The following is a 70,847-nucleotide window of genomic DNA, read 5'->3' as shown; positions in this document are numbered from 1 at the left end:
GCTTAATTCTGGCTCCTTTCCTGAGCTTTCTGCTGGTTTAAAGAATAGAGATCTTCCTGTTTTTGCATGAATGAATTGTGCTGGCTAATTTTGTGTCAACCTGACACAAACCTGAGTCATCAGAGGAGAGGAGGCCTCAATTGAGAGGATGCTTCCCTAAGATCAGGCTGTAGACAAGCCTGTAGGGCATTTTCTTAATTAGTGATTGATGGGAGAGGGCCCAGCTCACTGTGGGTGATGCCATCCCTGGGCTGGTGGTCCTGGGTTCTATAAGAAAGCAGGCTGAGCAAACCATAGGGAGCAAGCCAGTAAGCAGCACCCCTCCATGGCCTCTGCATCAGTCAGCTCCTGCCTCCAGGTTCCTGTCCTGCTTGAGTTACTGCCCTGACTTTCTTTAATGATGAACAGTGATGTGGAAATGTAAGGGTAATTGCTCTGGGATGTCTTTCTGTATGCTGTGAATATGTGTTGCTCTGATTGGTTGATAAAGTTGCATTGGCCTCTGGTGAGGCAGCTTAGAGGGAGGTGGGAAATCCAAGCAGATACATGGAGAGAAGAAAGGAGAGGCAGGGGAGACACCAGCTGCCTCCTAAGGAGCAGCAAGATGCCAGCAGCCCGGTAATGCCACGGCCACGTGGCAACTTATAGATTAATAGAAATGGGTTAAGTTATAAGAGCTAGCTAGCAAGAAGCCAGCCATAGGCCATACAATTGGTAATTAATACAAGCCTCTGAATGATTATTTTTTAAGTGGCCACGGGACCATGGGCCTGGGTGGGACCATACAGCTAATAAATATTTTCCTCCCCAAGTTGCTTTGGTCATGGTGTTTCATCACAGCAATAGTCACCCTAAGACATGCATCATAATCTCTCTCTCTCTCTGGTTCATGTGGAGGTGGTCGGGGTGTGTGTAGATGCACCTGCGCATGCTTGCACGTCTGTGTGGAGGCCAGAGGCCCAGATCAGATATCTTCCTCCACCACCCTTTCCTTTTTGAGACAGAGTCTAACTGCAGCTGGACCTCATCGACTTGGCAAGGCTGGCTGGCCAGTGAGCTCTAGGGATCCACCTGGCGGCATTCCCAAGTCCTGGGGTTACAGACCTGAACTACCGTGTCAACCTCTTCATCCTGGGTGCTGGGGATCCGAGCTCAGGTGTTCATGCGTGTGCAGCAGGTACCTTACCCACGGAACCGTCTTTCTAGGTCCTGACATACTATGTGTGTGTGTGTGTGTGTGTGTGTGTGTTGCATGCTCATGTGTGTGTGTATATGCGGGGTGTGTGAGTGGTGTATGCTCACGTGTGTATGTGTGTGTATGTGGTGTGTGAGTATATGGTGTGTGTGAGTGGTGTCTGCTTGTGTGTATGTGTGTGTGAGTGTGTGGTGTGTGTGAGTGGTGTCTGCTCATGTGTGTATGTGTGTGTATGTGGTGTGTGAGTGTGTGGTGTGTGTGAGTGGTGTATGCTCATGTGTGTGTATGTATGTGTGTGTGAGTGGTGTCTGCTTGTGTGTATGTGTGTGTGTGTATGTGGTGTGTGTGAGTGGTGCCTGCTCATGTGTGTATGTGTAGGGGTGCATGTGCCCTCAGGCCTGAGGAGGACATCAAGGGTCTTTGTTCCATCACTTCTGCTTTATTTCTTTAAGACAGAGTCTCTCCCTGAACCTGGCCTGGTGGTCAGCAAGCCCCACAACCTTCCTTCCTATCCCCGCCCTTCACAGGCTCCAGACTTGGCTCTTTATGCTGTGTTGGGGATTCGAACTCAGGTCATCATGCCTGTGCAGCACCTGCACTTACCTGCTGAACCAACTCCTCCACTCCTGGTTAAAGTGTCGTCTAGGGCTGTTCCTTTCTTAACAATTGGCTGGTTTGGTTTTGTTTTGTTTTGTTTTCAAGCATCTAAAACATGGAGCTGGAGAGATGGCCCGCTTTCTTAGTGTAGACTTTGTTCGAGGGGAAGCTGAGTTCTGGATGGGGACATAGCTCTGTGGTAGAGTGTTTTTCTAGTGTGTTAGAAGCCCCATCGTTGGAGGGAAGGAGAGAGGGAGGTGTTGGGGAGAGAGAAGAGAAGAGAAGAGAAGAGAAGAGAAGAGAAGAGAAGAGAAGAGAAGAGAGAGACAGAGAGAGACAGAGAGAGAAGAAAGAGGAAGGGGAGAGAGGGGAAGGAGGAGGAGACGGGAAGAGGGGAGAGAGAAAGAGAGAAGAGGGGAAAGGGGAGAGAGAGAAGGGAGGGGAGAAAGAGGGGGAGAGAAGATGAGAGGGGAAGAGAGAAGAAAGGAAGGGAGGGAAGAAGAGAGAGAGAGAGAGAGAGAGAGAGAGAGAGAGAGAGAGAGAGAGATCTATATAAACACAGGAGATAAGGTGCTTCCCCAGTATGGGTAATTATAATCAGTCTTGTGGGATAACGTCCCCTCTAGCAGGAGTGCTCTGGTTGGAAATGCAGTGAGGTCCCTGGGACAGACAAAGCCTATCTATCGGAGTAGGAGCTGTTTCTAAATCTGACGGTCATTTTCTGCAGTAAGTAGATCTTTGTGTTTGCTTTGGCTTTGCCTCTTTTAAAGTTAGGGTTTGTGGAAGACTTGGGGCTACCATTTGGGTTATTTCCCTCGCTTGGAATAAACAGACTGACCTAGTTGTGTTTATGTCTTTGATACTTAACAACTGCTCCGCCGGGCAGTGGTGGCGCACGCCTTTAATTCCAGCACTCGGGAGGCAGAGCCAGATGGATCTCTGTGAGTTCGAGGCCAGCCTGGGCTACCAAGTGAGCTCCAGGAAAGGCCCTAAAGCTGCACAGAGAAACCCTGTCTCGAAACACCCCCCCCCCCCAAAAAAAAAAAACCCAAAAACAACTGCTCCTTGTATCCCAGGGTAATGAACTAAAGTGAACTTTCTTTTTTTCTTAATCATTTATTAATTATGTCTGTCTGTCTGTCTGTCTGTATGAGAGTGTCAGAAGCCCAGGAACTGGAGTTATAGACAGGTGTGAAGTGCCATGTGGGTGTTGACCCAGGTCTCCTGGAAGAGCAGACGATGCTCTCAGGCGCCATCTCTCCAGCCCCCTAAAGTGAACTTCCTTATGGGGTCTATAAACAGAGCCAGGAAGCGTGACAGCGATGAATGAGAACAGCAAAGACCCCAACACACCTGGGTCGTTCATGACCCTACTTATTGTAAACATCATAAAACAGGTGTAGTCGTCCCCAGAGTCTCTGAAAACTAACAGAGCACACACACAGACAATTCCAGCACTCGGAAGACAGAGGCAGGAGAGTACGTTCGTACCAACTAGGACCACATCGTGAGACTGAAAAACAAACAGATTTAAGAAGGAGTTTCTCTGATGTAATTTTCAGGGTAGATGGGGAGTACACATTCCTTGATTTGGGTGTGGCTGGATAGTGAAGAGAACATTGTCATCCCTTAGTGATGACAGTTACGGGCTCTATGATAACACCCCTCTCCCAAGACTAAGACATCAACCTAAGTCGCAACCCTCTCGATAAGACGATGTTAACATAGTTACAAGCTGTCCAATGCTCTTATGGACAGTGCTGTACGGGCATTAGCAGAAACTTTGTGCCGGGACTGTGGGAGGACCAAACAGCATGTGGGGTGACCACCGGCCTCCTGCCAGAAATGGCACTCACTCTGTAGACCAGACTGGCCTTGAACTCAGAGACCCGCCTGCCTCTGCCTCCCTTTGCCTCTCCCTCTGAGTGCTGGGATTAGAGGTGTGTGCCACCACCGCCTGGCACAGAGTAGTTCTTTATAGCAGCAAGCAAGCCACAGTCTTCTTCCCAGCTGTGGCTTAGTAAGCTGTCCAGGGAAGGAGGGAACAGGCAGAAGAACCGTTGCGACAGATGGACTTCAGTGGAGCTGGGAGGTGAGTCGGCTTCCGCCTAGGGTAGAGAGCAAGGAAGAGCAAGTTCTGAGAGCAGAGTTAGGGCAGCAGACGAGCACTTCCCTGCCCTGTCTGTGACTTCAGGCTGGCAGGTTGCCTTTTCTGCTTCCGTTACCTTATCCCCAAATGAGAATAAATCTCACCCAGCCTGTCTACCCGAGGGGAGGGATTGTGAGGACCGATGAAATCACTTGATTAGAAGAGCCTTATCAGAGCCTTATCGGTAGAAGACCCTACCATTACATCCTAGGGACATTCTGGGCTTTGAGAAGGCAAGGAGGAAAAAGCCGGCGGCTGTGGGTGTTGAGCTTGGCCAGTGTGGGGAGAGCGGTCAGTAGTCAGGTTGTTGTAATGCCCACCAAGGAAATTCCTTCATCTCTTGGAAATCGTTATCCTGTGGAGACTAGAGATGCTCTACCCGGGTCCCACTGAGGCCCTACGTACCATTGCTAGCTGCTATTTCAATTTGCAGAGGCCTGTACCTTTCCTAAGGGGTTTGGAGAAGCCTAGCAATTTTGCTTGCATCATCAATCTGGAAATTATTTATTTATTTTATTTACTTGTTGCAGGACTGGGTGTTGAACTCAGGACCCTGAGCATACTGGACAAGTGCCCTACCACTGAGCCACATTCTCAGCTCTCATTCTGGCATTTAATCTTGGTTGAGTTAGGCACATATTTTGCTCATCAAAAAAATTTTTTTTTAAAGATATTTATTTTTACTTATCTGTATGTGCATGTGTCTGTGTGAAGGTGTGCCACATGTATGAACGTGCCCGGAGAGGCCCAGAGAGGGTGTCAGATCCTCTGGAGCTGGAGTTCCAAGAGGTTGCAGTTAGGGTTTTTATTTCTGTGACGAAACACTGTGATCAAAAAACAAGTTGGGGAAGGAAGGGTTTCTTTGGCTTACACTTGACTTTGTAGTCCATCATTGAAGGAAGTCAGGACAGGAATTTAGGCAGGGTCCTAGAGGCAGGAGCTGATGCAGAGGTGCTGCTTACTGGCTTGCTCAGTCTGCTTTCTTATAGAACCCAGGACCACTAGCGCAGGTATGGAACCATCCACCATAGGCTGAGACCTCCCCGATCAATCTCAATTAAGCAAATGCCTTCCAGGCTTGCCTACAGCCGTATCTTACGAAGGCCGGGTTTTCTCAATTGACTTTCCTCCTTTCAGATGACTGTAGGGTTAGAGTTTAGGGTTAGGTTATGTCATGTTGACATAAAACTAGCCAGCACAGCTCCCAACATGGGTGGCTAGGAACCAGATTTACATCTTCTGGAAGAACAGAAAGTGCTCTTAACCGCAGAGCTGTCTTGCCAACCGCCAATCAAATCCTTAAACTGTAGTTAGACATGGTGGTGTACTCCTATAGTCCCAACACTATGGAGGCTGAGCCTGGAGGATTATCTTGAGTTCGGGTTTAACCAGATGAAAATTTCATTTGGATGTTAGACAGTGGACATGAAGCTGGGGACGGTGGTACATGTCTTTAATCCTAGCACTCGAGAGACAGAGGCAGGAAGAACTCTGGGAGTTCGAGGCCAGCCTGGGCTACAGAGCAAGTTCCAGGCCAGTCAGGGTTAGGTAGTGAGACCCTATCTCAATAAAGAAGGACAGAAAACAGGCACTTTCTTGGGATTCCCGAGTGCTACCGTGGCCCTGCCCTCTCTCCTCGCCTCTTCACATTCATATCGTCTTATGTAAATGCCGCCTTGTGTCCACGGGTGGTCAACAATAGTTTCTGTTTGTTTTTAAGGCAGCCTGGACTTTCTGTTCCTTCCGCTGTAATAGTGTGTCCCGAGTGCTGGGGTTACTTACATTCTCATAACTTACTGACCAAGTGGACTGAAAGAACTAAGCGACCCCTAATTTGAATCTTGCTTCTGTGAGAGGAGCTGTTATCTGCGCAGTTTCCAGGCAGACAATATGCAATTTCTTGGGTCTCTCAGTCCTGAGTCTTTTAATCCAGGCCTCCCAAAGTTGCTTCCAGAATGATCTACGGTCTTTCTAAATGGAGCCACGACTTCCTTGCTTTAAAGCATGAATGCTCTCCGTGGGCCTAGAAGGTGCACACGAGGTGACTTTGGCTGGTCCTTGAGCTGCACCCGATTTCAACGGTTTACATGAGCGAGAACAATTATGATATTAAAAGATATCGTATAACGGCCAAGATTTGGGTGGTGTATGGAAGATGGGTAACGGGGCCTGCCGGATCTCTCAGCTATGAGAGAGCTATGCCCGTTGATAAGCTGGGTGGGCTCTTGTGTTTGCTCCCCCTATTCCAGCAAGGTCTACACTCCTTAACAGGTCTATTATGTAGAGAAATTGGTCACAGTGAGGCCTCACCTGACCTGCCTCTCTCATCTGACCCTGTCCTTACAGGCCTTCTCACAGTGGTTACGCTACGAAATAATGGTTTGCTTGTTAACGGGAGGTCTGCTGTGACTCTTGTTAAATATGGAAGACTTCATTTAAGGGACGACCCTGCTAGTGTTTTGTAAAATAGAGATCTGGTTTAAGCCCAAACGCAAGGACAAGTGAGTATCTATAGGCAGGGACCTGCATAGAGTGAGGTTGTGTCACTGACTGAAAAATTACTAAGAGGAAGTTCTGGGGGGGCCACGGGATGATTCCGGCTAAACCTACTTGACAAGATTCTTACTGAAGGCAGGCCCGCGGGAGAGAATGAGGGTGGAGATTTTCACCCAACTGAACCTGCAGGATTCCGGATAAAACTAGATTCTAGGAGAACAAAGATAGCTCAGGGTGGAAGCATGCTGAGGCTTAGGGGAGCCTGACAAGAATTCGGGCCAGCAGAGTGTTATCTTAGGCGGTCAGAGTTTGTTTACTCGGTTGATTTGTAGATTTATTTATGTGCATGTGTGCTTTGCCTGCATGTATGTACGTATACCACTTGTGCATGCCTGGTGCCCCAAAAAGCCAGAAGAGGGTGTCAAGTACCTAGAACTAGAGTTAAGGATGGTTGTAAGTAGCCTTGTAGGTGGTGGGAACTGAACCTGGGTCCTGTGCAACAGCAATTAGTGCTTTCGACCACTGAGCCATCTCTCAGCCCCCCCTCGGTTTCTTTAACTTTTACTGAAGATACCCATTTTGCAGACCCCTCTGTAGACTTGGTTGCTACATCATGCTTGACCTGGCCATCATTTGTAGCATGCTTTGAAGGAGTTATTTTTTTGAGTGGGAATTGAACCCGGAGCCCCATGCATGCTAAGCACCTGCTATATACCACAGAGCTACATCTCCAGCCCCGGGGAATTGTATTTTAGACTTTCTTGTTATATTGTTCCATTGCTTCTGGGAAGGGCAAGAAGCCGTGGAAAAGAATAAAAGGCCCTTTCTCAGCTTAAGGTCAATTCCAAAACAAGTAGGTTTCTTGGCTGCTCGGTTATGTATCTGCAGACATTCTGTTCAGTGAGGCTCAGAGTGGCAGCTAGGCCATGGTCCGCCTTTTCCAGAGTTACAGGGAAACGGACGCGTCAGACTGACTCAACTTCCGTGAAGGCTACAGAGCGAGCAAGTTACTTGTTGCTCTTGACTCTGAGACCTAGACGCGAAACAAGACGGGCGTTTTGGAAACGTGGGTGTCTGCTTCTGTCATCTCAAGCTGCTGCTGTACAGAGCTGCCCTTGCTGGGCAGTGGTGGTGGCACACGCCTTTAATCCCAGCACTTGGGAGGCAGAGGCAGGTGGAGCTCTGTGAGTTCGAGGCCAGCCTGGGCTACAGAGTGAGTTCCAGGACAGGCTCCAAAACTACACAGAGAAACCCTGTCTCAAAAAAAAAAAACGAAACAAAACATGTAGCTTCCCTGGGAGCTTAGTCAAACTTGGAAAGACAATTGGAAACTAGTCTGTTTGTTTATATAATTTATTGAACATCAATTGATTGTGTGCTCTTGTCCTTAGGTTTCTGGAGAGACAAAAATGTATCATAAGTATGACATGGTCTCTGGCCTTTGGGATTTTATGGTTCAAAAGTAGGAGGAGTATACGTAAATAAACGCGTTGCATATGCTGTGCTAAGTATAGGGTGACCTTGCATCCTGAGACAGGCGTGGCTTATGCTTGCTGTCCCCAGGTCACTAAGAATGCTCCTTTTCACTCTTTCAACTAAGGGCCCCAGTCATGGTCTCCATGAATGTTCAGGTATAAGAAAGACACACAGCATAGAGTTGCTTTCCCACAGGAGGCCATTGAGCCGGGTGATGAGAAAAGTTTGGCTAGCCAAGGTCAGGGATCTTTTTTTTTGGGGGGGGGGAGACTTGGGGCTCAGGTGGGAGAAGAGGTGTATTTCAGGGATGCAGAAAGCTCCACAGGCCAAGAAAAACTGTTCTAGAAGTAAGTTTAGATATTGTTTGCCGATATCTTAAGCTAGATGTTGCCTTAAGTTAGATATCGTTTGCCAGGTTTACCCTCTGCCAATTCCTCAAGGACGTTATAATACACATACAACTGTCTATGCACCCTCACCCCCTCACCCCTTCCTTACGGCTAGGAATGGAATTCAGGTCCCTGTGCATGCTAGACAAGCTGCTCCCTCTGAGCTACATCCCAGTGTCAATGTGTGCTTTTACGATCTCCGAGGTGTTCTTGGGCATATAAAGGTTAGATCTAGGTCCCCTCTGAGGGACCCAGGGAAGCAGGATCAGCTAGGCAGAGGAAAGCCAGCTAAGAGACTGACATTCTAAAGGGTTAGGGAGTGCACAGGAACTATACCAAGGATGGAGAGAAGGGAAAAAGATTCTAGCACTATTGAGGAAGAATGATCAAGACCCGGCTACAGCCTTACATTATTTCCAGGCCACAGGATACTTGTATCAAAAGGAGGAACCTAAGGGGTTTCTAAGCTAAAGATTTACTTGGTGACCAACAGTTGGATAGCATTGGCATAGTTCTTGTAGACCTAAAACAAAATGACTTCTGCATACTTTGTTTTTTTTCCAAGTCTTACGACACTCTTGTTTATCTCTGGCAAGAAGCAGCAATGGATTCCAAAGCATCCTCCTGCCTTTTCATTATGGCAGGATACCCGCCAAGCCTTATCTCCCATGTTTGCTTTGTGACTGAGTGTGTAAGACCTTTGTGATTCATCAGCAGTCTGCACAGTGCCAACTCCTCTCAGGGGAGATCCTCCGTGTCCTGCAAGTTTCGGCGTGACCTTGGCCTGGATTTTGGAGGCGCACTCTCTGTGGGAATTGCGGCCACATCTCAGATTCTCAGAGACTGAGAAACGACAGCAGCACAAGACACGCATTATCGTCGCACCAAGCATCTCAAGAATTGGAGACAGCGGGTTCACTAGGAGAGAGGGCCTGGGGCAGTCCCTTCTCTGAATCCTTCAAAGATGAAGGAACAAACAAACAAACAAACAAACTCTTCTCTTCGCCTCCAAAGATAAAACGATTTTATCCCACAGGCTGTGGTCATCAGGCCTGCTGGCTTTGTCCTGAAGCGGCAAATGACATCAGTAACCAAAGCCCTAGAAATTATCTGGAAAAAAAAAAGCCTTCAAGTTATGAAAAGAAAGGACAACGGGAAACCGCTCAGGCTGTCTTGTCAGGGGGCAATTTTGTAGCCTCTATCCTAGGTCTGGCCACTCCAGAGCCCCTGTGAAGTGTGGTTTGGTCCAGGCAAGGCATCTTCAATTCTTGTCTTGGCTGGGGGAACCTTCCAAATGCTGGAGTAATGGGGATGGAGATGTCAGGGAGCGGGTACAACAGTCTACCTAGGTTCCCAGTTGTGTGTGTGTGTTTTTGTTTTTAAATAAAGGGCTTAACTTCTGTGCGGTCCAGCGTCCGCCACGCCATAAAGTCCTAACGGCAGGAAGAGCCGATGAAAGGGGAAGAGGAAAGGCGCAGCGGCGCGCGCACACGCTCGGAAACGGACGTCGGCGCCGCGCCGAGCAGCGCCGCGAGCAGCCAGGCGCGGGTCCCCGCGGGGAGGGCGAGCGCGGTCGGGTCGCCCCTGCCGGACCCAGGCCGGGCGCGACCAGCGCGGCGACGGGGGGTGGTGGTGGTGGTGGTGGTGGTGGCGGCAGCGCGCTTCCGATCGGCAGCGGTCGCCCCCGCGCGCCGATCCAGTAGTTCGGTCCGAGGGGGCGGCTCCAGGGGCGCGGCTCCGCGGCGGCCGGGGCTGCTGGAGGCGGGAGGGGACCCCGGAGCCAAGCGGTGCAGAGAGAGAGAGGAGGAGGAGGAGAGAGAGGGGGAGATAGAGGGAGGGAGGGAAAGGAGAGGCGGGTGGGCGGGGGCGCGCGGGGGCGAGCGGGCGGCGCGGCGCGGCGCGGGGGCGAGCGGCGCTGCGGGCCGTGGGAGGAAGCGCTGCGCCCGGCCCGACGGCGCTCGTTGGAGCCACATCCGCGGGTCGCCGGCGACGCTGCCGGCGCCTGTCACGGGGGCCCCACCATCTTGAAGGAAGGAGGCCGCCGTTTCCCACCGCAGGGGCGGGCGGCCGCGCTCATGGCGTTCAGCCCCTGGCAGATCCTGTCGCCCGTGCAGTGGGCCAAGTGGACGTGGTCCGCGGTCCGCGGCGCGGGCGCCGGGGAGGAAGAAGCCGGGGGTCCCGAGGGCGACCCCGAGGAGGAGGAGGACTCGCAAGCCGAGACCAAATCCCTGAGTTTCAGGCAAGTACCCCGCATCCCAGCCGAGATGCCGGCGCGCGCCGTCCTCCCCGACCCCGCGGGTCCTGCTGCTGTGTGCGCGCCACCGTATGTGTGTGTGTGTGTGTGGGGGGGTCCCCGGGTCCCCCCGCTGTGCCACCCGAAAGTTCGGGCGTGTTGCGTCTGCCCAGTGTGCTTTCCGTCCCCTGTCTTGGCTTGTGAGCTTTCTGAACCCAGCCCCGCATCCGCAGTCTCCGCACCCGGTGCGCCGGGGTCGCTTTCCCTAAGCGTCGACACCCCGGCTCCCGACACTGTCACACCGGGTAGTGTCAGTGGATGAGGCCAGGTGGGATTTGTAGCTTTTTTTTCCCCACTACGGTGGGCAGGAAATCGCTCCCCCGCCCTGCTCGGCCCCGCAGTGTCCTAAAATGCAGCCGTGGTAAAAAGAGGAATCGCATGATGACAGGCCCCTGGCAGCTGGTGAGAAATGGTGGTCTCTGCTGAGCTGTCTGTCACACGTGTGATTGTGGAAGGCAGGTGACGGCATTTGCAGCCTCGAGTGACTTTCAGACAGGTAGAGGCCTACCAAGGAGCAGGGCATGAAAGAATTGGCTTAGTTTGGGGGGGTGGGGTGGTATTAATGTTTTAAGCCCCTGGAAAAGGGGTCTATTAAAAGGAAAAGAGTCGATTGGAAAACCTGCCCCCCCACCCCCCTTTCGGGTGTGAAAGGCAAAGATGACCTCAAAAATAAGTGGTCCCGGTGAGAAGCTCCAGAGGACGGAAGAGATTTCGGGGAGCGAGGATGCTGGCTGGGCATCCGCTGAAAAACTGCTGCAGCCTCTCTCAGCCGGGTTGAGGATTGATTGGTTGGTTGCAAAGTTAGACCGAGGTGCTGGACCCCCGCACCTCTGTGAAAAAGTGCATTTTTAAAGGCAGTTGGAAATACCGTTGACTGTGGTAATGCCTCATTTTTCCCCCTTGGCAGCTCGGATTCTGAAGGTAATTTTGAGACTCCTGAAGCTGAAACTCCAATCAGATCGCCTCTCAAGGAGTCTTGTGATTCACCACTAGGATTGACAGAACCTGAGGCCAAAACCCAAGGTAATACAACTTTAAATTTCTACCTCTTTGGTTTTAACTTAAAAAAGGAAAATGGGGGGGGGCATACAAAGGGGTGTGTGTGTACCTCGAGCACCACTTGAGAGAAGTTAGGTTGTCTCCTTGTTGATTTGGAAGGCCCTTGCCTTTTGTTTTGTGAAATAAACGCTTTGGTCATTTGATGATCCAAAGCTTTCTTCATTCTCTGAAGAGAGATTGTGAATTTGGAGTATGAGATTATTGATACTCTCAACCAGTTAGAAATTCCTTCTCAACCCCGAATAAGTAAAGACTGAGTTGCAGCGGTAACTGGTCGGGTTATGTTTAGGTCTGGCTTCACAGATCCCACAGTCTAGTTGTTTTTCCTACAAGGGCGTGGCTAGACACAAAATTATAGGTAAGAGTTGATTGTTGAGTTAGGAATCTTAAGCAGTTTCAAAATTCCTTGCCTTGCCTTTCCTTTACTGAAGACCGGTGGGGAGCCCTTCAGTCTAACCAAGAAAATCTGGTACACATAACTCTTTTCTGTACCCCCCAGAGCCCAACCTCAGACATGGCCTTTAATTCTAGATGCTTCTGGCCCACTAAATTAATGGCAATCTTTTTTTGTCGATTTTTTTTTTTTTTTTTTTTTTTTTTTTTTTTTGGATAGCTTAGGCTGGCCTTGAAGCTCACTGTGTAGTTGAATATAACCTTGGACTGGTCCTGCTATCTTCAGCTGCTGGAATGATAGGCCCGTACCACCCGGCTCGGTTTATTGTTACATAGTTTTGAACAAAATTTCACTTGTTCTAATAGGAATTAATTTGTTCCTTCAGTAAATAGAGGCACTGTGATACAGAAGTTGAATTCCTGATCTCGCTAAGCAACATTTTGGAGGGAGGTGAACCTTTTAAGGGTTAAAAGCAAGATATATCTGTCTGTTGGGGTGTGTTAAGTTCTGTGGAGAACAGGGGTGGGTGGGTAGGGGCCATGGCCTATGGGCCTGGTCAGTAAATGCTGGACGTTAGTTTAGGGGAAATTGGTGGAGAAGGCAGCTTGAACAGACTCCTAAAAGGGGAGAATTGAGGGGACAAAACTTGTGTATTTTTTGCGGGGGAGAAGAACCCTTTCTGCAGAGGAGGAGCCCATAAGCAGTGAGCATACCCCAGGGTGTGGAGAATCATGCCTTCTGAAGGAGCAGCCCCAGAGGCCAGTGTTGCCCAAGTGGAATGACTAGTCATTGGAGCTGACGTCAGCAAGGTGAGAGGCAGGCCAGGCAATGTTAATGATGATTAGGTTTTCTGAGTGAGATAGAAAATGGCTTGGAGGTCATCTGAAGAAAATACCATAGGCTGAGTGCCTCAACACAAGTTTAATCTCATAGTTCCCGGGAACTGATCAAAATGGGACTGGAGAAAAACTCCTTTCTTGTCTGTTCCAACTTCCTGCTGCTGGTCAACAGTCCTTGGGCTGTTGGGCTTGCAGCAGCCTAATTCCTTTTGGCCTTATCATATGGTGGGTTTCCATGTAAGCGTGTCTTCACATGGTCATGCCATGAGGACTCCAGTCATTCAATATACAATGCTCTCTCCAATCTAGTGTTACCTCATTTTAACCTCGATGCACCTCCAAAGGTGCTATTTCCAAGTAAGGGCACATTTCTGGTAGATTATGTCTTTAAACATATCTTCTTGGGGACACAGTTCAACTCATTGTGACAAAGGCTTTGATTTCTTTTTTGTGAGACAGGGCCTCAGCTGTGTAGCCATGGCTAGCCTGGAACTTGCTGTGTAGACCAAGCTGGCTTTGAACTTAACAGAGATCCATTTGCCTCTGCATCCCTGGTACTGGGATTAAAGTTGTCAACCACTGCTTCAGGCATATGATCCCCACCCCCCCAACCCCCACCCCCCCACCCCTCAGAGCTGAGGACCGAACCCAGGGCCTTGCGCTTGCTAGGCAAGCGCTCTACCACTGAGCTAAATCCCCAATCCCCATATTTCTTAATTTAAAAAAAATTGTTTTTTTGCATTTATTATTTGGTGGTGGTAGGGGCACGTGCCACTGTGGTGTTTGGAGGACAACTCAGGAATTGGCTCTGTTCTTCCACCATGTTGGTTGTAGGGACTGAACTCAGGTCTCTGGTCAGGCGGAGCAGTAAACACTTCATCTTGCTGACCCAAGATATCGTTTATGAGATTAATAAAAGAGTCTCCCCGTGTAGCCCAGGCTGGCCTTGAACTCCGTGCCCCAGCCTCTCAAGTGCTGGGCCTGCCTTCCTTTTGGCAAGGCTGTTTGGCTGCTTTATGGAGGAGGGGCTCTGGGATGGATGTCCTTTGGAGGTGGCTTCTCCATCCCACTGGCTTGACCACCTGATCACCATGCGGGGGGTGGGGGGGGTGGGGGGGCGATGGAACAACTTTCAGTCCCCTATCTTGGAGTTGATCATGACTTCTTGGGCCCACAGGTGATGTAGCTTCGTGCTTCCTTCCTAGGCTGCCTGGGGAAGTCGAGTCACAGGACTTTGTAGAGGAGGTAGAGTTACTGGTGTATCGTCACCCTTTTTTTTTTTTGCAGTTTGTTTTTTTTGACTAGAAATTGTGATCTCCGTGCTGTGTGTACCCTGCGGAGTCTCACACAGCACCTTGAGCCAGCTCTGGGCTGGTCAGGACCGCTCGTTCCCATGGACTGATAGGGTGCCAAGGGGTGTGCGCAGTACTTCCTGTAAAGAAGATACTGCTGGCCTCCATAGCTTCCTTTCTCCTCTCAGAATTCTCTCAGGCAGATGGGGAGGGAGGCCTGGACGCCTGAAAGGGCTGTTTTTGTGGGCCTTCTCTTCACATTTAAATAAAGCCCACAGGACGTATGTTAAGTAGCTGTTTGAAAGCCTCTTGTAATTGTCCTCGGCTTGGGCAGCCTTTCCTCAACGGTCTGCCAGTCTGCTGTTCTGAATAATCTGCCGGGTTCTTTGGTAAATGAATAGAGGCTGGGATGGGCCCCGCCCCTCTGTACCCCCCCAGCCACAGACACTCAGTTGTTTGGGCCTTCCTGTTCCAGCGGCTCTCATACGCTTTTATTCTGTGTAAATGTTTTCTTCTTAGAGAGTCTCGGATCAGCAAAGTTCTCCGGGTGGTTCATGGCTTCGGAGTGTGACTGTAGGGGCGGAGAGTGGTGGTGTGTAGTCTGGGATCCGACCCTGCCTGCTATAAAATCCCCCAGTTTAAGGTCTTCAGACGGTGGGGCGACTCCTCAGACTGGTTAGTGTCTGGCCTCTTAAGGACCTCCTGGAGTCAGTCACTGGATTGTGACATGGAGTCAGTGTGGATTACCTTGGCACACATACAAAGTCGTCCCGAGAATACAATGGAAGCATAGGTCTCGCTGAAGATGGTTTCACTGAACAAAAGTTGTTCCTTTTTTTTTTTTTAATGATTTTTTAAAATTTTATGCGTGTTGGTGTTTTGCCTGCGTGTATGTCTATGTGAGGGTATTGGATCCCCCTGGAGTTACAGACAGCTGTGAGCTGCCATGTGGGTGCTGGGAATTGAACCTGGGTCCTCTGGAAGAGCAGTCAGTGCTCTTAACTGCCAAATTATTTTTGTTTGTTTGTTTTTGTTTTTTTGTGACAGGGTTTCTCTGTGTAGCTCTGGCTGTCTTGGGACTTGCTCTGTAGACCAGGCTGGCCTCGAACTCAGAGATCCACCTGCTTCTGCCTGAGCAAAACTTCTTAAGTCAGTTCATGGTGAAGTTTTAATTTCTTGGACTGGATGTTCCACTTTCATGTAAAATAGTTTTATTTGAATTTCTGTGGCTCCAAGACTTGGTTGGACAGCACAGACTGGGGGGAGGGGGGGGAAGGGGCTGTCTTCTCAGGACTGGTGATGAGCCAGGCTTCCTGGTGACCTGTCAATCTCACGTGTATAGATTAATGCCATACTCCTGCTCCATCCCCTGCTTCCTGATTCTTTACATTCCGAGAGAAAGACAGTTTTGCTTTTTATTGGAAACTGTTTTAAGAATGTATACAAATTTTGTAATGAGTCCTCTTAAGACGGTTTTATGCTAGCAATTAAATAGTAGGTCAGGTTGTGTTTTTTAAGACAGAAAAGAAGTTGGCTTCTGAATATGTAATAAACTCAAACTAACCGAAAGTATTTCTTGGAAATACCACACTGGCGGCCGTAAAGTTTCCACTGGTCGTTCTGCGTTTGCAGTTTGCTTTTCCTAACAAAAGGTGCTTGAGCTGGGTTCGCTTGCTTTGTTTGGAGACAGGGTCTCTTTGGATTAGCCTGAACTCCATAGGTAGCCATGCTTGACCTCAAACTTGAGAGTCTTATGCTTCTGCCTAAATGTGTGTGCTGCCATACCCAGCCATTTTAGCTGCTTAAAAAAATTATCATTATCGAGGGGAGAGGCACACATGCCAGAGAGAGAGAGAGAGAGAGAGAGAGAGTGTGTGTGTGTGTGTGTGTGTGTGTGTGTGTGTATGCATGTGTAGACGACCATACGTGGGTTCTAGGGATTGAATTGAACTCAGATCCCCAGACTCATAGCTGAGCATCTCATTAGCCAGTGAGCTACTTTAGTTCTTTATTGCTGGTGTTGATGTAAGAAATGCTTTTTTTTTTTGTTTTTGTTTTTTGAGACAGGGTTACCTCTGTGTAGCCCTGGCTGATCTGGAATTCACTCTGTAGGCCAGGCTAGCCTACCACCGCCCCAGTGAGAAATGCAAAATTATTCATTGACATAATTTTGGTATTTAGATCAGAAACACCAAGCCGTGCTCAAGGCCAAATTGGGTCACCTACCTTTTTTTTTTTTTGGCCCTCCAGGGATAGAAAGGATTTAAAATTTTTCAATGATTGAGCCAGAAGTCGGGGAGTCACACCTTTATTCCCAGCACTTGGGAGGCAGAGGCAGGTGGATCTCTGAGTTCAAGTCCAGCCTGGCCCACAAAGTGAGTTCCAGGACAGGAAAAAAAAAAAAAATTCCTCTCAAAAATTAAATGTTTGAAAAAAAATTGTAGTGATGCTGTTTGGGAATATAGCCATGCTCAAGTGGCTGGTTAGTGGTTGAGTACTTGGACCTGAGGTTGTAACCTCTATCCATACTTCTGCCGGGTTCAGAGAAGTGACCGGGGTGATGCCATGAAGAATAAAGAAGGTGGCTGAACTCGAATAACAAGTGAACAGTGTGTATCAATTTCCACCCGTGTGGGCCCATGGGGTCGGGAAAGGCTTCCTTACGGGAGGAAGGTTGCCTGACTCTGTCTCCTTTGGAGACAGTGCACTTGACTTGTCGCTAAAGGATTCAGAGAGTTAAAAAATAATAACATGTATTTGGAAAAGAAAATAAAGCATGGGAGAAATCATCTTGGAATCATCTAATAATACAAGTACCAACATAGACGTTTAAAAACAGATCTTATTTTAGTTTTTGATTATATGTCTGTGTGTGGGTTTGAGCATGCACGGCAGTGGCCCATGGATGCCAGATCTTTGGAGCTGGAATTACATGTGGTTGTGAGCCAAACACGGTTGGTTCTCTGCAAGAACATTACAGATTCTTTTTTTTTTTTTTTTTTTTTGAGACAGGGTTTCTCTGTGTAGCTTTGGAGCCTGTCCTGGAACTCACTCTGTAGCCCAGGCTGGCCTCGAACTCACAGAGATCCGCCAGCCTCTGCCTCCCCAGTGCTAGGATTAAAGGCATGTGCCACCACTGCCCAGTGCACATTACAGATTCTTAACCACCGAGGCCTCTCTGTCATCACCAACATAGACTTTACATATTCAGTATTTCTACTGTAATATTGGGTGCTGTGTATGAGCATATCAATATAAGGTATATTAATTGGATGTTTAAGACCTAAAATACAGATCTTGCTAAAATCTGAGCTCTAGACTTTTTATTCTAAAACTTTGAGCATATTTATAAGCAGATATTATGAAAATGTTTTTATTAGGTACATATTGAAGTGGTCTCTTCAAATCTACAAGTATGTTTTCTTTAGGGTTTAGTTGAATACTTTTTTTTTTTTAAAAAAAGATTTATTTATTATGCATACAAGTATTCTACCTGCATGTATGCAGGCAGGCCAGAAGAGGGCACCAGATCTCATTACAGATGGTTGTGAGCCACCATATGGTTGTTGGGAATTGAACTCAGGACCTCTGAAAGAGCAGTCAGTGTGCTCTTAACCTCTGAGCCATCTCCCCAGCCCCAGTTGACTATTTCTTTAACCACATCAAGAGATTGCTTTATTAGAAAGTTCTAGAAATAATGAGACTAATAAGGACTTTAAACATGACCTAGTCTGACAGCTTAACATGTGGCCTCATCTACCATGCCCCAGCTTAATGCTTTGATTTTTTGGTATGATTGGCTCTTTCACAGCTTAATTTAGTTTTTTTCCTGTGATTGTAGCCTAAGATGTTTAACGCTTGAAGATGTTAGCGGCATCCTGCATTTCTGTTTTTTCCCCTGGAGTGGGGAATGTTGGCTTCTTTGTTACAATGTAACGAGGTAGGGAGGAAGTATTTCCCCTCCGTATGGCACTCCACCCAAGACACTGTTTTGTGTTAGGAAAGCTGTTTTTTCACAACACAGAACAGTGTCTGATATGATAAAGAGCACCAGGGCAGAAGAACTATCATGCCTGCACGAAGTGAAGATTTTAGTGACTTTCAAATCACTCTTTTTAGATGTAGCAAAGTCAAGGCCTTTGTTTGTTTCAGTTTTTTTTGTTTTTCAAGACAGGGTTTCTCTGTGTAGCCCTGACTGTCCTGAAACTCGCTCTGTAGCCCAGGCTGGTCTCGAACTCACAGAGATCTGCCTGCCTCTGCCTCCCGAGTACTAGGACTAAAGGGGTGCGCCACCCACGCCCAGCTACAAGGCCTTCTGAAGTATTCTAAGTATTCTAACTCCTTCCTGAGTTGCATCCCTCCCTTATCACCCAGCATATTTACCCTGATACTCATTTTCTCTGATAATTTCTGTGGCAGAGGCATTTTCTTCCTATGGAGTTGGGGGTAATCCTAAATGCCCCTATGGGAACAATGGGTATGGTCTAAAGGCAAGCTCCAGCGATGCCCAAAAGAGTTGGGGTAGTGGACATAAAGTTTAAATCAGGCATGGTGGTGAGCCAACAGTTCTCCGGGTACTTAGGAGCTGGAGGCAGGAGAGTCAGGAGTTCAAGGTCATCTTTGGCTGCACAGTAAGTTCAAGACCAGACTGGGTTATATGAAACACCTTTCTCAAAGAAAACCAGAAACCAATCAAGCAGTGATGGCGCATGCCTTTAATCCCAGCACTCAGGAGGCAGAGGTGGGAGAGATCTCTGAGTTCGAGGCCAGCCTGGTCTACAGAGCAAGTTCCAGGACAGCCAGAGCTACACAGAGAAACCTGTCTCGAAAGACAGGAAAACAAAGAAAGCCAGAAAAGCCATTGTAATCTCTCCAAAGCAGCAGTCTTATCTACAGGCAGTCTTGGGGTGTGACTGTCTTCGCATAATCTCCAGAACCCACTGTAGTGTGGGGGAGTCCGTCATTTGTCCATCGAGCAATCTATCTTCCTGGAGCTTTGATAACCAAGGTTGCTAACTATGCCTGTGACTGTAAGGGTTGACTGTAGAAGGGCCCCGATGCTTTTGAGTTGAAGATCTCGGCCCCTGCTTTGTAAGCACCAGCCCTAGGGTTTGCTCTTCTTGCTGGCAAACTCATTGGGGATTGCTGATAGCGTGGGTCTCTTGCTGCTTCACAAGGGCAAGTGTGCCTGGCTGCCCCGAGGGGCAGGCGGATAGTCCTGACATCTCAACTACAGAACTGCATCCTTGGCCCCTACGATCTCTCCTCTTCATTCCGTTTGCTTTTGCAGCTGAGTCACCGTGGAGCCCAGGCTGGCCTCCAGCTCCTGGCTCTCCCGCTCAGCCTCTCCATGCTGTAGTTGAAGGTAGTGACCACGAGAGCTGGTCCAGCAGCCTCTTTTCTGGAGCACAGCTGGGAAAGGAATAGTGCGCATGCTTCTCAGTTCCCACTACGGGATGCTCACCTAACCTGCTTTCTTGTTCAGCCGCGTTTGCGTATTGGGTGTTTTAGATGCAAGTGTTTTTTGTCTAGAGCATTTCTGTTATAGCAGTGATGCTGAGGTAGGATATGATTTCTGTTTCAAAAAGTGAGACATCAGGACCAGAGCCTTGACCACGCTTGGGCTTAACTTCAGCTGTTAAGATGGGAAATCTGGGCCTGCTAGGGCGGGGTGGCTCAGTGGGTGGAGGTACTTGCCATCAAGCCTCATGGCTTGACTGATACCTGGAGCCCACCTGGCAAAAGGAGAGAATCATCTCATGTGCCCCGCCCATACACACACACCACACACACACACACACACACACACACACACACAGTAAATTGGTGTAAAGTTTTTTTTTTTTTTTTTTTAGAAAAATTAAAATCCTGCTGGGCATTGGTGGTGCAAGCCTTTAATCCCAGCACTCGGGAGACAGAGGCAGGCGGATCTCTGTGAGTTCAAGGCCAGCCTGGTCTACAGAGTGAGATCCAGGACAGGCTCCAAAAGCTATGCAGAGAAACCCTGTCTCGAATAACCAAAAAAAAAAAAAAGAAAGAAAGAAAAAAAAAAAGGAATATGTAAAATCCATTAATAGTCTAACTCTCAGGAGGTTGAGACAGGAGGGTCAGCACAACTTTGAGACCAACCTGACCTACATAGCGCTAGACCCTGAGTTCAGTCTCCATTCCTACAGGGCAGGGGAGGAGGGAGGACTTGCACATCCAGAGCTCCGTGAAATGTGTTTCACAGTTTTCCCCTCCAGGGAGTTGGTGGCTCCCCCTGTGCGGTGTTTGGGAAGGCTAAGGGGAAAGAAAGGCCTTCAAACGCTGCCAGAACAGGGTGTGTGCTGGGGAAAGCACCCTCCTGAGTGACAGCTAAAATGTCTCCAGGAGATCGGTCTTCCTGTGCCTGTGAACTTGGCGTGCGTGCACGTCCATATGCGTGTGGCTGTACATTGTAGTTTGGGTTTCGAACAGCAGATGTTTACTGCACAATTTAGACACAACTAGCAGGAGCAAAAGTCGTCTTTGGGTAAGCGCGACAGTTGTACAGGAAACATTTAATTTTCTGGATAATTAGCTTCAGCTCCTGTGTGGTGGTGGCTCATGCCTTTATTCCCAGTGCTGGAGAGGCAGAGGCAGGAGGATCTCTTGAGTTTGAGGCCAGCCTGGGCTACAGAGTGAGTGCCAGGGATACATAGAGAGACCTCGTCTCTACACAAATAAGTAAAAATAACAACAGTATCAGCTCTTTGATGAGGAAAACGTAGGAAGGGCTTGGTTTCTCTTCTCCCTGAGTCTTGTCTGGTGAGGAAAGGGGTTATGGAAAGGCACACAGCCTCCTGGGACTCTGTGCCTATTCTAGGTAGAGAGATAAGGGTTGTTTTGTTTGTTTGTTTTGTTTTGTTTTTTAAATAATTTATTTAAATTTGTCTTATGTGCATTGGTGTGGGATCCCCTGGAACCGGAGTTACAGACAGTTGTGAGCTGCCATGTGGGTGCTGGGAATTGAACCCAGGTCCTCTGGAAGAGCTGCCAGTGCTCTTAACCTCTGAGCCATCTCTCCAGCTTCGTTCTTACATCTTAAATTAACCCATTTCTATAAATCTGTACCTTGCCACGTGGCTCGTGGCTTACCAGTATCTTACATGTTGGTACTCATGGCGGCGGCTGGCAGCATCTCCTGACTCAGCCTTTCTGTTTCCAGAATTCTCTTCTCTGCTTGTCCTGCCTATGCTTCCTGCCTGGCTACTGGCCAATCCGCATTTTATTTACACAGAGCCATATCCACAGCAGCAGCTGGCCTCACCTCCCCAGACTGACTGGGCCACTAGCGAGCAAGGCAGAAACCTCAGAAGTCACAGTTACTTCCACAGAACCCTTTTGTTGGCACAGGTTAGCCCAGTGGTATGCCAGGAGGTGAGGGCTCATTGGGCGCTCCGTGCTGGAGCTGGTCACCACAAGCTTCGTAGGTGGCCAGCGGGTGTGATTCCCGGATCCACCAACTTCCCCCAGTTTCCTTCCCTTAAGGTCTCTTGTGCAGCTTTCCTGGGTCCAGACAGGGTGGCCGTCCTGCTCTGGGAGTGTCTCATGTGCTCACTGTCTGGGGACGGGGGTCCTCTTGCTAAACATTCCTTTCTCTTTTTATCACGAGCCTCAGCTGCTTCCCAGCGGTGTGGGTGGTTACTGCTTTCCGAGAGAAGCAGTTGGTATTTTGAGTTCTGCAGTCATTATTTCTGAAGAGATTGCACATGATGGCTGTTTGGCAGCAATGGCTTGAAGTTCCACACTTTCGGGCCTCCTCACTGCAAACCCGTCCGTTCGCACGTGTCTTCCTGCTGGGGTAGTGCAGCCCTGGGCCCAGGGCTTCCCGACTTCTGTCTGTGGTAGAGGATTTCTGCTCCGCTCGAAATGTGGCCTCAGATAGATCCAGATGGCTCCAGAACCGATGGGCCCCGCATTATTGAGAGGATCAGTTGTTGGTCTTGGCTTCTCTGGAGAAGGCTTTGACTTGCTGGTAGACAGACGCTTCCTGGTTAGCCCTCTTCGTCGGTTCCTTAGAGTATGGCCTTCAGAGGGTAGAATTTGGATCTCTTGATTTGAGTGGATTGTGCTGGGGGCGGAACCCAGGGACTCTGCATACTAAATGATCTTCCATTGAATCCCATTCCATCCCCACCCCTACCCCCACACCTGTTCTCTTGGGTCTCTTTTTCAATGAAATAGCATAAAATGCTGTTTTGTAAACTTGAAATGAGTTCTTTAACATTGAAAATGCACCAGTTTTATTTTTTACTTGTAAAACTTTAGGCTGTGTGTGCACACTGAGGGGTGTGTGGTGTGTGTGTATTTTGAAACAGGTTCTTTCTGTGTTGCCCAGGCTGTTCTCAGACTTGGGATCATCCCACCTGAGCCTCCTGGGTGCTGGGGTTCTCCTCAGCAGGTGCCACCATGCTGCCTCTGTTAGAATTTAAAAGTTACCTCAGAATGGCATGGTAGCGGGTGCCCTGTCTCCAAATGAAAATAAAACACCAAAGAGCTAAACTTGCCCTCCCTGAGCTCTGTGGTAGTAAATATTTTTCAGTTTCAGAGGTGACTGGGAAGGGTTAGAACAGTCGGCCTGTTCTGGGTAGATGAGTTAGTGTTGGTGTTCCGCCTTAGACATCCGCATGGTCTGGTGACCCTAAGGAGACCTTCTGCCTTGACGGACCAATCCCTCCCCATGCTTCCAGGTGGCCTGGGCCCAAGGGTTGTCAGAGGAATGTGAAACTGCATAGTCCTCCACCCGCTGGAAAAGACCTTCATGGTCATTCAGTCCCTGGACAATGCATGGCTTCTCGTTCTCCCTTTGAAGGCCCATGGCCTTGGCTTTTGTGATTTTTGTTTGTTTGTTTGGTTTTTTGGTTTTTCAAGACAGGGTTTCTCTGTGTAGCTTTGCACCTTTCCTGGAACTCACTCTGTAGACCAGGCTGGCCTTGAACTCACAGAGATCCGCCTGCCTCTGCCTCCCGAGTGCTGGGATTAAAAGCATGTGCCACTGCTGCCTGGCTGTTTGTTTTTTTTTTAATTTGACAAAAGCCACAGTTATTTTGGAAGAGGGGATGTCAATTGAGAACATACATAGAATAGATTGCAACTTAGAGAAATCAGAGCCCCTAGAAACCCAGACAGAAAGTTCGAGGTAAAACCCCCCTCTCTCAAGTTTTGGACACTTGTCAGAAATGCTAACGTGGGCCTCATTACCATTCTCCTCAGGTTAGACTACCGGAGCAGAAGAGGGGTGCTGCCTCCTGGAGCCAGATTTTCTCCTGACACCCTCGATTTCTGCCCCGGAGGGGAGGGCAGGATGCCAGGCTAGCGCAGAGTGGGGGCCCTGTGGGGCCTCCAGAAGGAGATGGGGCAAACGAAGATGAAATGTCAGTCCTGACACAGCTGTTAGTGTGCAGCTGAGTGGCCTCCCGGCCTACTGTGTAAATCCTCCTTTCTCCATATGAAAAAGATCCCCCGGCCGGCCGGGCAGTGGCCCTGGGCATCAGCTCCGCTGGAGCACTGGGTTCTCAGATGGGTAGGGTAAGGGGCTTTAGGGAGTGAAGGCCCCCGTGGAGGGCAGCAGTCTGAGGAGACATTAGTTGGCTCATTTCCCAGACCTCTTGGCCTTGGCTCCTGTGTTGGTTAGGTTTGTGAACTTGACATAAGCCGGCCACCTAGGAGGAGAGGACATGAGCTGAGGGAATGCCGCACCCCTCAGCCCAGCCTGTCGACAGGCATCTTCTTGATGGGTGATTGATGTGGGTGGCGCCATCCCCGGGCAGGTGGTTCTTCTTAGTATAAGAAAAGCAGGCTGAGCGAGCGGGCCCTGAAGAGCAAACCAGAAAGCCGATGTCCCCTCCCCCCTTTCTCTTAATTAAATGTATACTGACCTATTTATTAAACTCCAACTCAGCTTTACAAAATCGAATTACAAACCGTAGCCCAAGTTAGGCGGCAGGATTGTGAGTTGGAGGCCAGTGTGGGCTGTGTAGTGTATATTACCCTATACGTTATGTTCTGTATCGTCCCCAGAAAGCCAAGTAAAGCCCCTGGACCGATGGCTGCTGTTTCTAGGCTGTTTCACATGCATGGTTATTCCTGTTGGCGAGGGAAGGAGTGACGTCATTTTCACGTCTCTGTAAATAGAACTCAACTAGCACATGTGGGCTTCCTCAAGAAGGACGTACAATCCAAAAGTGGCAGTGCGATCTGCCACCTCAAGTGTGGGTCCCCGCAAGCGACACACGAGAGATCGTTTAGGACATTCTCTGAAGTGTGAATCTGCTGCACAGTCCTCTCACCCTTCTCCCATAGGACCGGAGCCATTTTAGCTTTGTTGAGTGCTTTCTTATTTATTACATATACAGTGTTCTGTCTGCATGTATCCCTGCAGGCCAGAAGAGGCACAGATTCTTACAGATGGTTGGGAGTGGTGCTGGAATGGACCCTGGAGAGCCAGTGCTTTCTGAGCCATCTCTCCAGCCCTGGTGCTTCGATGGTGCCGGAAAGCTCGTGTGAAGATCCGAGTTCGATCCCCAGACCACGCTGGGCAGGGGGGTGTGCCCTTCAGGGAGGGGTTCAGAGACCGAAGGCTTCCTCGATGGTCCCTCTATGGTCAGTCTAGCCTGACGGGAGCTCCAGGCCAATGAGAGAGCCTGTCTCAAAGGAAGGAGACGGCATTCCTGAGGGTGATACCCAAGGCTGCCCTCCAGCCTCTGCAGATAGATACACCTGAACACGTGCACACACATATGCAGACATTTTAAAAAAGGTGTGTGCAACTAAATGGTCTAAAAAAAGATTTCTTTTTATTTTATTAGGTTTTATTTGTTTGTTTGTTTTGTTGTAGAGGCAGGGTCTCACCCTAGCTGGCCTGGAACTCAGTATTTAAAGGAGCTGGCCTTGAACTCATAGAGATCCGCCTGCCTCTGCCTCCTGAGTGCTGGGGTTAAAGTTGGCTTTATTTTTATTTTGTGTACGAGTGTTGGCCTATGTGTACATATGTGCATGATGTGCATGCCTTACACCCTGGGAGGTCAGTAGAGGGTGTCAGATCCCCTGGAACTGGAGCTATAGATGAGTCTTCTGTAAGATCTCAACAGTTAAGAGTTCTCCTAACCATTGAGAGTGCTCCCTCTACCCCCTGCCATACCGCTTTCAAAGTTCAACAGCTGTCCTAGCAAATGCCAAATACTTCACTGCCTTGTAGGTGAGGCTGGCCTTGAACTCCTGAGTCTCCGGCCTCTGCCTCCCAAGGGCTGGGGTTACCTGCCTGAGCCACTGTGCCGACTTTACTTCTGTGTTTTCTTTGGACGGTTTGAGCTCATCGGTTCAGGTCCGTGGTCTGTTTTCAGTTAACTTTGGTGTTTGGATGAGGAAGTGGTCCGGCTTCATGGTTTCACACAGGGCTGTTTCCTGAGGCCGTCTTTGTCCCCACGAACAGGTGCTGCACCCTCGGGTCAGTGCCTCACTAGGTCTTTTTAGTCTCTGACTCTCTGTTTCTAGCTGCACCCAGGGCTGTGACTTCCTTTCATCTCTGAGCTGCTGAGCTTGGTCCAGTCCCTGAAAGTCTGTTCTGTCTTGGAGGCCACGCCTCCTAAGGGAACCACGCCTCCTAAGGGAACTCCCACCTTTGTCCAGCTTGTTCCTCTTCTGCTTTTGTTTTTAATCATGGTCTGATTGAAGCAAGAGCCTTACCACTGAACTACCCTGTGTCTGTGATATAAAGGACCTTTAAGATCCGCATGCACGTTCAGGCAGGCAGGATGGCTCAGTGCATAAAGTGACCAGAGTCCTGCAGTGGTGTGTGCCTCCACTCAAACTAAATCAGTACATACATAAGTGTGTGTGTGTGTGTGTGTGTGTGTGTGTGTGTGTGTGTGTGAGAGAGAGAGAGAGAGAGAGAGAGAGAGAGAGAGAGAGAGAGAGGTGTGTGTGTGTGTGTGTTTAAAAGAAATGTCTTTCAAACACAGATTTCTATAATGCCTCTAGATATGTCTTTGTTTCTGCTGGGTGTGAAAATTAAAAAGGAAGTAGTTTATTCAGAAAAGGAAGTTGGTACTTCAGGAAGCCTAGCAGTCCAGTGAGGGTTGTGTGATTTTCTGTGTAAAAACACGAGGACTCTGAGCTGGTGGCCAGAAAAGGTGGTTGACATTTTCCTCACAGTTGCAAAGAACTTGGAGGTGGTTGTGTGTCCTCACCTGGATCATAGCCTTGGTTCTGTGCCTGTGTCTAGTAGACTGTGTTGCGTATTATTGGGCTGTGTGGCGGGTGGGTGCACCATGTCAGGAACACATCCAGTAATTTGATTTTGCACTTTGAACTAGTAACAGAGTACTGGGCGGGATAATGAGAGGGGCGTGAGCTCCTTACCTGCAATGTAGGAGGCAGAGAGAGCTGACTGGGCCTGGAGTGAGATCAAGGCCACACCTCCTAATCCTTCCCAAACAGTTCCACTAACTGGCAACCTAGCATTCAAATGTATAAGGCTATGGGGCCCATTCTCCTTCAAACCACCATACTACCCTTGACTTTGGGGTCATTTTAGAGTGAAGTAAAGGTTGCTTTGCTACAAAATAGCCTATTAATTGAGATGGCTAGAGAGATCATACGGCTTTTATTAAAAAGGGTTGTCCCTCAGTTCCAGTACCCTAGGTGCTCACTCCTCTGTATAAAATGAAATGTGCTGCCTCTGCGCATCCTCCCACATGCTTGTAAGCCACCTCCTGATTCCACATGGTACCTAACGCAGTGTAAATGTTGTGTCAGAAGTTGTTACTGTTGGGGGATCACGTCAAGACAAAAAGTCTGGACATATGTAATTTTTTTCTGAATATTTTTGCTCTGTAGTTTATTAAATCCACAGCTGTGGAACTCACGAACGTTTCTGGCTAGTTTATTGATGTTATTCTTAGTGTGCGGACTTACAAATTAGACTTTATCGTCACTATTTCTGTAGAGATGCCATCTGTACGAGGTTAGGTACTCGCAGTGGGGTGGGTCGGGAATGGACTCGGAGCTTTGGAGGATAAGGGAAGGGCAGGTGCACTAGTTTCTTATCACTGCTGTGGTAAAACCCTCACAAAAGCAGCTTAAGGGAGGAAGGACTTAGCCTGGCTCATAGTTCCAGGGAGATAGCCTGGGGTGGCAGGAAGGCCAGGTGGCAGAGCGGGACCGTGGTGGGACACATTGCTTCCCAGGAAGCAGAGGGATGGGGGGGGGGACACACTTCACATTCAGACCACCACCGCATAATGTGTGTATAATATTGGGGAATGGTTGAATTCTTATCTGGGGTTATCGTTCAGTAAAAGCCCGAGAGTAGCTCATTCTAGGAGAGAGCACAAAGTGGTGGCCTCAGTGTTCTGTAGACGTTGGTTTTTCCAACAGCATATAGAAGATACCTTGCATGCCAGTAATTACTTCAAGAAGTGTGTGTGTGTGTGTGTGTGTGTGTGTGTGTTGAGTTTTTTTTTTTTTTTTTTTTTTTTTGAGACAGAGTCTCAGTATGTAGCTCCTCTGGCCTCAGACTTGGAATCCTCCTGCCTCTGCCCTCCGAGTGCTGGGATTACAGGCCCCCTGGTACTCCTCTGGGCTCCGTATTGGGCTCTGAATCACTGACTTGCATTCGATGAGAAGTAAGCTGAGGGTAAACTTGCCCTTGTTTTTTTTCTGGGGTCCTGTGCGTGAGAGGTCTGTAGTCTGAGAGCTTGCTGAGTTTTCCTTGGAGGGTGACCCTCCCTGTCAGGCATGAGCAGGCTGCTTTTTCTGTCACGTGGAAATAGCACCTTTCTTCCTGTTACTGATGGATCACTTTGCTCCACTTACCCGAGGACAGCCAACAGTTTATGGGATGTGGTTTACCACATCAGTCCTGCTCGTACACCAGCCACCTTCAGTTAACGTCGGTCCAGAGGGTTCATGGCTTAGCCCCAGGCTGTCACTTCCTCACAAGATCTTGGTCTCTGTGCTCCCCCAAACCTGGCTTGCCTGCAAATTTTAGGGTTCCCACAAGTGTGATGATTCGTTAGAACTGACCCTGGGACTCCCCATTCCCAGTGTCTACCCTAGAAGATCGTATGAGTGAGGGAGTCATAGATAAAGAGAGTGAGGAGTGCTATATGTTCGTGATGTTTCTCTTTTCCTCTGTGTGGCCCTGGCCATCCTGGAACTCGCTCTGTAGCCCAGGCTGGCCTTGAACTCACAGAGATCCTCCTGCCCCTGCTCCCAAGGGCTGGGATTAAAGGCGTAGGCCCCCAGGCCCAGCTCTGTTTTTGACTTCTAATCAAGGCCCTGTGTGTTTGCTGTGGTGGCCAAACTCCTTCCTGTAGACACTGGAGGAGAGATGTTAAGGTCAGTCAGAGCCAGTGTGTGTGCCTGAAATACAGGAGGCTCGTTTTCTCGGGGTAATATTAGATATTTAGAAACAGAAGAGAAGAAGGGTCATCTGTCTGGAGCCAAGGAGAGGAAGTGGCAGATTGCGTGGATCTTCAGATCTGAGAGGAGCCCACGGGCGGCATTTCGCCTCAAAGCTCAGATCTGAGCTCCAGTGCGTTTGTGATCACACCGGACACGGGGCGCTAGTTAGTATGCATGTGTGCCGTGTTCCGACGGCTTGCACGCATTTTTCATTTGCATGTGCTTTTGTTTAATGTGAGCTTGTTAGTGCGGGGGTGTGCATTTGCAGGCGGAGGCCAGAGGCTGATGTGGCTGTCTCTCCTGGCCATTCTCCTTATCTTTTGAGACAAGGCCTCAGACTGAGCCTCATTGATTCAGCTCGGCCAATGGCCTTCAGGGATCTGCCCCCCTTCCCCCCCATTCTAGGGTCACAGGGGTTCCAGGGGTTGTCTGGGGCTGGTGATCTGAACCCGGGTCCTGGGTTTGTGTGACAAGAGTCGCCTCCGCGTCCCTTTCTAGGTGAGGTGGTCCGTGTGAAAGCAGCCGACTCAGTAGTTCTCTGTTGAATTTCAAGCATGTCTTTGAGTTACAAAAAACACTGGTGAGGCCAGGATGGTGGCTCATTGCTGTAATCCCACCATTGTGAGGCTGAGGCAGGAGGAGGACCTGCCACGAGTTGGAGGCTATCCTGGGCTACAGAGTGAAACCTTTCTCCAAAAACGAGTCAGGAGAGGTGGCTCCGTAAGGATGGTTTTTCCCGCCCAGCCTGACAGTCTGAGTTCAGCCCGCAGGACCTGCATGGATGGAGAAAACCCGGCTCCCTTGGATTGTCCTCTGGCTACGCAGGCAGGCTGAAGTCTGCACCCCCTCCCCAACCCCCCCACGTAATTAAAAACAAAACAAGAACAGGTTCAGGGGGGTAAGGGAGTTTGTCTTGTAAGCCTGTTAACCAAGGCCCGTCCTGGGACCCACGTAAAAGGGGAAGGCGAGAATTCACCCCACAAAGTTGTCCTCAGACTTTCTCATGGGGTGGGTAGCACACATGCCCACTCCTGCACACACATACATACACAGTACAACTTTTCTAAATAAAATGTTTTTTGTGACGACATTTGCTTTTTTCTAAGGTTTTAAAAAGGCTTTTGTAAGCTTGTATTTTAACCCAGAATATTCCTAGCATACACTCTAGAATAGTACCTTAGTTATCTTAATCCTTAATATTCTGGCATTCCGTGCCCTTCCTTTTATTAATATTTTAAGGAGGGAGGGAGAGAGGAAGTCTTTGTGTGGAGTCGGTGTCAAGAGCATCTAATGCTGAAAAGCGAGGGTTCGCAGCCCTCTTGTCCTGAAGGAGTTCTGTTAGCCGCAGATGTGGCAGGGTTGGCAGTCCGTCACCCTGGTTCTGGATTTCCTCTGTGCTTGCTTTGAATTCATCGCCTGATCCATTCCTAGCGACTGAGCTCTCCCAGCCTCTGGCAGAGCCCAGCTTGTCAGAATCAAGCTCATCACTCAGACTGGCTCTGGGGAAGGAGCCTCCGGCCCTCGGCAAGGAAAGCTGGGTTTCTGTGTGAGCAGAAGGGAGATTAGCTGTTATGTAACGGCGCTTGCAGGGGAGAAACAAGGCCGGATCTCGGGCTAAAACTGGCCTGAGATGGGATAGCAGATGTTTTATTCATCCCTCCTTGGGGTGTGGTGTTAGACTTGAAGTTTCTGTCCTAGGGCAGAGGTAGGTATGCTGGGCAGCTGCTCTTGGGACACTTGGTGGTATACGTGCAAATAAAACTTCAATAAATACTCCTTTTCAGCCGGGCAGTGGTGGCGCACGCCTTTAATCCCAGCACTTGAGAGGCAGAGCCAGGCGGATCTCTGTGAGTTCGAGGCCAGCCTGGGCTACAGAGTGAGTTCCAGGACAGGCTCCAAAGCTACACAGAGAAACCCTGTCTCGAAAAACCAAAATAAAGTAAAATAAATACTCCTTTTCTAAGAGAGGATAATATTTATTTATTTATTTATTTATTTATTTATTTATTTATTTATTTTTTCCAAGACAGGTTTCTCTGTGTAGCCCTGGCTCTCCTGGAATAAACTTTGTAGCCCAGGCTGGCTTGGAACTCAGAGATCTGCCTGCCTCTGCACCTGAGTGCCGGGATGAGAGGCGTGGGCCACCAAGCCTAGCTGCTAATTTTTTAATGTTTGTTTTTACATTTGTACAGCTTCACAAACTGATTCATTGGAAATTAATGCTCTGACTACCCAGTCAGGATGTTTTTTTAGTGGTGCTGAGGGGTGTGTTGACATTGGGGTCCATAGTGCCTAGATGAAGGCATGGGTAGATTCTTGGCATATACCCTGAGGAGGTGGCTAAGAATGACCAGGGAGGAGAATGTCCCTTGGCAGGGTTCCTTCAGCAGGCTGGGGCTGGAGGCTGAGGCTGGATCAGGGTGCTCTGTCCTGATTTTTTCCTTTCCCCATCCCCTGCTCCGGTGGTACCCAGTCACCATCATGACTGCTGATCTGGACACGGACGACAGTACAAAGTGGCTCGTGGGGTCAGCGGTCTCCCACCAAGCCCTTTGGTCCCTTTGCATGTGTGGTCCCACAGTTTAGGATGAGGAAGGAGAGGAGGGAAGAGTGAAAGTTACAAAGTTAGGTGACCTCTCTGAGATGAGGGATTGATAGCGACTCTGGGTACCAAAGGAGAAAGACTCCAGAAGTGATAAAGAGTGTGGGAGTCACGGGCTAAAGGGGAAAGGGCCTCTCAGCTCCCGGCTCCTTCCTTCCTTCCCTGGTGACATTTTGTCCTAAACCACAAGTTTCCCCAGGCCTACAGAGGAGCTTGGAGGACTGGGGTGCCAGGGCCCGGTGCCCTGTAACGGAATGGAGATGGGGGAGTGGCAGACAGCGTAGATTTCCAATTCCGTAACTAAAATAACAACAGAGACCGCTTCATTTCTCTTTTTCCATTTCTGTTTCTTCCACTTGTCATGCTGGAGATCGAACCCAGGGCCTTGTGAATTATAAAAAAGTGTTCTGTGGATGAACTGCAGTCCTTACACCCCAGACTTGTAATTACAATTACCAGGGGCTGGAGAGACGGATCAGCTGTTAGGAGCACTGGCTGCCCTTCCCGAGGACTCGGGTTCAATTCCCAGCACCCACACGGCAGCTCCCAGCTGTCTGTAACCTCACCACACCCTCCCACAGAAATATGTGCCGTCAAAACACCAATGCATGTAAAATAAAAAGGAAGTAAATCATTAAAAAATGGTGATCACCTTGTGAAACACACATGTTAGAGTGTGTGTTCTCCTCATCCATGTTAAACTCCATGCGCTCCCAACACCCATATCCACATTAAACGTGCTGAAGATTTTGCTCCATGCTCTCCCAACACTGTTTTTTTATTTCTTATTTGTTGCTCAGATATTTTTAAGATAAATCCTAGAGGTCATTATTAGTTCAGTATTGTTTTTTAAGATGTTTGGGCATTTTCCTGTGTGTCGAGGATGCTGTTATATCAATTTATGTATATGGTATTTTTGCCTGCAACTATGTCTCTGTGAGGGTGTCAGATCCCCCTGGAACTAGAGTCACAGACAGCTGTGAGCCGCCATGTGGGTGCTGGGAATTGAACCCTGGTCCTCTGCAAGAGCAGTCAGTGCTCTTCATTGCTGAGACTTCACTCTATTTTTTTTTTAATTTTCAAAATGTAAAATCTCAAAAGTGGTCACGAAGTGATTCCACACGAGTTGAAACCTTTTTGGTGAGAAGTACATTGAAATATTGAAAAGTATCGTTTAAAAACATCTCAGCTGTTTTAGTGGCTAATGTTAGCATTTAGGCCTCTGGCCTGGCCTGCCCTTAGGGTCCTGACGGGACAGACCTCAGCTGCAGCCACCAAGAGCACCCCCTGTGCGCATTCGCTATGTTCCCTTACAAAAGGCGGGTCTCGCCCACCTCCCATCTCCTTTCTTCCCCTTCCTCGTCCCCAGGGACCCGTCCCTGTCCCCTTTTCTGCCCCTCCTCGTCCCTTCCCTCGGTAGACCTCCTCCATGGGCCCTGTTCTATGGCGACTCCTTCCGCCGTTTTTAAAATACAGCAGCTGTGTCTGTTAAACATCCACTGTCCCAAAGCAAGTCTTTTTAGTCACTGTTCTCGTGCTGTGAAGAGACCCCGCGACCAAGGCAGCTCTCAGGAATGAACACATTTAGTGGGGGCTGGCCCACAGTTTTAGAGGCTGAGTCCATTCACCTCACGGTGGGCCGCAGACAGCTACGGCCCTGGAGCAGCGGCTGAGACCTTTGTATACTGAACCTTAGGCCGCGGGCAGAGAGGGAGGCTGGGCCTAGAGTGGGCTTTTGAAACCCCACCCCACCCCAGTGACCCACCATCTTCTAGCAAGGCCAACCTCCTCATCCTTCCTAAGCAGTTCACACACTAGGGGCCAGACATTGAAAGATGTGAGCCTGGGAGGGCCGTTCTCATTCAGACCACCACGGTGTTTCTTATTTTATGTAACCTCAGGCTCTCTAACGTCACCTGAGTGTCTGTCCAGTGACTCAGGCCCGTCTGATGCTGTCTGTGGTTAGTATAGACTCTGTAAGGGAAGAGCTCTGCCTCCCGAGTGTGGGATGAAAGGCGTGTACCACCACCACCGCCTGGCTAGGGTGTAGAGTAACTGCCGTCGTGGCTGAGCTAAGAGTAGCAGGAAGATCTTGTCGCACAGCACAGACTCTTTCCCAGTGGTAGAAAGAATTCTTTAATGGAGTTTTCTTCCTTCTTTTCTCCCCCCTAGAACCACAAGAAGCCGATGAACAGTCCGTAGCAGAAGTAACTGAAAAACGTTCATCCGATCCGTGTTCTAGATCTTCAGAAAATGAAGTGCCTCAGGCGCCCACTGATTCTCACTCAGTCAAGGATGTCAGAGGAGAAGCCCGCCATGACGTTAGTAAGATCTCCGTGGTGAGGCCATTTTCCATAGAAACCAGGAGTTCCGCAGAGGAGGCTCTTGGACCTAAAGCATCCCACGGCTGTGCGCCTGCACCCGGGGGCGAGGCTTTGCCCTCTGCTGCATCGGAAGCCGCTCAGGACAAGCCAGTGGCCGAGGTGGGGATGGGGGTCACCTCAGAGGCTTTCACAGAAGCCGGTCTGAAGACTGGAGAGCCCATGGCCAGCAGGAGCAAGCTAAGGAAGCCCAAACCTGTCTCCCTGCGGAAGAAGACGGCCGGAGGTGACAGCTGGGGAGCCGAAATGATCGTGGAGGGTTCGCCTCTCCCGAGGGCTTCCCCCCTCTCGATTCCTGACGACTTCGATAAGAGCACGCATCCCGGGGTGCCGAGGGGTGCCAGGGCCCAGAAGTCTTCCCTTAACCTTAGACAAGCTGCCGGCTCTCTCAGTCACGGCACAGTGGCTCGGGGATGAGCCGCAGGAGGAGTCCAGGACCTCGCCTCTCAAACTTGAGTGTGATTTTATAGAAGATGGGGAAAATGTCGAGACCAGGAATGCCCTTCCCAGGAAACCTGCTAACGCACTGACGCCCGACATGCGGAAAGATGGCACCGGTCAGCCAGTGGGTGTCGAACAGCCTGCAGACCCAAGAGTCCAAGAGGCCGCGTCTCCCAAACGTCTCCTAAGCCAGACCCGAGTAAACGGGGTCACCCCAACTTGAATTCCTCCGGGAGCTCCCCGCCCCTCTCCCGCAGAGGCGCCTACCACTTTGACCCAGATAACTTGGATGAGTCCTCGGATCCCTTTCACCCGGCCACAGCGTTGACAAGCAGCACCCTGTGTTCCGCCACTGGTAATCATGTTAATGAAATCTTAGACTCACCCAAGAAGGCAAAGTCGCGTTTAATAACGTGAGTGACCGCGGGCGCTGGGTGTGGTGCTCTGGTGTGTTCTCTGGGAGTTTGGCGGCTCCTTTTTGGTTTCCGTGAATTGCACTCAGGAGTGTTGGAGGTGCAGTGGGGGCACTTTCCTCCGTAGCCTTCGCCTAGCTCTTTGGTGCGTTTGGAAGCCTCCGAAGTTCTATTACTGATCTCTGCCTTATTCTGGATCCTTGGCTTGTTCAGGTCATTTCCCCCTACCCTGGATACTTTAAAAAAAAAAATGTTTAAAAGAAATCAAGTAAAGATTTGAGGTTTTCAGGAATCGCATTGCATATAGCATTCAAGTGTCAGTGTTAGCCACCGTCCTTACATTTCAGAATTACCCGTCTAAGGTCAGCGGTGTCGGAAATGACCCAGAACAGTCTTAGAGAACAGGAAGTTGTGACTTTGGTGGTGGTAGTGCTGAGATTTCTTGCCTCCTCGTGTGTCTCTAGTTCATTAGCAAATTTCCTCGATGAGAACTGAGAGTATTCTCCATGGCCAGTTAAATCCGGGTAAATTTGCTGTGTGTTCCTTCTGCCTTCCACTTCTCCTGGGAAACAGGAAGGAACTTTTATTTTGGGAGTTCCCAAAGTAAACCCCTCAGGCCATATTCCATGTCAGGTTTTTAATTTTGATACAGGATTACATTATCAGGAAACTCATGTTGAATGAAAGATAGTCTACCTGTTTATAACCCTGTGACATCTTGTGAAAAATTAGATGCCCAGGGGCCAGTGACACGGAGGATAAAATGCTGAAAAGAAGTGTGTTTGTGGTGGTCGTTAGATTGGCTAGGGAAATTTGAGTGTTTTGCCTGCATGTGTGTCTATGTACATACAGCTTTCATGCCTGGTACCAGCAGAGGGCAGAGGAGGACATCAGGTCCCCTAGAACTGGAGTTACAGACCGTTGTAAATCTCCATGTGGGTGCTGGGAACCAAACCAGGGTCCCCTGGAAGAGCAGCCAGTGCTCTTAATGGCTGAGCCATCTCTCCAGCCTCAGGAAATACTCTTCAACATTACTATGCCTTAAAAACACCCAATTGCCAATTCCATTGGAAAGAAAACTATCCAGAGGGGTAAAGAGTAGAAATACGAATTTCAGGACCATGAAAGTCGAGCCACACAGCAGTCAGCTCTCCTGTTTAAGGGGACCAGAGGACAGGCGCAGCTCTAAAGCTGCTCTTGGATGACATCTGAGCAGCGAGATGGGCTTTGAAGACTGTCACTGGTGGCTTGTGCAGACCTCTCTGGACTTTATGGTTAGTCAGCTTTTCTGGACAGTGCTTGGTGCATCCTGGGTGTCCTGCTGCCTTGGTGCTCGTCTCCTAGATGCCTGCCAGAGTCCCAGTCCTTAAGTGCCTGCTCTCCAGCTGCAGACGGCCGGTGCGAAGTGCGTGCATTTCCCTAAGACGGGATCTGGGCTCAGGAAGGAGACCCTGACTCTGTCCCTTGTAGTTAGATCCAAGAAATGCCCTCTACTGTTCCGTTTTTTTGTAGAATATATTTATTGCTCTAATAGATCACACACACTTAATTAAAAAATCTGTGCCCAGTCAAAATTCTTTTTTTTTTTAAAGATTTATTTATTATGTATACAGCATGTATGACTGCGGGCCATAAGAGGGCGCCAGATCTCATTACAGATGGTTGTGAGCCACCATGTGGGTGCTGGGAATTGAACTCAGGACCTTTGGAATTGAACTCAGGACCTTTGGAAGAACAGTCAGTGCTCTTAACCTCTGAGCCATCTCTCCAGCCCAAAATTCTTTTCTTGCAAGAAAAGAATGCTTGATCTCCTGTGCAGTGCTAGGACTTACAGAGCAGAGTCCCCTCACTTTTGCGAAGACGGGGTGCAGTGGGGTTAACATCCACAGTGGATAGTTAGTTTTTGAAACATTCAAAAAGATGTGTTTAAATAGGGACAGTACGGGATGGTTAGGATTCTGCAGCGCACATAATAGACATGATGTGAAGTCATTCTAAACTTCCTTGGAAGCAGAGTCTCCCTGTGTCCAATTCAGGCTAGCCTGTAACTTTTGACCTCCTGCCTTAGCCTGCTAAGTGCCGAATGACAGACCTACTGCCCCGTGCCTGGCTGCTTTAAGTTTCTTAGTGACCCTGAGGGTGGAGTCAGCCGGGTGTCTTTCCAACTGCGTCTCTGACCTGGTCCTGCACAGTTCCAGTGAGTGTGCTCAGTGCTGAAACTCACTGTCTCTGTGTGCTGTACCTTCATATGCACCGAGGTCTTTACTTTCTACCTACAAATCTGAACATAAAACGTTTCTCAGTGTTTGTATCTCTCTCCTTCATTAAAGCTAAGGTCTTGTTACCATTCATTCGCCAGGGCTGACCTTTGTGAATATGACTTTATATTTTAATATTTAGTTTTTTTTTTTTTTTTTTTTTTGCATTTTGCATTTTGCATTTTGTTTGTTTTGAAGCAAGGTCTCCCTGGGGTAGCCCCTGGCCGGCTGGGAACTAACTGACTTTGTAGATCAGGTTGGATTTGAACTCCCAGAGAGCTGCCTGCCTTAGTGCTGGACTTAAAGGCATGCCCCACCATGCCAGGCTTGAATATGATGTTTTGAATTTGTAGCTCACATGATATCAAAAACTCTGCAACTTTTACATCTGGCAGACGAAAGATAAATGTTCTAGTTTTCACATGGTTCTTCTCCATCTGTGTGTCTCTTCGTTTTGTTGATGCATCAGGACTACTGAGCAAGTGAAATTTCTCTGTTTTCTGTTGTAAGTACTTCTGCCGTCGGCTCTGTTTGTCCCGGGACTCCTGGCAGGCCCCTCTCCTCCTCCTGCCCGACTGTCTCTCCTCCCCGCATGTCAGTTCCTGTTTGACCTTCTGAGAACGTTTTGCATTTCATCTGCCACATCTTAGTCGGCTTAGCCTTGCGATTGTCTGTACCTAAAGGAGCAGATACTGCTTTTTCCACCTTGGGGTGCAAAAAGCGTGCGCCCCCCAGCTTACTCAGCATGTGTCGTGTGGCACTTTGGACCGAAAGCTGGCTTGGCCCCAGTCATACCGCAGTGATGTGATGGACTGCCCTACTAGTCACTGTTGGGGATAATTAGTTAGATTTCTGTTTTGGTAGGCTGAGGCTGCTGTCTTAGAGCAGGTAATAAATTTTACCAAGTAAACTTTAGTTTGGTGACACTTAGAACAGTAGGTAAAGAAGATCATGAACTGGTAACCTTGTGCACTCTGATAATTTATATGCTTGTCTATGTTTTCGCTTCTTTTTCATGAAAGGAAAACAAATTGGAAATACTTTCTTTTCCTTTTATTGGTCAGAATGGTGTGGTTTTTTTTTTCCTGAATATTTTAAGTTTATTAAAACATAGGAGAATCTGTAATAGTCCCGTGATCACAAATTCTGTACTAGTCTTAAAAATAACAGGTGGCCACGTTTCCCTCAGTTCTGGGCATTGTACAGTACATGGTACTTTTTTTTTTCCCTCCACTCTGCTACTTAAGAATGGTAACAATTTGTTTAGGTTTTTTCCCTCCATGCTTTCTCTTGGCCATAGTTCCTTTCTGTAAGCACCCAAGTCTAGACTGGAGCTGTCTTTGGAGATTCCTGTGGTTTTTAGTGCAATAAAGAATTTTCAAAGAATCTGGTCCAGCGTGGTAATTTTTCTGGTGAACGTCAAAACCAAACCTGTAAAGATCATAACCAAATATGTCTAGCTGCTGAGGCTGTGTTTGGAGGGACTTAGATTCTCGCTCGCTCGCTCGGAAAGGTTTTTGTTTTTTTGTGGTGTGTGAGTAAACACGTGGCGTTCAGAGTCCTGGCGTCTGGCACTCCGTAGAACCGAGTGAGGTGGTCTTGCCGGAGCATGAGCCTGGCTGTGGGTCTCTAGGGTGTGCATCGTCTCCACAGCTCTACCGTGCAAGCGTCTGGTCGTGTGGTGCTATGCGCTTTGGCTTCTGTCCTGCACCCTGTGCTCTGCTCCATCTCACTCCTGGGGAGTTGTCACTGGGTTTCCAAACTGGCTTGTCTGTTCCTCTCATTTCTAGGAGTGGCTGCAAGGTGAAGAAATACGAAACGCAGGCTCTTGATTTGGATACGTGTTCTCAGGTAAGTCGGTGCTGGCCACCAGACTGGCTCCCGTGGGGGTGTCTGAGGACTCGGACTTAAGGAAACCAATTATTAGAGCCTTATTATTAGTGTCCCAAACTCATCCAGGAAGGCCCTGAAGAGAAAGACAGCTTGGGGGCCATAGAGAGATGGCTCAGTGGTTAAGAGCACTGGCTGCTCTTCTAGAGGACCCGGGTTCAATTCCCAGCACCCACATGGCAGCTCACAACTGTCTGTAACTCTAGTTCCAGGGGGATCTGATGCCCTCACACAGACATACATGCAAGCAAAACACCAATGTACATAAAATAAATCATTAAAAAAAAAAGAAAGAAAAGAGAACTCTCACAATGTCCTTCAGTGGGGGAGGGGCATGTCTAAGATTTTCAGCGCAGTGCGCGACTCTCCAGGTCACCAGAGATATTAGTATTGGTTCTATAAAAGGTGTTGACTCGTAACTGGATAGATTTTTTTAAATATTTATTTATTCATTCATTCATTCATTCACTCATTTCCCTGGAGCTGAGGACCGAACCCAGGCCCTTGTGCTTGCTAGGCAAGCGCTCTACCACTGAGCTAAATCCCCAACCCCAGATTTTTACTTTTATTAAGGCTCAGGTGGCTTTCCGATTTGTTACCTTCAACAAAATGGAGGACCCAAAAAATGGGCATCAGACCTGGAAAAAGGTTCAGAGAGTTAAGAGACGTGTCGAATACAAAGTTTCCTCCTCTTCATCTTGTTAATAATCAGTAATAGGTCTTACCATGGCTTTGAATGCTTCTACTGGTTATCATTGTAAAGATGGAATCCAGAAACTAAGTTAATACTGATTCTTACTTCACCCTAGTGATGTATGATATACATATATGAATATATGGAGTAGTTAAGAAACAAAAACCCCAAAGCCAGAGCGCACAGGTCTGCGATGCCAGCTTTTAATTTTTTTTAGACTTTACTCCAGTGTAACTATAATTGTAGAACACATGTGTTGGTCCATAGAATGCGGTTAAGTTTATTTTGTGCGCTTTGTACCAACAACTTGATGACGTGTAAGATGCTTTCAAAAGAGTGAGGAGAGTTTGCAATTGGAATTCTTCTTCGACTGTTACAAATACACGGGGGAAAAAATCCATCCTCAAATTTCGCCAAAGCAGGCAACACCAACTGAAGTTTCTTTTCAGTTTTCTCAAAAGTAAAATCCAGCTAGGTATGGTGGCACCTGGCTTGAATCCTGGTGCCTGGGAGGCAGGGGCAGGTATATCTATGAGTTTGAGGCCAGCCTGGGCTACATAGTAAGTTCCAGGCTAGCCTGGGCTCCATAGTGAGTTCCAGGCTAACCTGGGCTACATAGTGAGACCCTGTCTCAAAACAAAACAAAAGCCTTACGTGTTGTATTGTAAAAGCTTTAGAGATGAATTGGTTCAACAGAATCTGCTTTTGTGAGTAATTTTCAAAAAACGTTTTCATTACATTTATTTGCTTACTTAGTGTGCATGAGTAGAGCATGTGTGGAAGGAAGTCGGGGAGCGACTTGGCCGAGTGCTGGGAATTGAACTCGGATCAGCCTTGGTGGCAGGCTCCTTCACCTGCGGAGTTATCTCGTCATCTCCGTCTTTGATAATTCTTACAACTCTTACAACATTTTAAGGATAATTTGTGCATCAGTAATTATAGCGATAAACTGACAGAATAAAGCAATCTAACACTCAAGAGACTTATAGTGAAAGAGAAAGTGGTTTTTTTTTTTTTAAGCGAGAAGATAGGACCTTTAAAAAAAAAAAAAAAGATTAAAGGAACCGGGTGGTGGTGGTGGCGGTGGCGGCGGTTGCACGCACCTTTAATCCCAGCACTCGGGAGGCAGAGGCAGGCGGATCTCTGTGAGTTCGAGGCCAGCCCGGGCTACAGAGTGAGTTCTAGGACAGGCACCAAAACTACACAGAGAAACCTTGTCTCGAAAAACAAAACAAAAAAAAAAAAAAAAAAAAGAAGAAGATTAAAGGGCCGGGCTCAGTTGGTAAACTGCTTGCTATTCATGCGTGAGGCCCTGAGTTCAGTTCCCAGCACCTCCGAGAAAAGCCAGGAGCAGCAGCCGCCATCCCGGTGCTGGGGAGGAGCGGGAGGCGGGGACCGCCCTGGGGCCTCCTGGCCAGCCAGCCTTGCTGGGTGGGGGAGTTCAGGCAGATAACTGTTTTAAAAAAAATCTTTTATCTCTTCTTGACAACGTCTATACATGCACACAGTATATTTTGTTCTTATCATTCCCTGACTTCTTCCTCCATTGGGTAAGTTCTTCACAGAAGTGGAGTAGAAATCCAGATTCAGAGGGAGAAAATACTGTAAATTGATGACTGTTAGCTTGGGTAGTTTTGAAATAGCTCCTAGGATACCGAATCATGAGAGTAGCTTAAGTTACAATAAGTTCAGTATTCAGAATATGCCAGGTATTGATGATGTCATTTGTGAGTATTCCAGTATGGTCCCGAAAGATAACTGGTCATTATTATAAGTACTTGTTCTGAAAGTTTTTAGTTGTGACTAAGAACTTTATATTGCACAATGAGACCAGTGTACTTGAACTAAGGAGGGAATATATGCAAGAACAATTGAACTCTTACCTCGGAGCTCTTGAATCCCACTAGCTTTCGTATTTGGGTTAAAAAAGCACACCTTTTAAAACTGCAGGCCCAAACCACAGAAATGAAGTTCTAGAAACAACATTTCAGGCTTGAAAGACCAGCTTCCTCTAGTTTCGTAGCTGGACCTGTGACAAACCCGAAATGCCCTCACACAGTCACAGCTACATGCTCCGTCCTAGAGATGCCACTGGTTGCCGTGACTCAAGGACAACATCTTCTCTGTTGCATGTCCCAGGATGAAGGAGCTGTGATCTCGCAGATCTCGGACATTTCTAATAGGGACGGCCACGCTACTGACGAGGAGAAACTGGCGTCCACATCCTGTGGTCAGAAGTCAGCCGGCGCAGAGGTGAAAGGTGAGCCAGGGGACGACCTGGGGTACTGCCGTGGCTGTTCCGATGTCCCCATGTCTGTCAGTTGCATTTCCATCCTCAGAAGCGGGCACGGAAGCATAGGCACGCTGGAAGGCCCGTGGCAAGGGACAGTGAGGGCACAGATCTGTACTTGGTTCTTCTCTGTGAGCGACACAGATGTGCTTAGCGCAGTCCTGGGCACAGACACAGGGAGAAGTGTGGAGGGTGCCCAGGGGATGGCAACTGAATCTCTCCCTTGGTTCGCATCTGTACGGTCCGTCCTAGAGTGGCCTGTAAATACGTCCTGCAGGTGGCATTTGGGGGTTGTCGCGCGCACATTGTTTGGGTCGTGGCGCTTGCCTGTGGCGGCCTCACTTGAGCGCTCTGTCTGGGCTGGCTCTTCCTCTGCAGTTGGCTTCAGAGAGGCGCCGTTGCTAAGCACGTTGACCAGGTCACCTGACTGGCCCAGGAGAGCATCTTGGTCCTGTTGTGCAAGGTTGATCGCTGAGACCCGTGTAGCCAAAATGAGACCCAGAGAACAACACCAGTTTATATCTGAGGGTCTTTTTGATGGTTTCTGAGCCCGCGGTGCTGGGGATTGAACCCAGGGCTCTGTGTGTGTGCCGGGCACGCCCTCTGCCACCGAGCTGTATCATGGCCCTTGGTTTTGTTGAGTCGGACTTGCTGTGTAGCCCAGGCTGGCCCTTCAGTTCAGTACTCTCCTGCCTCTCTCAGTGGAGTGTTGGAATTACAGGTGTGTATCACCAGGCCCCCGTTAAAGTAAGTTTTACGAAGTACAAGAAGAACCTTCTAAAACGAAGACCAAATAAATGGAAAAGTACAGGGTTAGGTCTTGGTTCTTATTTTCCCTTTTTTTTTGCACACCGACTGAAACTTACTCATTCATTCATTCATTCATTCAGTTTTTGAGACAGGGTCTAGCTCTATAGCCCTGGCTGGCCTTCGACACTTACGTGGATCAGACTGGCCTCACCTGTGGAGGAGTCCTTCACCCTGTGCTTCCCAAGGACTGAGGTGACAGGCTTACGCCACCCTGCCGTGTCTTAGGTACTTTGCTGTTGCCGTGGCAAAAACGCCACAACCAAGGCAACCGATGAAAGAAAGCGTTCAGTTTGGGGGCTCGTGGTGGTTCCAGAGGGTTAGCGTCCGTGGCCGTCGTGGCAGCAGGCAGGCGTGGCGCTGGAGAAGTAGCTGAGAGCTTAACGTGTTGAGACAGCAGCCGCAAGGCAGTGGGGAGGGGGGACTGACTGGGAATGGCTGGACTTTGGAAACCTCAGGCCCACTCCCAGGGACACACTCCCTCCAACAAGGCCACACCCCCTAATCCTCCCCACACAAACAGTTCCACCAGTTGGGAACCACGCATTCACACTGTCAGAGCCCGCGGGAGCCCTTCTTTGGGCCTTCCACTTCCACTCCCGGCCCCATAGGCTTGCAGCTAGATTATTATGCAAAAATGTATTTCGTTCAACTTCAAGAAAGTCCCTGTAGTCTCCCAGTCTCAAGGCTTTAAAGTCCAAAGTCTCGTCTGAGACTCCAGGCAGACTCTTAATTGTAACCCCCTGTAAAATCAAAAAGCAGATTTCATACTTGAATATACAATGCACAGGATATACATTACCATTCCAAAAGGGAGGACTAGGGACCCAGCGAGGAAATGGCACACTTGAAATCCCGCACCTCTGTCCGATGCCAGAGGGTTTTGCTGGCCCTCCCCCGGCAGCATACTTCTCCTGGGCTGGTTCTACTCCCTGTCTGCAGCGCTCCTTGGCAGGGAGCCCGCCCCTGAGGCTTCTCCAGCATCTCAAAGTCTCCAACACACCCAGGCTTCACTTTCACAGCTTCACAGAGGCCTCTCAGAGCCTCCAGGCAGGGACTGTCCTGTCTCAGAGCTGACCTCATGGCTTTCCTTAACCTCAGAGTTAAGATTACACAACCCCCTTACTCGTGTCTCTAAAGCCAGAATCATGTGCCTGTTGATGCCAAATTCTGCTGCTTGCTTAGAACGGCACCTGCCCCCTCTTTGAATTACATCAGCATAAATAAGCATTTATTTATTGGTGCCTTTCAGGAACACGTAATTCCTTAGACCTTTTCTTTTCACAGATTGCAGGATTAGCTGGCTGGGGTCTCACCTTAAGGGCACTATTTCCTTTATCTCATTTCTCCTTCTCTGTTTGAGCACAGACCATAGCTCCAGCCTTAATTTTCCTGGTGCTAAAATGTGAAGTGACTCTTCTCACCTGATTAGGCTGCTGTGGTAGACTGAGATTGACCAGCACCTGTGAAATCCTTAATGGGCTCGTCAAGAACCGAGAGTAGCCTGGCCCAGCGCCTCTCACCATAGATAGGACTCTTAATCACTCCGGAAGAAAGTCCCTCCTTAACGTCCCATGTCACAGTGTGCTCTTCAACTGAAAGTTTAGAACTGTGGTCCTGACAACAGACATTATTAAAGTGTAATTTGTGAGACTGTATTTAGAGATTTAAAGGTCATGACCTGTCACTAACCCCGGAAAGCTGGTAGAAAGTTAAAAAAAACTGAACACACACACACACATACACCACAGCTTGTGTTTGTGGTCATCTCTGTGCTGTGTCTGATGCCTGAGGTGGTCAGCTTGCAGAGAGGAGAGGTTGACATTAGATTGTGACTTAAGTGTGAGACAGATTAGCCGAACTGTTGTGACACACTTATATCAGTGTTGTAAGTGTTGACTGAAACAGTATGTAAATATTGCAACAAGGAGATTTTTAGCTTTGTGTTTTGTGTGCTTTTCTAAGTTGTAAATTTTCTTCAGGGATATAGGCCTGCCTGTCCAGCCCCTGTTCCCTGACCACGTCACCTGGTAGCAGAAAAATAGGCCTGATGGACGGCAAGGAGACCAGTTAAGATGGTCATGAACTAGGTTTTCAGGCTTGGATTTAAGGCCGTTTTATCTGCTACATGAGCTGACAGTGTCCTCCTGAGCCAGAATTTAAATGCGCTCAGATTGAGGAATAAAGTAGGATTCCGGGTTTGTTTCCGCTTCCTGAACTTGGTGGTTTAGTACCGCTCTGCTCCGTTTCCCGTGGCCACAAGGGGGCAGACGTCCCATTGCTTCTGTCTGGGGGCTGACAGCTGTGGCTGGCTCTGCACACCTGTCTTGCGGAGGACTTTTAACACCAGAGTTCAAGAAAGAACGCGAGCGCACGTCTTAGAAATCCCCAAGTTCTGTGCTCTGTTGTTGTAAGCCTGCCCTGGAGTTGCCTAGCCTTTCCCCAGGAACAAAGGGACCCGTTCCTTGGGATAAGTATAAAGATGACTTTCTCTATTCCAGGCATAGAGAAGGAGACATGCCAGAAGACGGAGAAAGAGGAGTCGGCTGTGCGTGTAAGTTCCCAAACTCGGAGGGGTGGGAGAAGCCTTTGTTTCCTTTGGTGATTGTTTAGGAGCCCACGCTAACAGAAGTAAATTCCAGTTACCACTAGGTGATGAGGGGAAGACCTGGCTGCCTGGCTAGATGCCTTAGCAGGTAAAGGTGTGTGCTGCCCAAGCCTGACCGCCCACGTAGAGGTGGTGGCAGGAGAGAATGGGCTCCGGAGTTGCCCTTTGACCTCTGCACGCACGCCATGGTGCACATGCTCACACGCATACTCGCATACGCATTATATACAGTTTCTTCATCTGCAGTACTTACCTTTTGTGCATAATGTTCTTTACACCAACCACTCGCCCCGTGTGACTGTGCGGACAACTTGAACTGTGAGTCTGAATGGAAATGCCTTATATACTGTGCGATACAATCAGCCTTTGAAGACGGAGTACACGCAAAAGGGGAATAGTTAGTCAGTGTCGCAGTGACTCCTAATAAGGTAACAATTTGGATATGTAAAGTGTGCTATTAAAATCAAAGCTGGGCTGGTAGCTCACACTTCACTAACATCCTGGTACTCGGGAGGCTGAGGGAGGAAGATGGCCCCAAGTTCTACTAGACCAGCCTAGATTTGACAGCAAGTATATTGGTTACTTTTCCATCGCTGTGGTGGAACACCATGAACAAGGCACCTCGTGGAAGCAAAGGTTTCTTTGGGGCTTCCGGTTGTAGAGTCCATGATGGCGGAGCAGAGTGGAGGTAGCAGGAGGCAGGCAGCTGGAGCTCACAAGCTGGAAACAGTCCACGGGGGATGGCGGGAGACTCGTGAAGCCTCGGGCCCTCCCCCTAGGGACACACCCCTGCACCAAGGTTGTTCCTCCTAAGCCTTCCCAGACAGCCAAATGGAAACCTCATTGAGTTTTAGCATCGTTCCACTAACCTCCTCAGTCTGGAATCAGCTCCAGCTGAGTTTAGTCAGTGATGGTGCCTCGGTCTTTATTTGTCTACAGAAGCCTTAATAGTTTTATTTTTATTTTTATTTTTTCATTTTGGGACAGGGTTTCTCTATGTAGCCCTGGCTGTCCTGGAGCTTGCTATGTAGACCAGGCTGGCCTCGAACTCACAGAGATCCTGCCTGTCTTCCAGTGCTGGGGTTAAAGGTGTGCGCCACCATGCTTGGCTGACCTCAACAGTTTTTGAGAATGATGTCCACTTACTTTTGTGTGTATATATGTGTGTTTACATGTGCATATATGTGAGTTTACATGTGTGTGGGTGCACATGCATGTGTGTGCATTTGCCTGCAGAGGCCTAACGTTGATGTGAGGAATTTTCTTTTCTTCTGTTTCTTTTCCCCCTAGGCAGGGTTTCTCTTTGTAGCTCTGGCTGTCCTGGAACTTGCATTGTAGACCAAACTGGGCTTGAACTCAGAGCTCTACCTGCCTCTGTCTCCTGAGTGCTGAGATTAAAGGCGCGCACCACCACTGCCTAGCTGATAGTTTTCATCCATCATTTTACCACCTTGTTCTTTTGAGACAGACTCCACCGATTAAACTTGGAACTCACAGATGTGGTTAGTCTGGCTGGCCAGCTTGCTCTGAGAATTCCCCGTTTCCACCTCCCAAGTCTAGAGTCGCAGTCCTGAGCTGCCCTGCCCACCTGGCTTTTCCTTGGGCTCTGGTCAGCCAGACTCCAGTCTTTGCTTATGTACCGACAAGCACTTGCCGGCTGAGCCCTCTCCCCAGCCCCTGGCCGTTATTTAGAGAACAGTTTTCAGTTTGCGTTCCTCTAATGTTTCTTCATGATTGAGCTAAGTTCCTCTGCTTTTTGTACAGATAGAACAGAAGTGACAGTGTGTGTGTCCATGTGCCCCTTTCTTGGTGGAGTATTGGTTTTTTTTGTTTTGTTTTGTTTTGTTTTTTTTGCTCTTTTGGGGGGCCTGCCACCCAGCTCCCAAATAAATCACACATGGAAACTTATTATTACTTATAAATGCTCAGCTTTAGCTTGGCCGGTTTCTTGCAGCTTTCCTTAAATTATCCCATCTACCTGTTGTCTCTGGGCTTCTCCATTCTTTTACTACTGTAAATCTTACTCTTATTCCCTGACTTGCTGTGTAGGTGGATGGCTGGCCCCAGGAGTCCTCCTCCTTCTCTGACGACTTCTTTTTTCCCAGATTTCTCCTTCTGTATATTCTCTCTGCCTGCCAGCCCCGCCTATCCTTTCTCCTGCCTCGCTATTGGCCGTTCAGTTCTAGCTTTCAGGGTAATAGATTTCTCTATTTTAAACCCCAAGCTGGCCTTGTTTCTCGTGGCTTTGAAGTGCCTTTCCCTCTCTTAGGATAGGTTCAGATTCACTGTGGTGGACAGGAAGGGTGCCGTTTCTTCCCTTCCTCCCACGTTGGGCGCTTGCCTGCCCGTGTGGGGTTTCTTTGATCTCTGTGAACCTGTCTTTGAATCATGTGTTTGCCTCCCTGCCTTCTCTGTAACACCGTAAGGTTGGTGAACGTAGGGACCATGGCCTTCCTGTGGGCTGCTGTACCAGTACTTATTCCTATAACATTGTCGAATGGAGGGATTACTCAGGACCCAGGCAGAGGGAAGAGCAGAAGTGTGCGGTTTTTATAGATCTGTGGCTCCGAGGAACCCTTCTCTCAATCCATGTGTCCTGTAGGCAGGTGTATCTAACACGAGCTCATGAAAACTCTAGGTTAGGTTATGAGGGCCCTTAGGACACAGGTGGTGGTTGAGTAGGCAAAGTGTGAGCGAACTACCGTAGTTTAAAGTAGATGGAAGCACACGAGAGTAGTGGAAAGCAATACCAGTAATAGTATCCTTTCATCTACTTTAAACTTAACGTGTGAAACATGCCTATAATCCCAGCACTCAGAGGCAGAAACAGGAAGATCAGGAGAAGTAAAGGCTAGCCCAAGCAACTTAGTAATACCCTGCCCCACATAGAGTTTAAAAGGACTCAGGATGTAGCTCAAAAGCAGAGGTCACTCTCCACACACGTGAGAGTGCAAAACCAAGCACAGGAACAGGTCAAGTCTTGACTGATGTGCGATCTGGTGTAACGCGTGTGTTTGTGTGTTCACAAAGCGATGCACAGTTGTCTGTCTTCATGGGGTTTCCCCCTAATAATTTTCTGGAGGTTTGTGTGTGTGTGTGTGTGCAGATTTTCTCAGTACTCAGGACTGAGCCACGGCCCACGGTATTTCCCAGAGCTGCCCACCCTCTTGCACTGCTGGAGGAAGAGCCTCTGCGTGGCAGGAAGTGGGAAGGCAGAGCACATGAGCACAGGAGGAACGAGAAAGGGCCTCTCTCAGGGCCTCACTCATTAGCGACTGGTTTCCAGACAGAAACCGTCTTTGCTTAGGCACTGATGGCGTCCTTGGCTTCCTGGTGTCTTGGGTCATCGAGCCCAAGGCAACCGCAGCGGGGGTGGGGCTCAAGCCCCCGTTTCCCGTTCCTGCTGTCCATACCTGTGAGAGGAAGACTCTTCAGTTACAGAACAGCTCGGTTGGAGAGCTTAGGAAACCAGTGCCTTTGAAAGTTTCCCCCAGCACGACAGGAGCGCTTCTCAGGATCTTCCGTCTGCAGTTACCGAGTGGAGAGGCCTTCATCTGTCTGATGGAGTCGGGTGCCTCCCTCAGCCCTTGAAGTGACGGGTTGGGACTCCCAGCAGTGCCCGGCTGCCTCGGGAGAGTGGGGAGGGACAGAAGAAATGACAGTGTGGGGGGTTCCAGGGGATCAGGTGGTGTTCAGATAGAAAGGGGGGGGGGACGGATGGAGAGAAGCCCGCTGGGGAAGACTGGCCGTTGGTCGTGACCTCTTGAAAGCAAGGCCGTATAAACGGAGTGTAGATGAGTCCCCACTCCTTGTGATGTTAACCTTATGGGGAGAACTCTCGGTTGAAGACTGAGGGCGTAACTTAGAGGTAGAAGGCTGCCTAGCCTGGGCAAAGCCTTGGGTCCGTCCCCGGCACTACAGAAAGGAAAGGAGTCATAAATGTGTGATCTGTGTATGTCCATCCCTAAGCCTGCCTGTGTTGAGTGTCTGGTGTAGACCCCGGCCTGGTACCAAGTGGTGACCAAGGCCACCTGTCATTACGTTGTGAGGATTAAGTCTGTCACTCGGCAGCGTTTTCCACTTAGGACTCAGCTATTTATTTATGTATTTATTCATTCGTTTATTCATTCATTCATTCCATTCCATTCATTTACTTGTCTGTCTGTCCGTCTATCTATCTATCTATCTATCTATCTATATATCTATCTATCTATCTATTTATTTATTTATGGTTTTTCGAGACAGGGTTTCCCTGTGTAGCTTTGTGCCTTTCCTGGAACTCACTTGGTAGTCCAGGCTGGCCTCGAACTCACAGAGATCCGCCTGGCTCTGCCTCTCGAGTGCGTGCTGGGATTAAAGGCGTGCGCCACCACCGCCCGGCTATTTATTTATTTTTTTAAAGAAGTCTTAAAACTTGTTAAACGTTGAATTCTTTGGGCTTTTCCGAGCAGACCTCTAGTAGAGCAGTGGCGGGGACTTGGGGACAAACGGGACAAGCAGTCATCGTGGCACAGACCGGTTACTGATGGTGCTCCCAGGCAAGGGCCTCCTCCTCCATGGCGGCCCTGCTGACTGCAGATTGTGATTAGGACCATAGATAGAGCTTTGTGCGCCTCAAGGTGTTGGAAGAAATCTAGCGCAGTTTAGGAAAGCTGGACCCTTTTTAGAAGGGTGTGATTGGTTGGTTGAGGTCTTTGGGCGTGTGTCTTCATGTGTGTGGAGTTGTGTGTTTATATTTTGTACATGTATGTGTCTTCCTGTGTGTGGAGTTGTGTGTATATGTTTTGTGTATGTGTATGTCTTCATGTGTGTGGAGTTGTGTGTGTATGTTTTGTGTATGTATGTGTCTTCCTGTGTGTGGAGTTGTGTGTATCTGTTTTGTGCATGTGTCTTCCTGTGTATGTGAGATTCTCTATCTATGTGGGTTCATGTGGAGGCCAGAAGAATACTGTATATGCCATTCATCAGGGGCTGGGCCACCTTGTTATTTGAGACGGGCTCTTTCTGTGGCCTGCTGCTTGCCGAATAAGCTCAGCTGGTTGGCCCGTGGGTCCCAGCGCTGCTCCTGCTTGGACAAGCGTGTACCACTACAACCAGCGCCCTTGGGTGGCTTCCGGGTCCTCGTGCCGAGGAGGCAGACACTTGGCTGACCGAACTGTCGTCTCTGGCTGGATTGGAGCATTGTGTTAGACGTGTACTGGGTTCTGGTGCCGTCCTGCAAGAGACTAGCCAGTCCTCTCCGAGGGAGGGCAGGTCTGAAGGCTTCTCTACACTGGCCGTCAATAACGAGGGCGAAGTACTGCCAAACTCCAGTCCTAGAGGACAGGAAGGGGTTAACCAAAATGGGCCACAGCGTGAATTCCTGCCCTGATCTCCCCAGGAGAATTGTATTTGAATAGCTACACTCACACGCACTTGGAGGTTGAGAGTGTTTCCAGGCCACTTCGGCTGCCATTTTGGTGGTTAGGTCACACATACACAAAAACTTCACTTTCCTAGGTTTGAGGAAATTGCTTTGAAAAAAAAAAAAAAGCTTTTGGGAACACCAACACACCACCAAACATGGCTCATTAGAACTGTAGCTGTTCTGGAAGTAAACGAGTGTGCCAGAAGGCCAGAGGCTGCTGAGAAGGAACTCCGCACTTGGCTGCAAAGCCGAACTGCTCGTTCACCCCTCTGTTCTCAGAATTCACCTAGGCACAGGTTTTATGTTGTATCTGGCCCCTTGGTGCAGGGGTTAATGTGGGGGTGTGCTTGAGATCATCACCCAAGCTGAAGTCAGTCCTTAGCCATCCTGAGTCAGGCAAAGGTCAAAGGTCAGGTAGATTCACCACATCTGCCCGCCTAGGCATGGAAGTTGGTAATAGGTAGTAGAATATTTTAAGGTGTGTTACTTACGCTTATGTTGTGTTGCGTTTGTTTAACTCTGTGTTACTGTGCCTGCCTAAAACACCTGGTGGTCTGATAAAGAGCTGAGCAGCCAATAGCGAGGCAGGAGAAAGGATGGGCGGGGCTGGCAGGCAGGGAGGAGATATATATAGAAGGGGAAATCTGGGAGAAGGGGATCTAGATCTAGCAGCCAGAGGAGGAGGAGGACTCCTGGGGCCAGCCACCCAGCTACACAACGAGCAAGCCACGGAGTAAGAGTGAGATTTACAGAAGTTGGGGGCTGGAGAGATGGCTCAGCAGTTAAGAGCACTGGCTCCTCTCCCAGAGGACCCAGGTTCAATTCCCAGCACCCACATGGCAGCTCACAACTGTCTGTAGCTCCAGTTCCAGGGGATCTGACACCCTCACACCTATGCACATAAAGTTAAGTAAATTATTAAAAAAAAATTCACAGAAGTTAGAGAACAGGAAAAGCCCAGAGGCAAAAGGTAGATGGGATAATTTAAGATAAGGAAGGCTGGCGAGAAACTAAGCCAAGCTAAGGCTGAGCATTCATAAATAAGAATAAGCCTCCGTGAGTGATTTATTTGGGAGCTGGGCGGTGGGCCCCCCAAAAGAGCAAAAACCTCCAACAGCAGTAATACATGTTAAGAAACCTTGCCAAAATGGTTAAACAGACATCCGAAGCATCCATATATGATTGGAAGGGTTCTCACTGTTGTTGAAAAATTATTTGCATAGGACACATCCTCAGAAAACACCACAAAACTGAGATAATTGAGACGTGTTTCTTTTCTCTGGTCACTGACCACTTGGTATTTATACTCTTTTCCTTCTCATGAGGAGAAAGCTTTCTTAGGTTTTCCGTCCCTCCAATGTAAGCCAACCCCAGCAGTCATTAGAACCGCTTCCTTTAGTTAGTACTGTAACTAGATTGCTTGTTTAAAGCTACCCTTTTCTCCTGGTTCTTCTGCAAGCACGTTTTTAAAAGAGTTTGATCTGTTTTGTGGTGAGGAAGTTGTTGAGGGATATTCAGGGTTAAACTAGAGACTGACCATGTTTAAATGCAAGCCCTGTCCCCCAGGGAGCGCTGGAGTCCTCTTCAGAAAAGGCCCCCGTGTCTGTGGCCTGCGGGAGCGAGAGCCCCCTGGATGGGATCTGCCTCAGCGAAGCAGACAAGACCGCCGTGCTCACGTTGATCAGAGAAGAGGTAAAGGTCTCTTTCTGTGTGCCGAGGGCCCCATCTCTGCCGACTCGCCTCACCTTAGCCGGCAGGTTCCTGTTCTCTGTAGCTCGTGTGGCTCCCACAAAGGGGTTTCTGTAGACTTGGGTATCGGTGCTGGTGTTCCGCGAGCCGATGCACTGAGGTCTTGGCAAGGCTGTGTACACTGAAGTGACTGAGGGAAGGCTGTGTCTGGTCAGTGGAAGCACGCAGGGTAGCCTCTGCGTTCTTTTATTTTTATGTGTATGCCAAAGGAGCCCCTGATCCCTCAAGCTGGAGTTACAGGCAGCTGTGAGCTGCCACGTGGGTGCTGGGAACTGAACTCAGGTCCTCTGCAAGAGCAGCCAGTGGTCTTAACCTCTGAGCCATCCCTCTACTCCCATATCTCTCTCTCTCTCTCTCTCTCTCTCTCTCTCTCCATATATATATATATATATATATATATATATATATATATTATATATATATATATATATATATGTAATGTTCATTGGTGTTCTGGCTGCACATATGATGGTGTGAGGGTGTCATATCCCATTGGAACTAGAGTTACAGGTGGTTGTGAGCTGCCATGTATGTGCTGGGAATTGAACCTGGGACCTCTGGAAGAGCAGCCAGTGCTCCTAACCACTGAGCCGCCTCATCTCTTCAGCCCCCATCTCTCTATGTTCTTGAGACCCCTCATATACGCACAAAACCAGAAGATGTACCAATTAGGAAGAAGGGAGAGCCTGAGGCTTTTATTGAGAGAAGGGCTCTGGGCGCCCATCCACGCCCTGTGCAGGGCGAACAAACAGAATTGAGAATCAAGAATGTCTCAGATAGGAAATTGGGTTCTGGTCAGAATAGCAGGGTCTGCCTGTACTGATGGATCACACAGTGGGATGCACCCTGAACCCCTTCATTCTGACTCCCTTCTTATCGAGTGCTGAGACACCACAACATACAGGAATGTAGTAGTGCATTATTTCAGCACTTGGGAGGCTGAGGCAGGAGGATCACAAGTTCAAAGCTGACATGGATGCACTCTCTCTTAAAATAAAGACAAAACAATTTCAGAAGAGTTGCAAGTACCATTTAAATGTGAGGGAGCTGTGCTGGTCACCTGACCTGGTGTGGCTGTGTCCCAGCCCCCTGTGTAGCCGAGTGTGCTTTCCCAGATGTTTATGAACATTATATACAAACATTGCGGTGTACTGTATTATTCCTAAATGTTAATTGATCATCTTGTGTCAGACTCGGTCATGTGTTACGTTTCAGTTTCCAATAGATTGATGAAGTAAAACGAAGCTTTCTTATACTCTAGATAATCACTAAAGAGATCGAAGCCAATGAATGGAAGAAGAAATATGAAGAGACCCGAGAAGAAGTCTTGGAGATGAGGTTAGCCTGGTGCCGGGGTGGAACGTGGATGCCTTTGTGCCCTGTGGGTTCGGTCAGCGATGTTGTCACAGAATCAGTGGCTGACAACGTGAGGGAGGGGCGTTGCTCTTTGCACCGTGCTCTGACCTGCTGCGGGCCGCAGGAATATCCTAAGAACTCAGCTGGTTATGGCAAAGTCACTACCTGGAGGAATCAGGGAATTCCTCCAGAGGAAGCCAAATCCCAAGGAGTTTTTTGGTGTTACTTGGCTTGTTATATTTCAGCTGTATTCTGTTATGAAAATCATGTGTGCCTTCATAGTTTTCCCAATTGATTTTTCCCTAAGAAGGGCTAACAGTGTGGACTGATCACTCTCTGGACATACACATTCCAGGCATTTGGAGAACAGCCTCGGGAAAGGCTTTCTCTGGAATCAGATATCTCCCCTAGCCACTTTCAAGGACTAAAGGAGACATCACCCAGGTGGTCACCCAATTTCCGAGGACTAACAATGATAACAACCCACAGGCGAGTCTCCTGACTTAAGGTAAATTCCACAAGGGGACACCGCCTAGGTCAGGTAGACATTAAGTAATAGCTTTACACAATTTAGCTCAGACCCCTCCTTTCTTACAGCCTTACTAACTTTATAGACCTCTAACTACTTACCTAACTACTTCTAGGAATATTTAGATAACCTTCTGTGCTAACAGCTATGCTCAGCCAGAACTCCCAGTTCAAGCCTCCCTGTAATTATCATTATTGGTAGCATCTGGCCAGGTCCATCACCGGATGGAGGAAAGTACCTTATCAGAGATACCTCCATACTTTCTAAGAATAGACTTAAGCATCCAGCCTACCTGTTTGAGAAGGCCTGGTGGATGTGCTAATTAAGCTTAACTTCCTCCTTTCCCAAATCTTACCTCCAGTTCCAGATCTCCCTTTAACTATCACCAGAGGCATCTACCTGTACACACAGGTTGCCTAGAGACTGAGTACACTTTCCCCCACCCTGCAGAAAAACGGCAGACAGCTTAGACAGATAGGAGCCACAGGAAAAAAGAAGACAGTTTTATTTTCTCCCATTGACCTAGCAACTTATAGATTTTTAACATCTTTTACCAAACACATTTAAGAATATAGTTGTGCGCATAAGATCCCTCTTCTTAGATATTACCAGTATTTAGCTGTGGTGGTATTGTGTTCCCCAAAATATTGGGTACCTTAATAAACTTATCTGGGGTCAGAGAACAGAAAAGCCACTAGTTAGGCAGTGATAGCACACGCCTTTAATCCTAGCATTCTAGAGGCAGAAATCCATCTGGGATCTCTGAGTTCAAGGCCACATTGGAAATAGCCAGGCATGGTGGCTCACGCCTTTAATCCCAGGAAGCAAGTCTTTAATCCTAGGGAGTGATGGTAGAAAGCAGAAAGGTATATAAGGCGTGAGGACCAGAAACTAGAAGCATTTTGGCTGGTTAAGCATTTGGCTGGTTAAGCATTTGGCTGGTTAAGCATTTGGCTGGTTAAGCTTTCAGGCTTTGGAGCAACACAGTTCAGCTGAGATTCATTCTGGATGAGGACTCAGGCTTCCAGTCTGAGGAAACAGGACCAGCTGAGGACTGGTGAGGTGAGGTAGCTGTGGCTTGTTCTGTCTCTCTAACCTTCCAGTATTTACCCCAATAACTGGCCTCAGGTTTGATTTTATTAATAAGAACTTTTAAGATTCCTTCTACATTTAGCCTTTAGTTAAATCATTAGTCACTTCCCCTTTGGGTCAAAAATGGTAATTAACAACTAGTGCCCCTCTTTGTAATTCTTATCAACTCTCCATTTGATCCAGATAGCGGACAATCACTGCCTGAGGAAGTCCAGGCTGAGTGTCCTGGGTGGAGGGGAGGATTGTGATTTTGGGGAGATATATAACTGTAAAGCAGAGAACAGAGAGGAGAGAAAAAAAGAGAATGGAAGAACTAGATGGGTAAGAACTTGAGAGAAACAAACTGAGATGGGGAAGAAGTAGATTGAAGAGCTACAGGAGAGTACTAGAGGAACGAGATGGAAGATGAGAAAGAGCCAGATGGGGAAGAACAAAATGAGGTAGAACGAGAAGAGGAGAGAGGAGACGGGAGGAGATGATATGGGAAGGAACAAGATGGATGAGAACCTAGAAGGGGCAGAACTAGATGAAGGATTTAAGATAGAACCTAGAGGGGATCGTAGACAAGTGCAGAGAGAAATCAGGCTGAAGATGACCTAAATATGAGAGCAGAATATAAACTTATAACTGTCACAGAATAATAAAGTATGTGGACTAAGGAGTTTCGTATACATAGATTCATTTCTTTTCATCAAAGATTAATTATCAGCTGGTTGTAGATTCTTCCCGGACCCTGGGAGGGGACTATCGAGGGGCTGGACCCCCATAGTTCTGGGTATGGTGGCACACACCTTCAGGGCTGGTACTCTAGAGACCGAGGCAGAGGCAGGTGGATCTCTGAACTTGAGGCCAGTCTAGTTTACTTACCAAGGTCTAGGATGGCCAGAGCTACATAGAGAGGTCCCATCTCCAAAAAGAAGGAAGTCAGAGCTGGTATGGACTAGCTATTTTTCAAATACCATAGCTTCTTTGGGTTATTTACAACATCATGTGCAAACAGAACTCATATAATTCTTAACTTTTTAAAGAATGGCAGAAGTCTATTTAAAAATATCCATTTGCAATAAAGAGTAATACAGTTTCCTGATACATTCGATGATGGAGGTGTTGAGATTAGTAAAAGCAAAATCAATGGGCTTTAAATAGAAATCTTTTAGCCATGATGGTGGTGGTGATGGTGAGGTTTCAATCCCAGCACTCTGGAGACTGGGGCAAGAGGACTACCACAGTTTGAGGCCAGCCTGGGCCCCACAACAAGTTCCAGACCAGTCAGGGCTACACATTTGTCTCAGAGATTTGTGCCCCTCCCCCAAAGAAACATTTTTGTCTTTTTCCTGTCCAGTCTAGAAATGTATATGAGTCAGTGCATTACTAAAGATAACCTCAGAGAAGAGGAGAAAGCATAATCCTCTCCAGCGAGCACCAGAGTGCAGACGAGATATTTTAAACATGACTGCTGTGATTGGTGGCTCCTGTATTATGTGGTTTTGGAGGACTTCCTGGTTGGAGGCCCGGCACTGGGCTTCGAACAGCCTTGCTGTTAATGAGCGTACAGTAGCCACCATAAGGACCTGGAGTGCAGAGTCCAGCTTGGTGGACGCACCAGGAAGGGGCAGGTGCAGGAAGGATCACCAAGCCCTGGGTCGTCAGAATAACCATGCTTCACTGAGAGAAAGGCCAGCTCGAGGGCTCGATCGTCAGACTCTCCAAAAAGTGAAATATTTGTGGGAGGAGGACACAAGATCAAACTTGTCACTGAACCAGAGGAGAACAGTGCTTGGAAAGGTGGATGGGCCAGGAAAGATGGAAGTCAGAATGGATCTCATAGGAGGGGCTCTGAAGAACGTCTTTAACTTAAAAAGGTTGTCTGACAGTATTTAAATAGAAAAAAGTGAAGACAGTTGTTTTCACAAAAGGCTTATGTTCTAGCTGGTCCTCTGTTGCTGTGAAAAACACCATGGCCCAAAGCAGCTTGGGAGAGCGAATGAAGGGTTTCGGCTTACACTCTCAGGTCTTGGCCATCATGAAGGGAAAGTCAGAGCAGGAACTAAGGCAGGAACCGTGGAGGCATGCTCCTTACTGGCTTGCTCAGCTGGCTTTCTCACAGAGCCAGAGTGCCTGCTGAGGGACAGGGACGCCGGGCTGCTCCGTGGGCTGGGCCCTCACACATCAATCAAGAGAATCGCGGGAGGGCACCGGCCACTGTGGTCAAGACAGTTCTTCAGTTGAGGTTCTCTCTTCCCAGGAGACTCGAGGTTGTATCGAGTTGACAATTGAAATCTAACCAGTATATTAAACACGAGATTATCAAAAGCTTTTGGAGTTCAGGATGCAGCCCAGGGGTAGAGCGCATACTTAGCTTGTGGGAGCCTAGGGCTCCATTCCTAGCACCAAAGACATAAGCCTTCTTCATTTAATTTCCTTTCTTCCTTTTTAGCTTGTGCTAAGAACATTTAACCTTTCAGAACTTTATTAACCTTATGTATATAGGAAAAAACCAAAGAAGGGAAACAGAGTGAAGATGTGGTTATGTGCATGTTAATTATCAGCTCATGAATTTGTTTCAGACAGTAGTCCTCTGACTTCATCTTCTTTCTTCTGATAACAGAACAAGTTTTAGTGTTAGGATTATAATACATTACTTTTTTTCTTTTTAGGAAAATTGTGGCTGAATATGAAAAGACCATTGCCCAAATGATTGGTAAGGAGAAAGATTTTTTTGTTTTTTGTTTTGTTTTGTGAGCATGAGCCATAGAACCTATCTGAGCCTGTTTGGATTGTCATAACAATAGACAAACACTTGTTTTTACAGTTTTGGAATCTGTGGAGTCTAAGCTGAGGCTCTGGCAGATTCTGTGTCTGGAAGGGGCCCATCACCCTCGGTACCTTCCCACTTAATCATTACGTCCTTCCTGGAGGAGATGGTTAGCTTTCTGAAGCCTTATTTTCTTTCTTTAGTTTTAAAGATATATTGACGTATTTGTACATGTGTGTGCGTGTGTGCTGCACAAGTTTACGTGCACCAGGTACCCGTGGAAACTGCAGGAGGATTTCAGATCATCCGGAACTGGAGTCACAGGTGGTTGTGAGCTGCCTAATGAGGGTACTAGGAACTGAACCCGGGTACTCGACAAAAACAATACATGCCCTTAACTGCTCAGCCCCCTCTCCAGACCCTTTCTGGCCTTTTCAAAGTGACATGTAAAACTGTACATATTGTGGGGAACAGTGTGGTACTCTGTGCATGAATACAGTGGCCAGTGATTAAGCTGTTACAGCTAGCATTTCCACTTCCTTAGCCGTTTGTCATTTCAAGGCAGGTGAATAGCACCCCTGCACTCAGGAGGCAGAGACAGGCAGATGTCTGTGAGTTCAAGGCCAGCCTGGGCTACACAGCAAGTTCTAGGCCAGCCAGGGCTACATAGAGAGACCTAAAAAAAAAAAAAGAGAGAGACACTTGTCATTTCTTTGGGAACATTCGAATTCCTGTGTACTTTCTAATTCTTTATAAAGTATATAACAACTGGTAGGTGGAAGTCATCCTACTTTATTATAGGACACTCAAGCTTACTCTTCTGCCTTCTGATACTCATTCGCCAGCCGTCCTCTGTCCGTCTCCCAGCCTACCTTTCCAAGCCTCTCGGGACCACCATTCTGCCCTCTACACCTATAGGATGAGCTCATTTAGCCTCTGGGAACGTTTAGTGTTTGTCCTCCTGTGTCTGGCTTATTTAATACAGTGTTCTCTGGGCTGGGCTCTCCCTTCTGTAGGTTCTGATTCTGTCTGTTCTCATGACTTGTTTCCATATGTTTTCTCACCACTCTGACCAAAATACATGATTATAAACGGAAGAGAAATGGCGTATTTTGGCTCACGGTTTCCGAGAGTCCATTCTAGAGTCACTGGGCCCCATGTGCTTGGACAGAACATGGTGTTGGTGGGAGTATGTGACCAACCAGAGAGCGGAGAGGAGCAGGTAGGGCAAGATAATGCCCTTCAAAGACACCCTAGGGCAGCATTGAACTCACTGTCTAGTCCACACTGGCTTTGAACTCAGCGTTTCTAGCTCCGTGTCCCGAGTCCCGGCATGGCAGGTCTGTGCTCTGCACTTAGTGAGTCTTTTGTCCGGTGTGATGTGGTAGCTCACTGCAGGTGCTGATCTCCCTCCTTCAGACCCAGCGCAGAGCGCGTAGACAGTAACAGTGACCGGTTCTCAGTACCGAGCATCCAGCCTTGTTGAGTTGCCGCTCTGAGGCTTGGCTCTTACATGACTCTATTCTGGCCTTGCAGCATTTAAGTACTGAAAAGATTTCCCCACTGTCCACTGATAGCGGATGATAAAAGATTACTGTATCGTGGCCGGGCGGTGGTGGCGCACGCCTTTAATCCCAGCACTCGGGAGGCAGAGCCAGGCGGATCTCTGTGAGTTCAAGGCCAGCCTGGGCTACCAAGTGAGTCCCAGGAAAGGCGCAAAGCTACACAGAGAAACCCTGTCTCGAAAAACCAAAAAAAGAAAAAAGAAAAAAAAAAAAAAAAAGATTACTGTATCGTTTATTATCAAGCAGAATCCTTGTGCACAAACATCACAGGACAGATGGGGAATCTGAACCGAGTCGCCAGCCTCCGCTTACATTCCCCTGCGTCTTGTTCCTGGCCAACCCCCCCCCCACACACACACACACACACAAGCACATGCACACGCCTCCGCTCTGCCTTTTCTTTCCATCACTGTTCATCCCAATGAAAGCCCCGCCTCTTGGACCAAAACGCTCCACTCAATTGGCTAGCCGGCCGGTGACAGAATTCCTGTAACAGTCCACACCACCAGCCTTCCCAGCCTGGCCTTGGCCCTGGCTGGCTGCCCTGTGCGGCCCCCATCCCCAGTCCCTGCTGGGTACCTGCTCCAGCCTCTGCTCCGAGAGGCCACTCTGTGAACACCGGCTCTGTCCCCACCCCGGGCATCCTGCCTTCACTTGTCAGGGCGTGTATCCTCCCAGTAGACTAGGCGGTCCAGAGAGGGGAGACACCCAGGCCACGCCCCCTTCTCCAGAGTCCCATTCACTTTGTCCCCTTTGACTTGTGGCTCTCAGAAGACGAGCAGAGGACGAGCATGACCTCTCAGAAGAGTTTCCAGCAGCTGACGATGGAGAAGGAGCAGGCCCTGGCTGACCTGAACTCTGTCGAAAGGTCCCTTTCTGATCTCTTCAGGAGATACGAAAACCTGAAAGGCGTGCTGGAAGGATTCAAGAAGGTAGGCTTGGAAGGCCTTCCGCCATGTCTCCCTGGTGGTGGGGCGGTTTCTGTCAGAGGGACGGGCAGCCTTTTGTGTGGGGCTGAGGCTTGCCCGGCTCCTTCCTCTTGATGGTTCACCTTTTGATGTTAGTAAAAGTGGAAGAGATCTTAGCTCACTGAACGGGGCCAGGCTGTGTACTACGGGAGAAGTGAGTGGGATCGCTCAGTTGTACTGTCAGAAGGATCGTGGAATTCTTTTCTTGGTAGGTCTAATGCGGGCCCTTCTGTACGTGACGTGCTTTATGACTTCAGGCTTGTGGTCCTGACTAACATTCAGGAAGCTGAGACAGAAGGATTACAAAGCCAGAGCCAGGCAGGGTTGTAAAATGAGATCTGCCTTAGAACACCAAATGCTACAGATTAATTAATTAATTAATTAACTTAATTAATTTAATTAAAAAGATGGGGCTGGCCAGTGATCTAATATAGGGATTGAGAAAGAAGCTGCATTGGCAAGTTGAAGCCCTGGGTACCAATGCGGATTAGGACATGGAGAAACTCCATAGGCTTTCTTTATGGAGGCTGCACAAGCCCTTTGAGGTTGCTGTGGACTTTGAATTAAACACATCTCCACTAAGCAGGCTTTCCCGTAAAACAAAACAAAACCCCCCCAAGCCACCCTTGGGGTACACTGTGCAAGAGAAACAAAAGAGACTACATGTTCGTTTTGAATTTTCACTTTGGAATAGAATGAAGAAGCCCTGAAGAAATGCGCTCAGGACTACTTAGCTAGAGTTAAGCAGGAAGAGCAGCGGTACCAGGCCCTGAAGGTTCACGCCGAGGAGAAACTGGACCGGTAAGAGCCAGTTTTAAATGTGCGCCGCACCTGCTTACTGTTGCAGGTGGAGGCGGACACTGTTTGGTCTGCAAAGTAACATGCTTGCAGCTTCAGGGCGCCTGCGTGCTCGTGTGGGTGCGTGGGTGCGTGGGTGCGTGGGTGTGTTTTATTTCTCTACATGGTTAAAACATTGGAGTATAAAAAGGCGTGTATGTGCACACAGCATCCCTCTGTGTCTCACCTCTTTAGCTCATTCGTGTTGCTCTTCTGTGTTTTTCCTCAGACACACATGCTAACCCCCTTGGTTTCTCTTTCCCAAGGCTGCTCTCAAACTCTCAGAGATCCAGCTGCCTTTGCTGGCAGTAAGGGGCATGTGCCACCATGGTCAGCTCCCACCCTCTTTTTTTTTTTTAAGCTACAAAGCAATACCGTATGTGTGTTTTGTAAAAATGGGAGATTCTCTCCTTTCCACACCTTTCTGGCTTCTCATCAAGGATTTGCTGCGTGTCCTTGGCTTGTCCTTGTGCTTTTAGAAACTGCCCCAGATGGTTTGGTGTCCTTTTGTCCGTTGTAGCTTTGAGATCTATATCAAAGCGGCCTGCAGATTCCCCTTCTTACTCACTAGCATATTAGAGCCACTTTCCAAGTCAGAACTCAGAGCTCAGTCTGGTCCCTTTATCAGAGGGCAGGCTCTCTTTTAAAAGCTTCACCGACGTTTATTGTTTGTGTGTGAGTGTTTCGCCTGCATGCAAGTCTGTGCGTCACGTGCGTGCCTGATGACGCCCGTGGAGACCAGAAGAGAGTGTTGGGTCCCTCGGAACTGAAGTGACTGCTGGTGGTGAGCCACCATGTGGGTGCTGGGGATGGAACCCAGGTCCTCTGCCAGAGCAGCCGGTGCTCTTGACCACTGGGCCATCTCTCCAGCACCGTAACGTTTCTTCCCTGATGGACGTTTGCAATGGTTCACTCTCCCTGTTGAAAACAGCTACATTAGCAGAGTCGTTCTGGGAAGGGAGCTAAAAATGGACCTGCTGTGGCCTAAGGCCACATGTGTGTTTGTTTTCTTCATCCCCACACGATGGCCTCCATCTTTCCCACGGCACGTGATCCTGTCTTTTTGCATTCGTAGGACAAGACCATAAACTGCACTGTTTGAATAGGTCAGTGACAGAAACACCCACTTACCAGGCAGAAGATTCTGGCTTCAGTCCCCTACACCTGCCACATAAAAAGCTTATTTTAATTTGTATGTCTTTTATTGATGGTGAAGTTTTAGCATCTTTTTACCAATTAACCGGATGGTTACTAAGTGACATGCTATTTCCTCTTGCATCTCATTGATAAAGACACTCCCGAGGGCTGTAACTCCCAGACACCAGTATCTCTACTCTGTGTTTAGGGCAACAGTGTTGACCGTGGAAAAAACTGGAACTCTTACCTAGGAGAGCCTGTCAGCAAGGCAGTGTTTAGCCCTGCAGTCTAAGAAAAATGTTAGGGCTGACATGGAGGCTTTGATGTGGAGTTGCCTTTATACACCGTTTCAGTGGGGAGGACGTTTGTTGAGTGACTCCAATACGATATGATGGTGTGCAGAATAACCCAGCCACCGTTGTACCAGACCCTTTAAAGTTAGGCTTGTCATAAAAAATGCAGTCATGTCATTTTCCCATGAAATACAAACTTTGTAGGACATTGCCGTCCTTGAGTTTGATCCTGCTGTCGGGATGTGCCATGGAAATTTGTAAGACTTTGTTCCCGGGCTTTCCTCTCAGTTCTTTGGAGTCTGGGGTTTTGTGGAAGTCGGTCATCAGTGTGCCCTGAGTCTCTTTGTTCCCCATGGCTGACCATGTGCTTCTTCTTCTGCAAACAAACCCAACCCTCCCATCCCAGAGCCAACGAAGAGATTGCTCAGGTTCGCTCCAAGGCCAAGGCTGAGAGCGCGGCTCTCCATGCTGGACTCCGGAAAGAGCAGATGAGGGTGGAGTCCCTGGAACGGGCCCTTCAGCAGAAGGTAGGCGAGGGCCCTGTCCTGGAGGGGTTCTTCGGGTTGATACAGAGACGTCGGCTGCGATCCTCCTCTGTGGCTCACTTCGCTTGCCATGGACCTGGAGGAAAGTGGCCTTGTCCTTTTTACACGGACGCTCCAGGCCAGCTCCTTTATGAGCCGATTCGGGGGACACTCGTCACATCGTTAACCAAGGCTAAGGGGAGCCATCAGCCATAGGCAGGATTCCAGGGGGAAGGTTGTGTTTTAGCTGGAGTTCAGGGGCTTGGACGCTTAGTCACAAGCTTGCCTTTCATCCCCTCTGGTTTTGTACAGTACGCGAATCAGCTTCTCTTCCGTTGCTACAAGTCATCAGTTTTCAGAGCCGACGTGCCCTCCAGGGACACAAGGCCATGTCTAGAGACTAATTTGGCTGTTGTGACTGGGAGATGCTAGTAGCCCCGAAGTGGGTAGAGGCCAGAAATGCTGCCAGGCATCCTGTAATGGACAGGATAGCCCAACCCATCAAATCTCGGCCCAACATAATAGATGCTGAAAAATTGCGGCAGAGAAATTGAAAGCAGAGATAATGTCACCAGGCTCGGGACTGGCTGCTTGCCATTGGTCATGCCAGTGATGGCAGAGAGACGAGGTGTTGAGGTAACCTTGGAGGCGCGCGCGGCGCGCCCAAGTTGAGTTGGGAGTGCTTTATGGAGGCAGGTGTTGGGTACCAGTCTGAAGCCCGCCTTGGCTCCTACTCGCCTAACTGGGCTTGGTGGAGCATACTTGATCCTGTTCCTAATCCCCCTTCTCAGGATGCTCTTCCCTTCTGCATACCACTTCCTCGGGGCATCTGTGTCCACGCGTGCCCCCCTTGGAGTTACATATACATCCCGGGTGGGTTGGAAGGGCAGCTGCTCCAGGGCCTCTTCTGATCCCTCACTACTGTGGGAGAAGCCCTCCTTAATGCCCAGTCTCCATGACACACCAGTTGGATTTCTCGCTGCTCGGCGGGGTTCGGCCTTTCTCCTCCTTCAACGTTTGACTCTCTGTGTCGGCGCATGGGCGTTCGATGCACTGATGCCCTTTGGCTCGTGGCTTGTGTCTGGTGGCCCGGACTCAGGCTCTGGAATCCCAGGCCCTGAAGCTGTTGGTAGACGGAAGTGAAATCCATGAACGTGTGTGTTAGTAAGTGAGCGCTCAGCAAGAGAACCCAGATGCTGAGGTTTATGGGCTGCAGGCTCCCCTCTCCCTCAGCTCGGTGCCGTGCGGTGCCGTGAGCACACGTTGATGGATGGAACGCATTTGGTCTTCTGCCTCTGAGGACTGGGGGGCGGGGGGGGACACACGGGGGACGGGACACGACACCTAGGAATGGCCCAGCCACTGACTTTTCCTCTTGGAACACAAGGCGGCCTGCAACAGTCATCTCCTCTGTCTTTCAGAACCAAGAGATTGAAGAACTGACGAAAATCTGTGACGAGCTGATCGCAAAGCTGGGGAAGACGGACTGAGGTGTCCCGTCCTCCTCCTCCTGCGGGCCGTGTCAGATCGGAGTCTGGCTGCTTGTGTCGTGACCACAGTTATCTTGCCTTATCCAGAAGTAACCCCTCCTTTGCAGAGAAAGACAACTTTTTACAAAGCACACGCCTGCTGCTGCTGCTCCCGCTTCGCCGCCCCTGCCGCCGCCGCTGGAGCCTGGCTGCCGGGGAAGGAGCGACGGGACTGGGACGGGACGCAGAGGCCCGCACGTCCAGGCTGTCGCTTCCGTGAGAATGGGCTGCTGGGTCCAGCGTGTGCTGCTCCATCGCCAGTTCGTCTTCACCTTTCCCGAGTTTGTGAAATTTCTAATTTTGTGGCAACTGTGTGCGATTACCTTCCCAGCACACATTTGATATTTTTATGACCTGGTTAATCTTTTAAAATTTCAATATCCGCAGTTTTATTGAAGGAGACAGTTTGGCCTATGGCTACTAACAGTGAGACTCTGAGTTCCCTTTTATTTCCAGACTTTTACTCGTGCACGTACCTCTCTACATGCCGCTGCTTTTCCCCTGAGGCGTATTCAGATAAGAATTTCTAGGGAGGAGCCTAGTCACAGAAATAAATACAGATCCTTCTTTCGAAGCAGAACCCTAGGTCTAAAAGCCAGCTTCAGACTCTGTAGGAGCTGACCACATGGCCCTGTTGCTAGAGTACTTCCTGTACACAAAGGCCCTGGGTTTGGTCCCCAGAACTACAAAAACTGGATATTGTAGTGCATGCCTGTTATCCTAACACTCCAGAAGTGGAGGCAGGAGGATCAGAAGTTCAAGGTCATCCTCAACTACATAGCCGCTTGGAGGCCAGCCTGGGCTATATGAGACCATGTTTAAAAAGGGGTGAATGGAAGCATGGGGACATCTTAGCTTTTGGGAGACTAGGGCAGGCAAATCACTCGAACCTGGGATTTAAGGACAGCACCGCACTAGGCAATGTAGACCTTTTCTCAGAAATCAAACACCCAAACCAACACTTGAGTCAGGGTGGGGAGATTGGGGATATGAAGATCAGGGACATGGGTTTCGTGTTCAAGGTAGACTCCGCTGTGCCGTTTGCTGCCCAGTACTGGACACCCCCCAGACCCCAGCATGGCCCTTTGTGCTCACAATGAAAGTAGCTTCTCACATCCACCAACAGCTCAGAGCTGGCATTTGATGGATGTGTCCACCTGGGGGCAGTCTCTAATAAGACAAAATCAGCTGTGGTTATCTATTTGAAATACACACAAAAGGGACTTGGGAAAGGGTCAGCTGATCTTGTTCACAGATAAGGGCATCCCTAAGGACCAGTTAGAGGGTAAAGGACTGGTTTTCTGTGTTTACAAGCATGGCGCACTTCCGAGACTTCAAAACAGCAGCAAGTGTTTTCATACTTGAGGTGGACTTTTAAATAAAACAGGCAGTAAAAAGTCATGTGACTCATGCCCCAAATCACTTGAATGCTGGGGAGGGCAGTACAGGAGAAGGTCCACACAGACAGAATGAAGTTCTGTTAACTCACACCGGGGGACATTAACCCCCAAATAGAGACCTCCCACATGGATGCCCGTGAGTTCCTTTCCATTTGATAGGCAAAAACCAAATCCATTCAAGTTGTCATGAATTTTTTGCCTTAATCTTCTCCCCTGGGTTGTCGTGGTAAAAATGCACTATTCAGTACACAGATATTTTCCTCCTTGTAAAACTGTTGCATGAGCCAACTCCAGAAATGAGCTGTGCCTCGTGGAGAACCTCTGTAGATCTTAGAAACAGTATCCCTTTAGCAGTGTGTTACCATGTGGGCGCAAGCTTTTTAGCTCTAGGGAGTGAGTAATGTCTTCTCCAGCTAGAAATCCCATTTTGTCAATATGCATTTATTATAACTGGTGCTTAGGTTAGGCTGCATTTGGAGGCCTACTGTCTTAACATTTTTGTACAAAAACACCAACACAAGTTATCTGTGGTTGGAGAAACGGCTTGACAATCAGCGGGACCCTGAATTTGGTCACAGTGGCCTAATGGGAAGGCTGTCGCTGTAGACATACCGCCGGGTTCAAGTGTCTTCGAGGGGCCTGACCAGCGTCCACTTAGCTCTCTTCCGCAAGAGTAGTTCATTTTGCATTTCGAGAAACACCCACAGAAGTCTCTGCTGCAGTGTTACGGTGGTGTCTATGTGTGTGTGTGTGTGTGTGTGTGTGTGTGTGTGTGTGTGTGTGTGTGTGGTTTTTTTGTAATGGCTTTTTTTTTATTTTTATTTTTTCGCAGTACTGGGAATTGTACCCAGGGTCTTGAACGTGCTAGGCAAGTACTTTACTGTGGAGCGCTACATCTCTGGCCCCGGCCCTCTTTTTAAGCTGGTTCCTCTGCTGTATGTTACAGAGCCTAGGAGAGGCGTGGTGCCCCCTCTTCCCTGCCACGCTGGCGGAAGAGACTCCTTGAAAAACAAGCCCTGCTAAATGAAGTTGCTGTACAGGGGACATAAAATAGTCCTGTAAGCAATATTTGCCAGTGGCCTCTTAGTCATCACCCATTACCAGGAAATGTCCGCAACTTCTGGCTTATGGATACTCTCCAACAAGCATAAAAATGTAGCTCTTGCCCAGCTGGCAAATTAAGAAAATATACTAGGCAGAGTAAAGTATATTTATTTTTCTTTTAATTAAATGAGCCCTAAAAAGGCTCTTAGCGCTCTAGAGAGTAAAAAAAATATAAAGTTTCCTTCAACACATGCTGGGGGCCACATACTTGTTTGTTAGGCAATTAAAAGTGGGGATCAGGCATGGTGGCACACTCCTATAATCCTAGCATTCTGGAGGCACAGGCGGGGACCAGAAGTTGAGGCCTGCCTGGGCTTTACAATGAGACCCTGTCTACCAAGACTTAAGAGCTGAGGGTGTGACTCAGTGGCTGCCTTTGCTCACTGTGCCCAAGGCGTTGGTGTCAACCCCAACTTTGTAAAAATAAATAACAAAAAACTTCAAACACGAGGGTCGTGGGTGCTGCTGGCTCAGAAAGTGGTGTGGGACCATTAGGTGGTCTTGTTGAGACTCTCGGCATAGACCTAAAATGAGTTCTACTTCGCCAAAGTGTAGACGGCTTTGACCTGTCAGTGTCACAGCTTACCGTGCTGTTACTCTGTTTGGAGACTGGTCACTTCCCTAAATTTTGTATGGCGTGTGCTTGGCGCGCCAGTGTGGAGTCAGGCATCTTCAGAACCAGACCAAATTAGGAAACGCAGAAGCCCGCGGTGTGGAGCTCTGCCCCGGCAGGGGATTCCTGTCGTTGAGGATTATAGTTCAAGCTCAACTTTCTTTCCAGCCAGGGCCCCCTTCCTTCCTCCCTGGGCAGACTTGCCGCTGCCCACGCACAAATGCTCACTCACTGGGCAGCCCTGGGTTGACCACAGTAGACCAGGGCCCCTCCGCAGCTCCCAGGCATCGGCAAAGTTCAGGGCGCAAAGTTCAGGGTGCATTGGATTGAAAGTGACGCGGACCTTCTGCCTTCCCTCCCCTAGTTCTTAGTCTCGTGTCAGTTGTGATCTGTGAATCAGTCATTCCTGCTGTCTGTAGGTCTGTGACCCTCTGAGCTTGCTCTCAGGTTTCTTTTCTTCTTGGGAAGAGAGAATGTAGGTGTTGAAAGAGTAAATGATTCAGGCAAGGAGTTTAAGGATGTATATATTGTGGAGACTTTTAACGATAGGAGATTACTATTTACTGACTGAAGAACAGATAACGTCTGGGAATCCCAGGACACCAAGCCAAAGGTCTAAGAAATCATCTTTCAAAGAGTTTTCATAATGAAGTTATTTAAAGGAAACTGATGTTCACAAACATCAGTTTGGCTGGCCTCCAGATTCCAGTTACTTTTAAAAACCCATTTCCCAGGGCTGGGGATGTAGTTCAGTTGGTGGCACAGTTGCCCGGCACGCTTGAGTCCCCGGATTCTATCCCCAGTGCTGGGGAGGGGCAAGCATTTACCACTAAATTCTTCGGGGTCCCATATGGATTGTAAAGGGAAATAAATGTATAGAAACAGCATTTCTCCTTCTCAGTTCCCTTCTGAAACACAGTCCAGAGCACAGGCAAGCACTTGGCATTGCAGAGACTAAAGATTGCACCTTCTAGTAGTTTCTACCTGAATGCATCCCCTCTCTGTGCCTGCCAGCATGCAGTTAGATCTGGATAAATAAGATTCCTGAGGAATGACTTTCTTAACTATTCTATGGTTTCAGCTTTATGTAAACACATATATTCTGGTTCTAGTTCCACGATGAAGATGCTGCTGTAATGCTGGCCTTAGGTAGTCTGTATGATGCTTTAACTGCTCAGAGGAGGCCAGGCATGGGACTGAGGTGTGGCCTGAACCTTCCCTGTATGGAGTCTTCAATACCGACTGTCCAGATACCACTCTGTCCCTCTGCCTTTTGGTGGTATCTGAACATGCTCAACAAAAGTTCTTCCTCCTCTTCATGTAAGTCACTGACTCTATTTGTGAATCATTTCCAAACAGACACATAGAAATTTGAACTCTGAAAGCCACATCTGATCCAGATACAGGGCAGCGTCTAGGTCACACCTGCAGCCTCAGCTTGGTCCTTTGCCACCCTGGGGACAGGACTCAGGCATTCTGATAAGTCCCCTAGGCGGCAGGCAGCTTTCCAGTATCGCTGTTAGCAAGTCAGTGTTTGCCAGTAGATATCCACTGTGCTAACGTGCCAAGTGTTTATTGCACGTCTGCTTCCACTGTGTTCTCCAGTGCCCTGAAGTGTGCGAGGAGCCCTTCACCGGGTCGGGGGGACACGCCGCATTGACTCCTGTTGTCAGGGCTGTGTTGTGTGGAATAATCATCCTCATAGATTTTATACACATAGTAATTTCCCTTTTTATATGTCAGGTAAATATTTGTAAAAGTTATACTCACACAAAAGAATTATTATGATAATTACTAATATATTTTTTCCATGTTTCATTGCCTGAATAAAAACTGTTTACCACTGTTAAATCTCTGGGGTATGTTTTTCTGGTCGTCAGATGTTTTAATCCTTGAGTATTTATGGTAGGGTAGCCTCTCATGAGTTCCATATTTCTGTCTGAAAATAGAAAACATGACATTTTCCTACACTCGTTTTCTGGGGCTTCATGCATTTCATTGGGCATGTAATTGAAAACAAAACAAACTCCGGAATTCAGACCTCGCCATGCAAACCACCATGACGGCATCTGTGCAAACAGAATTCCTGCTGAGTGTTCCTCGGTGTCACTTAGAGACTAGTCCACCCTGGCATTTCAAGTCCTCAGAAGCCAAGTTACTCCGAGCTTTCCGCCTTGCCGGAGGACCTGGAGTGAGCTGGATCTGTAGAAAATGGCTCATGGGCTGTGTGTTTTCCGGATTAGTACCAGGAAACCTTTAAACGTTGGTCGGACCAGCTCTCCATCTAGGGTGGGCCAGGGTAAAGCTGGAAGAGAGGAGTGAAGAGTCACGACCTCGTTTTACAGTTTAGCTGAGGTATGAAGAAATCAGGATACTTACTTGCTTATCATGAGACTCTGCGCCTGCAATGGTCCTGGTTTGGGGGACAGAGTACTTCATACCATTGTGTGCAGAGGGCACCCCACAACAGATCGCATTTCCTTAGCATTATTGGGGAAATAAGATGAAAATTTATCTCCTTAGATAAAACTATCCAAGATAAGACTGTCTTGATTACAATCAACAATAGAAACCATGGCGCAGTTTGGTCGTCAGTGGCATGTCTCTGTGATGCCTGGCACATACAAGTTCAGATGGGCATAGCAGTGGATCTCTGCACGCTTTTCAACAGGCCAGCCTGGTCTACATACAAAGTTTCAGGACTGCTGGGGCTACATAGAGAAACTGTCTCAAACAAAGACAGCTATACTATAAAGCATTGCCTGGTATAAAGCTTTGGCATGGAAGGTTGAGGTGAAAATTGTAGCTTTGCTTAGGATGAACAGGTAGTGCCCTCATTTCGATGGAGAATACTAGAAGGGAGCCTAGGTGTGACTTCACGCATTTTCCTAATAGAAGCACACTGCCTGTGAGGCAGGACTAGTCCTCCTGTTTCTTGAGGATGGCCTGGAACCTGTGACCTTCTACCTCTGCCTCCTGAATGATGGATTACAGGC

General features: G+C 48.5%; 1 protein-coding gene across 1 annotated transcript; it reads left to right on the top strand.

Moving 5' to 3' along the window:
* Positions 1–10,203: 10,203 nt before the first annotated feature.
* On the top strand, positions 10,204–69,702 carry Tacc1 (transforming acidic coiled-coil containing protein 1). Its single transcript, XM_028854843.2, is given in 16 exon segments — positions 10,204–10,541; positions 11,503–11,618; positions 33,384–34,005; positions 34,007–34,191; positions 34,194–34,446; positions 37,174–37,209; positions 38,495–38,555; positions 41,428–41,548; positions 44,887–44,939; positions 51,967–52,092; positions 53,411–53,487; positions 57,784–57,827; positions 60,218–60,378; positions 61,109–61,215; positions 63,088–63,208; positions 64,627–69,702. Coding segments are annotated over 16 exon segments (2,316 nt in total). The 5' UTR covers positions 10,204–10,377; the 3' UTR covers positions 64,696–69,702.
* Positions 69,703–70,847: the final 1,145 nt, after the last annotated feature.

Source organism: Peromyscus leucopus, chromosome 17 (genome assembly GCF_004664715.2).
Source record: "Peromyscus leucopus breed LL Stock chromosome 17, UCI_PerLeu_2.1, whole genome shotgun sequence".
NCBI lineage: Eukaryota > Metazoa > Chordata > Mammalia > Rodentia > Cricetidae > Peromyscus > Peromyscus leucopus.
Note: the sequence above shows the minus strand (reverse complement) of the source record. Positions and strands in the feature narration are given on the sequence as shown.